This window comes from Ruditapes philippinarum, unplaced genomic scaffold (assembly GCF_026571515.1).
Source record: "Ruditapes philippinarum isolate M1 unplaced genomic scaffold, ASM2657151v2 ctg1787_1_1_1_1, whole genome shotgun sequence".
In the NCBI taxonomy this organism is placed as follows: domain Eukaryota; kingdom Metazoa; phylum Mollusca; class Bivalvia; order Venerida; family Veneridae; genus Ruditapes; species Ruditapes philippinarum.
The window spans coordinates 36,957-109,045 of NW_026852367.1; the positions used below are offsets into that span (position 1 = coordinate 36,957).

At 32.0% G+C, this 72,089-nt stretch overlaps 1 protein-coding gene across 4 annotated transcripts; it reads right to left on the reverse strand.

Moving 5' to 3' along the window:
* Nucleotides 1–3,247: 3,247 nt before the first annotated feature.
* LOC132758329 (insulin gene enhancer protein ISL-1-like) lies at nt 3,248–57,837 on the reverse strand. 4 transcript variants are annotated; one of them, XM_060749940.1, is made up of 6 exons: nt 57,696–57,837; nt 27,695–27,884; nt 25,806–26,170; nt 20,140–20,408; nt 7,714–7,896; nt 3,248–5,364 (listed from the first exon to the last, which is right to left on the reverse strand). In XM_060749940.1, exons 2-6 carry the CDS (start codon nt 27,865–27,867, stop codon nt 5,167–5,169), a joined length of 1,188 nt encoding a protein of 395 aa, XP_060605923.1. In that variant the 5' UTR covers nt 27,868–27,884; nt 57,696–57,837; the 3' UTR covers nt 3,248–5,166. The 4 variants fall into 4 exon arrangements, with proteins under 4 accessions (XP_060605923.1, XP_060605912.1, XP_060605902.1 ...); XM_060749929.1 differs by lacking the exon at nt 57,696–57,837 and adding an exon at nt 54,151–54,337; XM_060749919.1 differs by lacking the exon at nt 57,696–57,837 and adding an exon at nt 31,711–31,969.
* Between the last annotated feature and the right edge of the window lie 14,252 nt (nt 57,838–72,089).

The window sequence follows — 72,089 nt, forward strand, 5'->3', positions numbered from 1 at the left end:
TGAAAAAAAATGAAATAACCCCACTGTTGTAAAAACTGGAGTTTGCACATAAAATTCTACCGTGAAAAAAAAAACGAACAAGTCGAAAATCGTTTATGGGACACGTTACACAAGTCGAACATTACCAATGTACAATTGAGCAATCGCGATAATATCCGAGTAATGGTTTCTTCTTTTAGGTTTAATCATTTCTCATCAATGTCAATTATTGTCTAGTTATCGTATGATCTGAATCAAAAATAAACAAAACAGTGTCAAAATTATGTTCCCTCATTTCTGTTATTCCACCTATTCGTTGGCGCATTCCTATATTATACAACTCCATTCTTATGGACTTACAGTATACACGGTTAAAACACGTAATTTTCGTTGATTATTTTCTGATGGGAATTATCTAAAACTATGATCAAAGTTTGTATGCTCTAAGGTCTAAAGAAAATATGGTGTCACTTCAGAATGTTTACTTAGCTCTCGGATTTATCCTACTGACCGCAAATAAGAGATAGAAGGCGAAGTTTGAATAACGGATTTGCGAAAATAAAGAAGACTGCCTTATTACGGTGTATAAAAAACCTGATGTTGTCTCAAACGTGGATGTAAGAATACACTCTTACAGGTGACAAACAACAGACAAAAAATACAATTTTAAATTACAATGATTTCTTTGAGATAAGCGACACTGACACTGGCGCTTTTATGGCCGTCAGCATCATAGCAAAAATAAATAAACGTGAATCTTGGCTCCAGGCATATAAATGTTTTACATTATTGTTGTTTCTTTTTTTTCTTAACTCGATGCGAATATTTTAATTCAAATAATAATTGCGAATGCAGTCAATTGTTCGTGTTTTTTTTTTCAACGGAGTAATTGATCCGTGATCTCGCAAAATATCGCAAATTTCCGGATGTTGTGAATATATCGTGCTATCTTCGAATCAGATCTTTATTTTCTAGACAAAACCATCAACTCAGAAAACATTCATTCAGAATTTGACATCATATCGATCCTGCAATCACCAATAAATGAAAATAGATCCATACCAGGACAAAGTTGATTTAATTATAAACCGCAGTGGTCTCAATACAGAATGAATAAACAGTCAATAAATAGATAAATAAAATTTCAATCAATGATATTAAAAAAGTTGATACATTGTTCTTACAAATGTGTGAAATCGCTGATCGTTTTCATGTTATACTGTAAGCTTTTAATCCTCTATATTTAGTCACGATGAAATTAAGAATTTAAGTGCGGACATGTGAGAAAACTAACTCTCGGACTTGCGTATTTTAAACGACCAATTTCTGGTTCAAAATAAATGGAAAAAAAATAGTTATTTAATTGATTATTAAATCGGTTGATGGTGATGTCAAATGTTTCCAGTCATACACTTTTGTTCTCTTTTTCTAGATTTCAAATGTTTAGGTAAATGCAGATAATTCAAAATCTTTGCCATTGAAGTTAGTTTGCAATATAGCGTTGCACATCGTAATATGGTGAAAGCATAATGAAAAAAAGCAATCATTGTATAATAAAAGTTTATATTGCAAAAACCTTATGTAAGTGCCGCTTTACCAACAGTACTAGTTACCAGCAGTGCATTCTGGACGTTACATATTTATTCTGCATATCAACTACAGACATACTTCAGTCTAGCCATTCGTAAGGGATATATTAATTAATAAGCTATAATTTACCATTCATGTAGTTCATTAGTGTAACGAAATAGTGTAACGGTAAACCTTGTTATGGTTTGGAACAGAAAACATGGCGGTCAGAGCAAGCCGCTTACGTCATTGATTATTAGCAACATGTATCGCTTATGATATAAACGTAAATATTTGGACAAACAAACCCTGTAGCGCTGTATGGGGTTGTATGGTTGCTTATTTGCTTTGGACTGAGACTATAAGCACTATGTGTACCTAGTTAGTGTTTGAACTTGCGTAATACTTTAATGACCTCAGCTTTTCAGTAGTAAGACGATTTTTGAAACCCGCCGAAAAAACACTTTTGTATATGATGTACAAAATAAGTACAACTATGTCGATTTCTTGAAATTTATATCCATGGTCACAAAACGTTTTTTTTTTCTAAGGCCACAATTTTGTCCAAACAGTTCACGGCTTTTTCCACAGGAAATATCGATTTTGGTCATCTATAAGAACAAGACTTTTTACTTATCTTAATAACAACCTACTTCGTATTTTGTCTGTCGTGAGCAAGAGGCAAATGCTAAAAAAAAAGCTCTCTCATCCACGTTAGATAGAAATATTTTTCACATCGAATCGTATACACAATAATATGATACGGACAATTGAATTTTCTTAATTTCTTCTCATTTGTTGTTTCAATATTCACGTTCTCGTTTACTTTTAATAAACACGCGTCTTCGTTGTATTTGAATATAACTTAAAAAGAATTCGTTGGCTTTCATTTTACACCTTTCAGATCCGAAAGCTATTAATCATCCTTGTTTTTCTCTGATCATGTACATGTATCGATCAATCTTATATATCAATTTTATTGAAGATCTTCGACAGCAGATTGTTTACGTATATGACCATTAAAGATTTCAGTCCTTATCCATTTTCCAGGGCCATTGTATTTGTTCTTTCGGTTTCATTTTTTTGCCCTACGCAGAAAGAGAATGCTCGAAATGCTACTTCCGTTTCTAAGGAAATATCGTAATGTTAAAAGGTCTGTATGATCATTGAAGTTTTCAGTCATTTTTCATTTTCTAGGGCCCTTGCACACTAAAACATTTGAAAGTAATAACTTGTTGGGGTTTTCCTTTTAGCATTTTTAGGTATCACTGTCAATTTATGTCATTTTTCTAGTTTACTGTTGTCGATTTATGTTTATTATTACCAGTTTACAGTTCAGGTCCATGCATATTAACCTTCAAGCTGCTGGAACTTGTCAGACATTGTCACGTGAGCAGACTTTGTCACGTGATTAGCCATTGCTACCATAAAAGAGACAGGCCATTTAGCTCAAATTTTGTATTTTAATATTGAAATGTCTTAAACTTGTAATGGACTGTTCCAGGAACAAAGCAAGGTGAATTCATAATTTGAATTCGGGATGTTTCTGTTTAAAGAACGCTGAAGTAAAAAGGATTTTAAAGACGTATAAGAGTAAATCTCAGAATTACATGGAATAATTTTCACTCATCATGAAAGTGTTTATATACATGTACAGGCGTGCCAGGGAGCAATCATTTAAAAATAGAAATAAGACAGATTGATATTTAATCACGCATTTATTCACAAAATAATAATAAATAAACAATAAATAAACGTTCGTGAAGAAATTCTTCAAATGATGAATAAAGATCATCATTATTGTATTGAAATATAATGTTTTTAAGTGATGTTTTACAACACAATTTCACAAAACCGAAACAAAATCGATCCTTTTATAAAAGACTCTTTTATATTACCCATAATACTTCTCATTAAAGAGTTTATATCATATATCATGTGTATATATTTAGAATACTTGTTATATGAGTTTAAAGCAGCATGCCTACAGATTCATGTTATTTTTCATGAAATCTTTTAAATGTATTAAAGAGTAAAATATTGTCAAGTGAATTTACCATTGCAAACGACACTTAAAATCTACGAAAATTACCATCACATAGGTCAAAATATGCAAAAATAGCTCTTACTGCGTTAGTCACACAGTAGATATATGATGATAAATACTGCAAAAAAACAGTCATCAATTGCATATAATAATCAAATTGTGAATACTTTGACATTTCTTAAAATCTTAGTACATTTTTTTCTCAAGGTTGATTTTCAAAAAATCTTGAGGCATGCAGCTTTAAATAAAAAGTAAATTCAATTTCTTTGCATTACAAGATAGTATGTCCTCATTTGAAAGTCGCATAAAAATACCACTACAATCAAAATTACTACTACATTTTGTTCTTTTCAGCAAAGACTATTTTATTTTTACAAAAGAATTGTATCATTGTTCAACTACATAAAGAAGAAGAAATACTTTAATATTTAAGTGTTTTCAATGCACATATGAAACTTTCTACAGAAAACAAAATTTGAATTTGCAGGAGAGAAATACTAGTTTATTGTTTTACTTATAAACTTCGACTTTTCACATCACAAATTAAAAGAAAAATTAACAAATTTGAAACCCGTGTTTTTATTATATCATTTTTACATTTTTACCCTTTTACACAATTTATTTCAAGGTATATATATTATTATTATTATTATTGAGCCACAATGATAAAAAATGTTGTTGTTTTTCTATTTCATATATCAATTTGTTGTAACAAACAACAAAATTACAATTTCAAATAAGGCAATGAGGCCATTGACATGAACATATGGTAAGTTTTAATTTGGTAGCCTCGTTTTTTTGTAAGTTTTACAGACTTCGATTCATGTACGTTTTTTTTCAGTTTTGAAACTCTAAAACTGTCACGGTACATATTTTTACTCCAGCTGAATAAAATAATTTGTTTCTATACCATTGGTTAAAGATTCTTTTCCTGCATTCAGTTATATAACCCGTTGAAACTGGCATTTACTTAATAAATTTAATTATCATCAACAATTCAGATTTTTGCAAACATTCAGATGTACAACACATATTCACCACAAATTTCTGCTCAACAATAATTTACATTTTCCCCATTTTTATTCTTTCACAAGAAATATTGCACACTTTTTCAAAAACAATTTACAGACGTTTTTTTATTTTAATTTAAATTACATTATTATATCTGTGACATCAAGAGTTTCCAGTAATACCACTTGTGTTTGAGAACTCTTTGAGAACGTATTATGTAAAAATTCACATTTATATAAAAGTATTCTACTTTAGTCACTTGACCAAATGTTCATTATTAAATTGACGATTTCCCTGTAGTTATACGTACATGTATAAATAAATTAGAGTTTCAACTTTAACACATGTATTCTCATAATGTACAGGAATCAAGAACTTCCATAGTAACATATTAATCCATTATAAATGAATACACGTTCTTGTTGCCCGTATTTGTCTGTTAATTAACCGGTCTCACACCCATTGTTTGCCATCACTCCTTTTTTCACTTTCTTTATTCCAATGCCTCGTTGTAAATTTGTACCACGTACCCTAATAGAAATCTATTTTTAGAATTTAGGTCATTGACTCATTGGACTTGACAAGTCTGAAGGAGTTTCCCCATAATCGCCATAATCAGAGTTCGGGGATCCCGTTGTGACGTATTCATCCTGGTGATTTGGCCATCCATAATAAGTGTCCACGTGACTTCCGGTAAATCCATTATCCATACTAAGGTCCTGGGGTCCATCTGTGTCCATGTGATCAAAAGAGTTCATCTAAAAATAAAAAAAATGTATTTTATTAATATTATTTTCATACCTAAAGAGGCAGAGTTTTGTCTAGTTTGGTAAAAAACAAAACAAAACAAAAATAAAAACAACACATGCACATTTGGAACTGTTTAGATGTAAGAAATATTTTGACCAATAATAATTATGTTCTCCAAAGGTAGACCAAGATACTCAGTGAATTTTTGTTTGCTGTCACATACTTTTATTAAAATAAATGAATTATTTTAAAGACACAACCATTTAGAGCAAATGTCCTGACATTTGTGAAGCCAAAAGTTTCCTTTCGAAATATTGCAGCGCTACAAACCTGTGGACTTGGTGCAATATTTTTTCTCATTATACAATAATGTAGAATGTTTTGAACAGACAAAACCTATTAAAGTGAATTGGTCTAGAATGGAAGGTTTGTAATACAAAAAAATAATTATGTGGATAGTATTTAGTATCAGACACAACAATAAACCACAAAAGAATACATGGATATTGTTGGCAAGTGTGAGATACATGATCTGAAATTACATATACCGGTATTTATATGGCAGATAATAAAATGTTCTAGAACAAAATATTATAATTCATCATATTAATGTTCATAATATATCACTCAGAACTTTATCAACATTTTTTTCTAAGCAATATTTCATTAGAATATCCAAATGATACATTTCTTATGTTTTTCTAGATTTCTGAAATACTCTGAAAAATGTGTCCATTGTAGACCAATCCACTTTAAACTAAATGCCCGACTTTACAGAAAATCTAACAGTTTAAATCGCAAGTAGCGCAAAGCAGTGACAAGCAATGTTGTATTATTTTATTACGTAAGTACCTTTCAAAAACATGCAAATGTTCGATCTATTCCATTTTTCCATAAGTACATTTCTAAACATGTAGTTAATAAAACAATTACAGAAGTCACACGACGTCAACATCATCTGTTACGATATTCGAAAATATAGGAGCCGCGTCACGACAAAACCAACATAATGCGTTTGCGACCAGCATGGATCCAGACCAGCCTGCGCATCCGCGCAGTCTGATCAGGATCCATGCTGTTCGCTTACAAACCTATTACTAGAGAAACTGATAGCGAACAGCATGGATCCTGGTCAGACTGCGCGGAAGCGCAGGCTGGTCTGGATCCATGCTGGTCGCAAACGCATTACGTTGGTTTTTTTTCGTGACGCGGCTCATAGTATTTTTCCAATTATTCTGTGTATCTTTAGTATTAAACAGAAAATTGTGTGATATATATGCGCCATGCATGTAGCTTGCTATTGAAAACTGGACCTATACTAGTATACCATGTTTACAAAATATCTTCTGCTACACGATTCTACGTGTATTAAATACATAAAATATACTAAATCCATGCATGAGGTAATATAGAAGAAATACAAATAAAAGAAACAAATAAAAACGCTACTGAGGCAATGAAAAAACAAGCAAAAACTAAACTCTGCACTTTTTTACGGTAAACTAGAATTTTTTGTAGAAAATTTGCGATTTTAAAGGACAAACTTTTGTACCTATTTATAAACATTTTTTAACATTTTACTTCTGAATAACAAGTGTCAGTATTGCATTTTCCACTTTTCTACTGTATGAAAACATTTTTTATGGTAGGCATTTTTAATTCAAATTTTGTTTTGAAAAAGAATAAAATGTTTCGAAACTTTTTTTATGATCTTTATACCAAAATTCTTAAGCACAAATTTTCCCGAATTCATTTTCACCGTTTATTTTTTTTTGTTGTCACAGGGACTTGTAGAGACGCACATCGTTAGATAAGTGATTTTTTCTTCAAATTTTCAGTAAAAATAGATCTAAATGCACTGCGAAAAAATAACGAAATAAACAAAAAAGGTAGAACACATCGAGAAAGATTGGTGCAAGAAAGCAAAACTGAAAAGAAATTTTAAAGGGGCTTGTAGAATAATTTTCTAGCAATAAAAATACACAACATGTAAATATACATATAAAGAAGATGAAATGTGAAATATTTCAAATCATTATCTCTGAACAGGAAAAAAAAAAAGATTTGATGAAGGGAATACATCTTCTATAGTAATGAAAAAATTAAATAAATAAACGCGCAAGTCTCACTAATAAGTAATATACAAGGCCAGATACTTTTTTGTATTTTTTTAAGTAGGTCATTCTGATATTATTATAATAAAGCTCTACAAGTCCCTGTGTAATTTTTATCAGGTTTACCGTGTAAATTGTGCGGGCTTAGTTGTTAGCGTTTTTGATTGTTTTTTATCGTGAATCGTCATAACAGACGATCATGTCGTCATCGTCGTCTTCAGTGACGTCACAAAAGGCGCTCACCAGTTGTTGGAAAGGTGGATGATGGTCTAAGTCACTCTGCATGGCAAAATCGCTCAGTGCCTTCCATGGAGGTTGGTAGGCTTGGACCTCGACTGGGTTCGCCTGCATCGGGCTCTCGTGTCGCACTGGGCTTGACGCAACCATTGGAACTCCCTGCATTGGTCCGTGAAGCCGACCGCCATTCTGAAAACAGACAAAAATTTGATAAGAATTGACATCTCAACAATTTTGAACGAGTTATGAACTTTTGATGATTGCAAAACCAACCGACAACGAGAAATGTTATTTGAATGTCATAAATAGACCATTGGTATAAAATTCTCTTTAAAAAACTTGTGAACTTTTCCTGGCTTTTTTTTCCAAACAACTATTTTGATATTTGTTTTTTGTTTTATAATACAGTCGACGAAATTCCGCCAAAAAAACCCTCGATTTTTTATTCCGACTTATTCGTTTTATACTACAATATCTCATACATGTTCACATTGTACGAACTCCCGGATATCGTGTTTTTTTTCATTTTTTTATCAATCTAATTATATTTTTCAGCACAAATTAAATCGCAATCATTTGCATGATTCAACTCGAGCCCTTGTTATTACGCTAAAAACACAACTACATAAGAAAAACTGTACTTATATCATGAATTGATTAACTACGTAACAGACGAAAAAAAAAATAAACCAGCACTTGTAAACTTATATCTCAAACATGGCTAATCTAAGGGCCAGACAAAACAGCTCGACTGTTTACATAAATTCATGTTCGATGTTTGTAAGGAAGTTGTAATTTGTGTGTTTAAGGTGGAAAAAAGACATGTCACAAATCATACGTTCTGATTTTAACAAGTCCCAAGGAGTGCGAAGCTCTCCGAATAATAAATAATAAATGTATCACATGTAGACATAAGAAATAACACAAGTACAGTGTTACACGTATCAAGAACACTGTCTTTTCTGTATTGTATATCAATAACAATCTACTATTATGACAATATTTGATAATCATATAAAGCACGTGTCTTTTAGGTTAGAAAAATAAAACATACATCAAGTTATACTACTGGTTTCAGAACAAAATCGACACTGCCCAAAAAATCTGATGTGCTAAATTTTTCAGCAATATTTTTATTTATACATTTCAAACTTGCTCTAAGAAGAAGAAAAAATATTGTTGAAATTATTATTAATAAAGCATATTTGAGCCGCGTCACGACAAAACCAACGTAATGCGTTTGCGACCAGCATGGATCCAGATCAGCCTGCGCTTCCGCGCAGCCTGATCAGGATCCATGCTGTTCGCTTACAAACCCTATAACAAGTAGAGAAACTGATAAAGAACAGTATGGATCCTGATCAGACTGCGCGAATGCGCAGGCTGGTCTGGATCCATGCTGGTCACAAACCCATTATATTGGTTTTGTCGTGACGCGGCTCAATTGTTGGTTCAGTCAACAACATCTTAATGCGCAAATTTCGACAAAGTCCAGAACTCTGAAAGCCAGCGTGTCGCCACGTTAACCGTTCCAAAATTTTGATTTATGCTTTTCGCGCTTTACAAACGTTGAATCTATGTCTATCCACCCTTCATTTTTATATACATTATACGTAAAATAAATGTTCATTTACAACTTAAAACACATGGTTTGCGCGGAAATCACTGAACGTTTTTGCCTAGCTCTATCTTTAACAGACATACCACCCAATAAGAAATTAGGCATTTCAAATTCCACCAGTAATTTGTTTTCGGTATTTAGCTGATATGAACAGCATATAAGATTAGATAATAAACGCTATCATTCCCCCGACAACGGTTTACTGGTCTATAAATTATATATATTCCGCAGTTATTGTATAATATGAAGAGTAGGCTTGTGCGATATGGGCATTATTGTAAATATTTCACCTGAGGTCATTTGTGTGCACTAAGTTCACGTTATTTTTACTTTTCCATAATATCTATATGTCGTACGAATTTATATGTCGTACATATATAAATGTCGTTCATATCTATATGTCATGCACATCTATATATCGTACACATCTATGTGTCGTATATATCTATATGTCGTTCATATGTCGTACATAACCTATATGTCTTACTGTCTTAACAAATGTTTAATCGTTTTGTATCAAGCTATAGCATAAAAATTCGTAATGAAAAAATGAACAAAATAAAAGAAAAATGTATACAAATATGTATTTTTATCAATACTAATATTATTATTATTATTATTTTACCGACAGACTGAAAGAAGCAACACCTATAATATTTTGATTATTTTTATCCATCCGTGATAATCATAAAAAACCTCAAATTATTAAAAATACATACCCAAAATTACGTATCTTAATCACGATGTACTTCTAAAAAAAATTACAAAAAAAAAAAAAAAACTGAATATGTCAAATATTCTATGACGTGATTTTAACTATAACTATATTTTTTATTGCTCGTTATCGGCGATTTTTATCAGTTAGTCATATTTTCCTATATTTGCACATTTTTTGTTTCGAATGTGAGCCACGTTTGTTGAGGGTAAAGTTTCACAATTCTACGACAAACAGATTATATCTGTGACAGTGACTCGAGTTACCAGAAATTATTAAATCAAAATGATAAAGGATGAGACTTCAAAAGAGCCGAATAATAAACTATCTAATTATTCACTTGTAGCATTGATCTTCAATGTTAAAGATAAAAAAGAAAATATTGATAAAAATCTGTGGATAACTTTCCGTCTATACCTAGTCTTGAATTATTCATATAGTCAATCATACATTGATGAATATATGACATTTTTAATAGGTCAACATCATTTGTCCGGTGTAATAAATTAAATAATAATGGTCAATAACACCAATATTTTGATACAGGATTGAAGCGTACCTTAAAATGCTTGAAAAAAAAGTCATCGAATAAAAAAAGCAGTATAAAAAAGTGTCAAGCAAGCAAAACACTTAATACATGTATATACACAAAGAACGCTGATTATGTAAAAAAAAGGATGCCAAATTTAATCTTAAAGTGACTGGAAGGATTAAGTTGTAAATAGAATTGCTGATGATTTTTTCCTTACTTTGGGCATGCGCTTTTATTTACACAATGGGTTTACAAAACAGACGCGTTCTAGTGCTCATTAGTTATCACGGAGAGCAGCGCCCATCACCGATCACCGCGGCAACACAGGCACGAGTCTCCGTTAGAGCGTTTATAGGTACAAATGTAAACTTTAAATGCCTCTACTATCTGCCCGACTACCTTAAAATTCCTCTTTGAACTTCCTCACTCTAGCCTCTTCACGGACTTAACAACTTTAAAATGTATAATCAGTGGTAGAAATGACAGGAAGCCCAAGGTCTTCATCCCGCCCCATCTAAAACACAACTTTATAATATAGACACCCCGTACTGATACCCCATTAATGCCTACTATAATAAACAATATAAAATGCAAACAATACAACACTTTTGAAGTTTAACTTCCAATATTATAACTTTAGAAGATGACGTTTCTACGTCATAAAAACTATTTGCTCCCCCGGCATTAACTGCCGCGCAATCCGCAAACCTGTCTCTGAGTCAATAATAAAATTGATTACCAATAAAGACCCAATTATTTCAAAACCTTACATGCTGACAACGATTATACGTTACTGGATGGAGCAGAACTTTCAGCTTCGATGGCCAATTTTACTTGCTTCATTTCCGCGTTTTGAAAAGCATGTTTGGATCTCAATTACTTTCGATTTAGACTTCATATGATAGTTGGGATTTAATATAATCTTTTTCCTTGTTTCTATTGAGTCTTGGCAGATTGTTAAAGCTTAAAAACCCTGTTATTATCCAATTCTGTAGGCTTATTTCACGAAGACGTTGCCAAGTTATTTGCACAGATGTTTTAAAAGGTATTTTTTGTTGATGTTTCTTGTTCTTGTTTTATCTAAGTTTTTTTTGTTAATAATGTATAAAAGTGTAATTATCAAATAGTGGGATAACTGGTTATTATTAAGCTGATTTTCTTATTATGTGAATAATTGTATTTCATGTACTAAAAGTTGTCTTTGATAATTTAAATAAGGATTAAAAAGAAACAAATTGAAAGAGAAAGAAAAAACAAATATTAAAAAAAACCAACTGAAAATAGTAAACTGAAAACAAATAAAAAAGAAACATATAAAGAAAATCTCATCCACAAACCGATGCATGTGCATCCAACAGTCGCATACTTCTTAAAAAATGTATTTACTACAATAAACATTTTATTATAAATATGTTCGCGGTAATCTGAACTTGATCTGTTATTTGAGAAATATTATCTAACAATTTTTATTTCATTTCATATGCAATGTGAACCAGAGAAAATGTCGTTAAAATATAGATAATTCTGATATGACTTGTCGGTGACAACTGCAAGCGTCCCTTGAGACAGATTTTCAATTTTTATATTAAAAAAAAGACATGAACAAAAACAAACATAACACACATAGCATTGTCGTTAGAACGTGTACAGGTGCGATTTACTTATCTACAGAAGAAAAAATATTAAACATTTTTTTCGCAAAAAAAAAGAACCCCCAACTAAATTACAGTACGCTTAATTGTTTATGAATTTACAACAAAAGCTATAGTCATACAAAACATGTATCATGCATGCGATCCAAGTTTAAATCCTACATTACTTTCAATGTCATGTTGACAATTTAAAACTTAATTCTAAATACCCAACAATATAAAGTTTTTAGAGGATTCCATTTAAGAACAATAATTATGTTTATTAACTTAGATTGATATTTTTTTTCTTTGAAAAATAATATGAAAAAGATAATACAGGAATATACCGAACAATCAATCATTAATCGCAAAAAGAACAACATGCAATACATGTATTTATATTTTTTTTACTTTTCTTAAAATCTTAGAGCATTTTCTTCAAGTTTTACTTTCTTGGAATAGTTTGGCTCATCTGGAGGCGTGCAGCTTTAAAAGTTTAAGACGCAAAATAAAACTCATCTAAAAAAACCAACAACAACCTTACATATACATTGTTGAAATGTATGAGAAATGTATGTTACTATAAATTAGACATCGCTTTGTATATCATCGCCTAATGCGGCAGTTTTTATGTAACAATATACATGAATCACACTGAACACTTTGTATCTATGTGAAAATTAGTATTATAGCTTTTCCCGTGATGTATATAGACAATTTTCCCTTTTTCTTAATATCATTGTAAAGCATCCCTCCGGTAGGAATCGTCGCCTGGAGATCTCGTGCAATCGTCTTGATTATTCGCAGTATAGTTTGACGTTTGACATATGCCCAGATCTCTTGATTAACCATACATGTTGTTAATTACTTAAGTGATTAGTTGCTCGGGGTATATACATCTATTACACTAATAACTGCCGGCACGTGTTGTCTCGTGCATACTGAGTATACGTTACTTAGAGCGAGGTGAACTGTGAATTTATTGATACATAATTCAGAGCCGCGTCCGTTTAAAAAACAAAAATAGATAACAAACTGAAAACGAGCTTTTCAGGGAAAAAAAGAGAAATTGTGTTTTAGAGTTTTATGAGGCAACGTGAGCAGGTAACCTCAAGGTATTTTAAATTCACTAAGAAAATCAATACAGTGTCACATTAAACTATAGTTTTCAGTCCGGTATCCCTCCAGGTCTTATCAAAGCCTGTCAAAACGTAACATAATCTAAAAGATCTGCGTGAACACGTATAAAACCCTTCTCGCCAATACAGTCGCTGAATCTCTTTGAAGAGGCTGACTGTGAAATAACTAGCTCCCTTCGTGTCGATTCCATCTGTCACTCTCGAAATCCTCGAGAAATCTCGAGAACCCTTGCCATTTTTGTCAAGTGGGTTCCGAGGATTTCATTGGACAATCAGCGGCGCGTGAAGACGTCATGCACAGATGACACATGTTGCGGAAAAGTTGCGTTCGGAATACTTTGCAATTCTTATGAATATTTAAAATGTTACGCGTGCTAAGTGTAGAAATACGCAGTCTTTATGTTGTTTTGGTAATATTCTGTTTCGGTCTTTGACAATCATTCGATCAGCTGTTTGTTTTATAGCTACAGACACGCATCCTATGTGTCAAATAAGAACACTTTAAATTCGTTTGAAAACGTACAAATTTTGCTTCGTTCAGGAACATGGCCACCATCTTTATCTAAAAAAAGTATCAAAGAGGCACGGTCATCGGTTTTTAATGTTTTATATCAACTCGTTTAATGTTTAATTTTATTTGTAGTGGCATTTTGCCTACCTCCAACCCATACCCATTTTTTATAACAAGAACTGATAAAGACATATCAAAGAAATTCATAAAATGCCCAAAACTTTTAATTTTATACGAATGATAACATTGTTGTTCAGACCACACATGAAAAATCACCTTTTATCGTCTGCTCAAATAAAAACTTGCTTCGGATAATAGTTTATAATATTTTATTGACTAAAGTTAATTTACAAATTATACATCTGAACCCTAAGGACATATTTTGGACGTCGGCGGTAAATAAGAAAATAATGAAAAATATTAAAAACCATTCATGAACGTTTAGAGTCATTAGTTCGCGCAGACGACATCTTAATAATTTGATAACTAAATTTTAATAACTTATTTATACGCAATGTCTACATGGAGGTTAATCATAATTCGTTACCAATTGATTTCTCGCTGTCATTTTTTTCTAATTTCACTTGTAAAAAGCAACAATGATATTAACTTTAAAGACGTCTTTTAATTTTCGTTCATGTCATGTTTGTGGTTTACCGAAGTCGTTAGTTTTAATTTCAATTAGTAAATAAAACGTGAAAAAGCGTTGGACCGCCCGTGGAAAAGTTTACAATAAAAAATAATTTGACTTGAAAAAGTATTTTTCAGATAACTGTTGCCCCTATTTAAGAGTTGATTCTTTTTTTCAATTTCAGGTAAAACTCTCAGGGTGTTCACCACATTGTATTTATTTGCCGCCAACTCTTAAGGTTAAGAGAACAGTATAAAGAAAAAAAACGCTTTGATTATTATTTTGTTTTATAACAATATTTCTGCAACAATATACAGCCGACATTAGAAAAATACTGGAATTAATTTAATAATTAATTAAAATCCGGTTTCGTACAGTTTGCCTCTTGTTTGAGAGCCCGCGTTTATTCTGCAATCTACGATGAAAAATAAAATGTCCTATTCAAAATCAACGTCACCGCCGTCTTCATTTCCGTTGTGTCGCCGAGTGAGCTTACTGTGTGCCTTGAATAGCGAGTGATTTCTATACAGTGTTCGGTATTTCGTGCGGGAATTTTTCACATTAGCTCGGCGCCACGCGAGCACGAGACCTCTGACTTGGGGAACAAAGCTTATTATTTAGTCTCCGTGTTTGATTAATTCTCGTGTAACTTTCGCTAGTGTGCTCGCAGAGGTGAATATTTGTCTAATTAATGAACTTCTAAGAAACCAACTTGTTTTATTTTTTCTGTAGAAACGGAGAAAAACGGAACGTTTGCACTGCAAGAAATGTAAAGACATCCCATATTCTTATACAGTTTTTGCATGAAAAGTCATTTTTAAAAATAAATATTAAATGCTAGCTTTTAATTATTTTTTATACATTTTTTTGGCAAATGATGTTTCTACCCGTTATTATTTGTTTTAAAAAATATTCGGGGCCCGCAGATTCCTTTAGATAATTATGCTGCACATTGACATTTTTGTTCGGTTTGTAAAAAATCAAGTTGACAAATCTTTAAGACGAGACGTCAAAGTAAACAAAATAGTGAAAGCAACAATTGAACAAAGCTACAAGGCCACAAGGCAGCAGTAAAACCGAACAGCAAACATCCCCTACGTAATTTTTATGTTTAACATTAAATCTTTTTATCACACAAATGACCTGTGCAAATTTAATTATGTCAATATTAATAGAATTGCGAAGTAACGAATTAGATCAACCGAGGTTTAAATGAAGTAGAAATATTGCTTCTGGTGAAATGCATTGAATTAATTTTTGGTTAGCGAACAAGTGTACCCCCAATGAATGGTAACTACCAAGGCTCGTAATTTTCATAACTATTTTAAGTTGTTTTTAATCATTTGGGTTGAATACAGTCATTACAATTCGGCCTCCTTCAATGTTTTGCCTCCCAGCAAAACGCTTTTATATTTTTTCTCTCAGTGACCGCTTGCCAAATATAATTAGTTTGGGAAAAAAATGAAATTATTAATTATAAACAGAATTCGGAAAGGTAATTTTAAACCTAACGCCAGATCAGGAAGGCTCAATTATCTCTTAAAAAATTAAGTCAAGTATAGAAAATATCATTCTGCTTGAAGAAAATTGAAAATTTTCGTGGAACAATCCCGGGCCCACTCACGAAGAAAACTTGACATGACAGTAACTCAAATAAATCTTATTATTACCATAAACATAAGGCTTAATCAGAGGCATGATGCCCTGTTTATACCGCGTTTTTGCCGCTAAAACTCACGCGACCCTACAAATTTGTGCTCTAAACACTGGTTAGGGCCGTGCGACTATTTCATTAAAGATGCAGTAACAATAATTAGGGTGCGTTTAGATAGGGAAGCGTGTTTATGTCACGCAATTCTCAGAACACGCAATATAATCTCAGCCTCAAACTCTTCCTTCCCAGAAAGCTCGATTTTTGACGCAAGTATTTAGCAAACGAATATCTAGACTTTTTGCCGGATTTAGCTCAATACAGGATTGGAGCAGTACCTCTAGACGCTTGCAGAAATCATGATCACAAAATAGACAAATATCGTTTTTTTCGCCGAATTTTACATTTTTCCTTGATTATCGTACTTGATTTGGTGTGAAAAGATGAATTAGACCTGTTAAAGTTCATTCCGTTGGGTAAAAAGACAAGATTTTAGCATTTTATCATTCAAGCGCCTTGTCCGGTATAAACCGGAATACGGTATTTAGTGTGGTGCTCCAATCCTTTTTTCAGTCACAGCCCTTTTTGCCGGATTTAGCTCAATACAGGATTGGAGCAGTACCTCTAGACGCTTGCAGAAATCATGATCACATAATAGACAAATATCGTTTTTTTCGCCGATTTTTACATTTTTCCTTCATTATCGTACTTAATTCGGCGTGAAAAGATGAATTAGACCTGTTTAAGTTCATTCCGTTGGGTTAAAAGGCAAGCTTTTAGCATTTTATCATTCAAGCGCCTTGTCCGGTATGAACCGGAATACGGTATTTAGTGTGGTGCTCCAATCCTTTTTTTAGTCTCACTCCTTTTTGCCCGGTTTGTATAAATGCCGTCATGTCACGGACACGCATCCGAAATGTTCTTAAAAAACTTAACTAGAAAGTTGTGATATAAGTAAAAAGTTTTTTTTTAACGGTTACAAATACAATGTAATAAAACTTAAATCGATTTCTATTTACAGATCATGATAGTCTGGTGCCACATACTATGTTTTAAAGTGAATTGGTTCATAAAGGAAGGTCTTTGCAATACTTGTTTTAAAGTGAATTGGTCTATAATGGAAGGGTTGTAATACCATGAATATATACGTTGGTTATATTTAGTATTTACTATTATACATATCAACACACCATGAAATAATCATATATGGATGTTGTTGGTAAGTATGCGATACATGATCAGATATTACATAATATTTATATATTTAGCAGATAATAAATTGTTCTCCAACAAAAGTATAATTATTCACCATGTAAAATGTTCATACTAAATCACATATTAACTATGTCAACATTATTAAATATGAATATCCAAATGATATATACCTAAAAATGTATTTTTAACACTGTTTGAAATACTAATTTAAAATATGCCCATTGTAGACCAATCCACTTTAATATGAGTAAAATGAAGTATACATGGCATCACTTAATATCTTTAAGTTAGGGCTAAATACAAAGGCATAAAAGCTATTACTTTGAAATATTTGTTCGACTTCTCAGGAACCAAATCTTATCTCGTGTCGCTTTAAGACATTCTCAAATGCCTTCAAGAAGTGGTATTATGACGAATCTAAAAATGGCCGGACATGGATTATCAGTAATTCATAGTAATTTTGATAATTTACAACAATTTTTACTTGTCTCCATATGAAACTTCTTCATGGGTGTAATTTTTGCGGAGAAGAATTTCCGGCTTGAGGCAAACCCCGTAAAAGACACACTCTCTCGGTGGCAATTATGTTTAATTTAAGTATAATTATTTTCGAAATGAAAATTATACTCGAGATAATTAAGAAATATTTAAGCACCATTTTTATTGTGATAAATCAAGACAGACTCCTCGTGCGAAATAAACACGCGCATCACGTGAAATTAATTTTTCACTTATTAAACAGTATGTACATGTAATAAGGGGTTAAACTTTTTATCTATCTGTCAGCTAGTTTGATTACATGAAAAAAATATATGTTCCATGACTTACTTCGTTCTTTCATAGCTTATTGTCAAATAAATGTACATATAATTATCCAAATCACGACTATTTTGTTACCAGTAAACACAGAATAACGATGAGCTGACAATGCTTTTTTTATAAACAAAAGCTTAAAAGATAAAAAAAAATCCTCAAAAATTAATGCAATCGTATTAAGACATGTGCAAAAAAAGTAAAAAAAAAAAAAAAGAAATATAATTTGCATAATTCCATTATTCATAATAATGGTAGTGACACGCCCCTCTGTGTATGGACTAAATAATCTATGTCTATCCCAGACAATATTCGTCTTATAATTTACAAGAATGCAATTTACTTCTGCAATTCCCTGTTTAAAAACGGTAAAAACGCTGCATCCGGTATCAATTACACTTGAGATTTCCGGATTGCAAAACGTTCTGATGAAAAAATTTCCATTTTGTCATTTGGTTTCATACACTCATATAAGCAAGCAACACATTAAAAAAAAGTTGAACATTATTTCTGCAATTATGTTCGAAAACTCAATTTTAAAAAGTATTCGAGTTGTCAAAAGACAGTATCTGTGTTCTATCATGGGTAGTATAAAAATGTTCCGTAGGCCCATGAAAATATATTAAAAAATACTAGAAAGGGTTCAGAAAAAAAGAGTGAATATCTTCAAGATTTTCTCTGCCGCATCTGTGACCAATATGAATGAAATATTTATCTAGAACCTGTCAAGAATGAGTATAACAAGATATTTAAAATCCGTCTGACGGTGCGCTTCAAGTATATTTTTTGATATCTATATATAAACAGACCCGGCTTCCTGTGAGCTTTTTCCAATAATATCTGCCAACTACTCATATCGTGTATGTTTTTCTACGTTGGGGGTATATGAATTATGTTTTTTTCCTCAAAGACGTAAACGTTCACATTGATGCGCCCCCGCCTAAATTGACAATGAAATGCAATGTTATTCAGGTAAAAACTTGCGCAGTCTTATTCATTTCCGAGAAAATTCTAAAAGTCCTAGCATGTCTTGTAATTATTTGCTTTAAAAGCCGTCACCTATTCGGCCACCCAAAGGTACAAATAACTCGACGGAATAATTTAATGAAACGACAACGTGTCCCCATAATTTATCACTAAGTATGCGCAATAAAATTCCATTTATTGTTTTACTCGAAGTTTCACTTCTTCGAACATTCAGATTACTTTCAGTTTTATGTGTACAATGGGCATGTGTGACAATTACATGCATATTTGCCAGATTATGACGTCATGAAGAATAAGTGAAGCAAGTGCGTTTAATACGAGAAAGCCATATGATGTTGGCAAACAAATTTTAAAAGTAAAAGGTGCAATTTCATGGCAACTATGGTACGGTTTTCACTGATCTTCAAAACAATCTGATGTATGGCGTCGCTTTTTGACATGTCCAAGAAGTAAAGAATGTACAAATGTATCACAATAAACGCTACATTCGGAACCCCTCGGTGGGGCAAATTGAGCACCACAGACTCAATCAGATATGTGATGAGTTGTTCCGAGCGCAAAAAAAATAGTTTATTAAATATTAACCAGATTTTCAAGTGAGTTTTCTTTCGGCTGACCAATTACTGTCGGGTAAGACAGATAGTTTTGTTTGTGGTTGTTGTTTTGTTTGTTTTGTTTTTGTTTCTGAGATGAATATTTAATTGAAGAACTGAGACTTATGCTCTTAAAGCTATATTTAGAATGTAAAATAAGTGAATATATTTAACTGAGAGGGAGACTTCACGACATTGCCTAAATCCTCTGCGGCCGAGAAATTTCATGTAATTGTGACGTAACAGATCTATTAATATAAAACATTTTCACTATTTTACTTAAATGAATCTTCAATACCCTTGTCTTCTGTGTGTATACATGTATAGCCTAAGAAATCAAGAATCATCCTAATAAATAATACGTTTTATGTAGGAAAAAGAGCACGCAATTACCTTTTCCTGTTGTTGTTGTTGCATCTGTTTCATTAAGATGCTTCTTTTCTTGTCTTTGCAACGCTTGTTTTGAAACCAAACCCGTATAACACGTGGGCTAAGGTTTGTCATTTCAACTAATTGTTCTTTCATAAGAGCGTCCGGTCTTGGGTTCGCGTTATAGCACGTGCGCAACGTGTGAAGCTGCTTCTCATTAAGCACTGTACGCACTCGGGTAGGTTTGTGGTCCTTTTTAACACCATTTTTACCATGACTGTGGTCTCGCCGTTCTGAAATACACAAAGACAGTATCTGTATACAATATTGTTCGCTATCATTTATAAAAAAAATTGTTTTCGGATGATTTCTTTTTCAATTTTTATGCAATACATTAAGAAAGAAGTGAAGTCATATATACAAAGATTGGGCTAGTGTGGAATATATATAAACCAAGACTGGCCATGTCTAAAGCAAGTCAATGCTAGAATTTTATTACATAATACAGAACATGTTATTTTGTAGATTATACCAATGCCAAGACTTGTGAAATATACAAAAAGACATCGTTTAATTTCGAATAAATAAAGATCGTATTGATGTATAACATTTTCATCTTAATCTTGAGTAAAAATGATAAGGTGATGGTCGTAAGCCACTTTGAATTCATCAGAGCACAGGTCAGCCACCGCATCGTTCCTAGGCAGGCTGTTATGCAATTTACCAGTACTAAAGCCGTCACTTTTGCAATTTGAACTGATCTTACTTCTGTACATGCCATAGCAGAGGTACAGTAAGAAAAATGACCGTAGAGAGGATTTTATAATCAATCACAAAATAGTGACCTCCAACGTCAGGGATTCGAACCCGGGTCGCCTGACTCAGAGTATAGCGTTCTACCTGGCTAAGCGGCTGGTAAAAAATATATATTTTGCTGAGGCACTGAAAGTGTGTCAGATTCCCAAGCAAACTAATAAAGGGACATAATTTGTGTAGCGTGGAATTTACCGATGCGTACATTGACAATACAGTATTTTGCAATAATTCATAAATATAAGATTACGTTTGATTCAACTGTGATTCAATATTAATATAGAGACATGCACCAGTGATGCGAGACACGCACCACGAGATATATTCATCTTTAATTCATACTATATGAAAAAAATTGAAGGTCCTCTTTTAAATTAAATTCAAGTCTTATTCCTTTTGAACTTCGTTCAAAACGATATATTAAAGTTAGGGAATGATTTTTTTTATCGATACATAATATATTAGTATCGAATAAAACATGTGTGATGTATTGGGTAACATTATCGTCTGATAACCAGATGTCACGTGAGCAGTTGAAAGATCAGAAGATAATAAAAAAGAGAGCAGAACAGACGTGTAAAAGACAAAAGATTTTATAAGGGTATGCGAGAAGTCGATATGATCGTAGTTGTCTACGTCACATAACAAACGGTGTGTTTTAAGCGGGAAATCTGTTTTTGAAAATTATATGAAAGAGTTAACCATGTATTCAAATCTTCATGATCTTAAAGCAGTATTGCATCAACTATTTTAAAATATCGAAAATTGATTAAAGTCACTTTGGGATACAATCATAATACTAGAAGGTTGGAGGTTCGAACCTGTTGTCATCAGTTTTTAATGCTCAGATTCATAAATATTGAAAATTGATTGTTTGCAAAGGACAGCATAAAGAGCTAAGATGTTTACAAGTCTCGTATGCAACGCGAATGCACGAGAGTTTTATTGTATATTTGGATTATAAGTCACAACGACTCTTTTACTGTCGTCTTTTTGTCGATTTTCTATTTTTACTTGTGAAGATATACATCAGACTGTCTCTTTTAATGTAATTTTTTTCAAGCACGGACAAGATCCTGAGAAGAACTAGAACAACCGGTCTTCCGTCAGCAAACTAGATAGTTTATATCAGTATACAAAATATTTCGAAGTCCAATCCTAACACAACTCTGGGAAAAAATCTATCTCAAGAGAAAACGTGAAATTTGGTTAGCTTAGATTATTGTTAAGTAACAGTTAAATATTTGTACAAACGTTTGAACTGAGGGTATGTTCTGTGTTTTCAGGTTTCCTTCACTAAATGTAAATATTTGAGAATCGGATCATGTTCTAGACGGAATTTCTCTTCTCAAATAAAACTGGGGAAATCAACATGGATTAAGACTGAATTGAAATTGATTTAATGCTATGTCTATATGAAATGGTCGGCAAAAGCTTCTGTTTATGTTAATATTTAATATCAGCTTTTTTCCCACTTTTTGATTTGATTTTTTTTACTCCAAAAAGTGACAAGAAAATGCATCTGTTGCGTGTCTTTTATATCTTTTTTTCTTTTCTGAAATTCACCATTTATATAATATTTACTGTACACTTTGTCACTTATAAAATTAAGATTACAGTTAAGAAGTTATTGGATATATTGACGCTAAAGAAACTTTACCTTCTAAAGGTTAGAAAACGCAGAAACGAATACTATTTTCATTAATTTATTTTTTATATTTTTTTTAATGGTCGAGTCATAGGGTGAAATCGCGTGCAGTTTTATCGAGTTATTTTAAAGCAAGACTAAATAAAATATTACAACAACAGCATCCAAGGGTATTATTTCAAAAACTTCAATCAGGACTAAAAACATAAAATTTGTCCACAGGTTTGAGAAAATTATTACGAAATGCGATAACTTCAGTTTCTAAGGTGCTCCTGACAATTTTCCTATACAATATTCATAATTTTGATCGCCAAGTTCATGATGTACAAAACGCTATCAGCGCGAGCGCGTTTAAACATCCATGTCACTTTATGAGGCGTTTCGTATCTCCTCTCCCCCGGGAACGCTCACGTGGACCCCATGAGAGCAGACGACAGTTGATGTCTGTTTATTTCAATTAACTCTTGTAAATAATTAATTATTGACCTTAGACAAAGATGGAATGATTATCCACGCGCCTTCATTTATATTTCATCAAAAATCCAAACGGTTCATTGTATGTGCGATTACGGTAGGTTTCGATCTGTTGTTTGCAGCAGACGATAGATCCAACTTGCCTTATTATACAAAAATAATGAAATGTTGAGCTCTTTTGATCCCCCGTAATTTGCTACATGTTGCGTTCCTACATTGTTTTATGTACTTTATCGCTTTGCAGAAGTGTTGGATCCGTTTTAGTATCTAATTCTATCTATAAAAACAGTAAAGTATTTCTAATTATGTCTTAAGTGATAAGGAACGCGGTAGTCTGAATCTATCATACACGTATTTTTAAACATATTTCACGTGACATTTTAATAATCGCAAAAAACGCATCAGATTCAGAGGCTGTAAAATTTGCGCAAATCCAGATCAGATTTGACGCTCCGCCATTTCTCAGTGTTCTTTTCTTTGCTTGAGTGCATTCCAAAATTGATTAAGAGTTTGTACACCGGTCCTTGAGGAAAAATTGAACAAGTTGGTTTAACAAAAATAAGGGCGGTACAGTAACTTGATTCAACTGTTTAATATTTGTCGTATAAATCACGGGTAAGATCAGTTAAGTAGCTCTTTAGTGGTTTTACGTAATTTACTATCAATTCAATAGTATCAGTTCTGAAAATTCAACGTTTCAAATACATATTATATAAGTTTTTACGATTTACTTTTGGATGACACTATGTTGGTCATATATCATACAAGATCAAGAATAAATGTTATATTTAAAATGCACAGAACGCATGAATGTGAATGTATTCTATGCGATATCCTTTTTATTTTTATAACAGTAAAATTGCAACTAACTGATATTTGAGAACGTTTTTGAAATTTTGCCAATTTTTTTAAAGAAAAAATAAATAAAAATAAAGCTAACCAAAGGAAAATAGGCAGAGAATATATTTTTTTTTCTGTTACAAAGTAACTGTAAACTTCTATGGATGTGTGAATAAATCAAAATATTTATTAAATAAATCTTCCGTCATTATTATATATACTTACAAATGACTCTTAAATTATTCTTGTCCCATTTCATCACACAAATAGGTAAATGTCGTCTGAGGCCATGATATACAACACTTTGTCATTTCTTTATTTTTGTAGATAGAGGAAGAAGAAGAGAGAGAGAGAAAGAAAAATTAGTTTTCTATGAAATTCGGGAATGTGTCCAACAGTTATACTTCATAAGGTAACCAACTTTTATTCATTCTTACAACCTATGACTCGTTTTAGCGTTATATTTCATTTTGACAGACAACAACGGACAAACTAGGATCTCGCGCCAATCTGTCACGCGCTAAATGTAAGAAACAGACGACATTCATCAAAATGACTTGGAAATAAGTAAGGTCATGTAAATGCATCAATCATGCCTTAAAATATCAACTGTTTTGGTTGTGTTTTCAAGTTTTTTGTAATATTGTTTCCTAAAGAAATGTACAATACCTCTTTTCGAAGATATATGTTTTGTTTTACGAAAACACGTCTTTCATAGCTTCATCATGTAAGCTGACGACTGTAAATCAGTGAAAAAGGTCCACACTCTTGTCATTGCTATTATTTTTGCAGTAAATGCGTCAGCCGATAAAAAGTCGGCTGCCAAATTGTTGATAAGTTGTCAGAAGGTAATTTATGTGGAAAAAGTTGTAATAATTATCTCGGCAAATGATAAAAATGGATTTAAAAGTGATAATGTTCACTTTAAATGGGTCATATAATCATGGCTGTATTAATTTAATGGTTTCTACCTGATACGAGCACATGAGTAGAAATTTTATGTGTATTTATTTATCTTAAACACGAGTCTGATGAAATTTGAAAAGTACGTTTAATTACAATCATTCCGATTACGTTAAGCTATATGTTCCATTTAAATTTCATACTTTGAAAGATATATCAATACGTTTTGATTATTTCCGCGTAATATAATATACAAAAAACCCTATATATTTGCAAATGAATATCAAAACAGGAAGTTGCAAATGATTCAGGCTATGATGAGGGTTGAAAATGTGAGATATTTTTATGTTACAAAACCCGTTATCACTGGTTCCGATGACCACAGCAATTTATGAATGTTGTCGCAGTTTAAACTCGGGAAAAGGGCCATGTTTGTATCATTACCTACCGGAATTTTATCATTTTTGCGACAAACTGGGTACAAGCGAGGCACAGTGGAAAGGCCATCCGTGTGTAAACACGGGGATTTGAGATAAATACTCCATAATCGTCTTTAAATTGGCGATTGTCGCGTAGACGTAAGAACACCATATTTACACCGTGGTGAATTAGGACGGGTAGAAAAATGTACGGCATTTAGTACAGCCATTGCCCACTTGAAAGTTTACCACTTAACTTCACTAACAAGTTGAAAGTTGTGTCTTTAAATATAAATGAAAGAGAATTTATCATTTTATTAGATATTCTTGTTTTTCAGGACCTTTGCTGCATTCCTTATCCAACGAAAATCATCTCAAAAACAGGGGCCTCTTTATGTATGTATCGCTACATGCCTGCTTGATTTATCACCTATTTGCTAAAGCAAAAGGAGATGTGTACACCTACTATATTAATTGCGGCAATGCTACAAAAACAAGGGGCCTCACTTTTACATTAACAAGATTTGGTATACAATTGTAAAATAAATGTACTGGACGTGTTACTGATGATAACAAAATAACTCCTAACTTACCACTTGAAATTCCTTTTTCACATTTGATGATGTTATTGTTAAGAATGTTGCTTTTCGTTTTATCGAGGTTATTATTATTGTTGTTGTTATTGTTGTTATTATTTATGCTGTTGACACTTTTAGTAGACGGACTACTTTCACAATCACTATTTTCGTCCTTGATTGAAGCGCGTTCAACAACGTCATGATCCGCCTTACAAAATAGTCCGTCCTCTCTGAGTGCGAACTCGTCCCCGGGAATAAGTTGTCGGCTGCAAGCCACACACCGGAAACAGTCTATATGATACGCATTGTCCTTAGCACGCATCACAAAATCGTTTTTCAGAAAACTTTGGTCACACTTTGCACATTTTTGTCCGAATAATCTAAAAAATAAGATACAAATGATCTGTTGAGGTCAAATATATTATAACGAGAAAAGTTCCCTTTAAAAGTAATATTTATAATCTGTTTAAGTGTAAATTGATTCTTATTGTTGTTTATTTATTCTGTAATATACTGTTTTTCCCGATTATTCTAAATCATGTCATCAAACTGGCGCATGTATACACAAACATGCGAATCACATGCTCGTGTATATACAGAATAACGGCTAAATATAACTTTTAAATAAGAACATGTTTTTTTTATCTATAATATGTAATCAACAAATTGATTTTTTAAACATCCTGGAAGGATAAATGTAATATGTTCCAATATGCGTATCAGGGGCTGGTCGAGTAAAAGGATGTATTTTAAACAATATTAAATTCAAAAATATATTTTTGTTTTTATCAAGTTTTGTCCTCAATTTTTTATATCTTTGTTAAACAAAATCGCATTTTACTTTATTAGTTTGCACTCATTATAATTCAGATATATGCAACTGTTTGTCGCTGTTGTTGTTAATGTTGTTATTGATGTTGTTGTTGTTGTTGTTGTTATTATGGAGGTGTATGATAGAGAGCTGACAAGATGGCGTGTCATGATTAACAACATGATACAATATGTTACCGCATCAGGCACATCTTTATCCCGTTTTTACTTAAATTACAAAAAGCTCAATTTAACAAGATCATCGAAACGACCACAAATTAAGCCATCAGTCGGATGTTACTAATCGCTCTCCTCTCGTTTTTCAAACTACACAGATAAACCGATAGGACTTCAAATCCGAATTACGTTTCCGATTAAAATCGAAAAAAAACTGCCGGTTAATATCGACCAAACATGATGCTTAAAAGAGTGTTCAATTCCAAAGTTTAATCAACACCTTATTTAAGTTTTCCAGTAAATCTATCAAAATTTCTTTGATCGGCGTTTCGGTGCGTTTGATGTAATGATTCCTATCACAATATTTAATTGACTTATTATTAATCTAATTAAAATAAGCCGACAGTTGTCAGGTAAAGAGGACGAGCCGTAAATTGTAACTATAAAACATCGAATAGTGGATAGAAAAATATGATTTACAACGATTATAGAATAACATATCGATAAAACGAGGGACAAATAGATAAATAGAAATTCAATTTGTACATTATAATATACATAGAACTTAGCTATTCATTGTTCTTGATATGTGTGATGTAACGAGATACTGTTTTGTATAAGTTACGAAAAAAATATCGGGTCTGTTTCATTGTTTATTCGAGGATTCGAAAAACAGGGGGGAAGGGATTTTTTTTATCGAAAAGTGAGAATTTACATTGCATTACATTTGTTGATATTTTTCCCTTTTTTACTCTATGTAAAGTTTTCCCCGGCCTCTGATAAAATAGAGAGAGGGGGATTTTCAAAAATATGAGTGAATCCCCCATCCCCCGTCCTAGAATAGACACTGCTGTTTTCTTCTCCTCGTATAATGATAGTACTATCAGAAAAAATTAAAAAATAAAAGAACAACTCACCTCGAATAGTCTCGTTTACAATACGTTTTTCCATCTCTCACGAAACACGTGCATGACTCGTCCAGATACTGGTTGCAGTCTGCACATTTCAGGCACGAGGCGTGCCACTCTAAATCTGGGGCTACCCGGAGTATAAACTGGTCGTGGATTTGAGACCCACATCCCACGCACATAGACACCCGACGGCGTTCTGAAATGTATGTAAATATAGATCTATTAAAGAACAAATATAAACGAAACGAAGGGCTTCTTGACATTGCCTTTTACTGTTTAGAATTAATTGACTTATTTATTTGTGTTTTTTTTCTTTCTTTTTCTTTTCTATTTTGCTTATGATTACTTGTTATGATATTGAAAACATGTAACCGATGCTGGACGAAATTGAATAATCATAGTTTATGTAGAAGCACCACCATGATGCTAAAATGTTGTTTGATTTCAAAGTATTATATAATGTATTATGTAAAAAGATATGTACTGATAATCAATTAAGACGATGATGAAACATGACGATAATGATATGATGATATAACATGACAATGATATCATGATATAACATGATCGAACTAAATTATAGCAGTGATAACATGATAATTTCAAAACATAACGATGAAATTATTACATGTTGATTATGAGACATGATAGCTGAATTAACATGATGACGAGAATGATAAAACATGATAAAGCCACGTGACTTTGTGCCCGGAAAATTACCCGGATATTATCAACTTTCCATTTATCGTACATGTATCATATTATTTAATCACAACTTGGAATAATTTCTACATCATACTTGAGACAGTAGTTCATCGGCGCTTCATTGAATAATGGCTAATTGATTATTTTGATATTTCTTATTAATATTGTGAAATTAGATGAACATAAAATTATGACAAATTTGTCTCTTCTTTGTCTTTTTATTAGAAATGCACGCTGACAAAAGATAAGGGATGAATGCTCTATTATTGTTGATCATATTTTCTCGTCATACAAACGCTTGTTGAATCACTACAGTGCACATGAGCACGTGCGGGCCTGAGATACCGCGGTTCTTCCGAACAGAAAAGTGTTCATTGCCATTAAATATCGATCACTTTGATGGAATCAACATTCAAACTCTTGAACTCCGTGGGAAATATCTTTTGCAAATAAAATCAATCCTGAATATTAGCCGTTACGATGTGCAATTATAATGAAATTGAAGCAGACGACACGAAAAATCGAAGCAAACGACATGGATATGCGCTAAGTAAACATGGTTTTATGTAATTATAATCCAGAGCAGTGTATTTTTATTTCAGAATTTTGAATTAATCATATTTACATATGTAGTGTGTTTAAAATTGTAATCTGATAAGTTTAATGAATGTTGTTTTTTGATTGTTTTCTGATATCATTATTTTCAAAGCCCTTAAAATTAAACAATTAATATAACAATTAATATGCAAACGAACTTATTGTTTGTTGACAAAAAACACGCAGCTCCAGCAGGACATGACATAAGTGAAGTTTCACACTTTAGCATTGATCCAATTGATTCTATAATAAATTATTGCAGATTTGTGGGGTGTTTTTTTCTGGCTAATAAATTTTGGTTTTAGTATTCTTGCACATCACATTCTAGTTTTGTGTTGTTTGTTTGTTGTTTCTTAAATGTATAAATCTTATGCAATTTGTTTACAAAACAATATACAAAGTATGCATGAATACATATTATACAACTTCACACACGAATAATCATATAAAAAATAATAATTTATTTATTCCTTGTGATTTTATACTTCTGGAATCACTCTTTTATAATGATTAGAAACAATAGAAACAATACTGTTCCAACATTTGCCTGTCCAATTTATTTTTAACATATTCTAAAATTCGAATTGGCATTTGATACATTTGAAATTATGTTTACACTATAGATATCGGTGTAATTATTAATCTCTGGGCTATTTAAATCTGAACAATTCCATGACACTTCAACCCCGAGACTATTCTCAACATCGCGACGCTTAATCACAGACTTTTTAATAAAATCAACAGTCCAGGTAAATATTAAACAAACATCAAGTATGATTGAGACGGTATTTGAGTTAATTAATTGCTACATGAAATATTAACGAGTAACGCCAGGAAGATTTCACGCACCGTCACTCGCAGTTGACTTCTGTTTGATGAACAAACTAGGGATAAAGTCTGTAACTTGACCGTTCACACAGCTGTACGGCTCAAAAACCGGCACCGCTCTTTTACAGGATATCTATTCGGATTACAAGTAATGATGGAAACATTATTCTTTCATATAAAAACACGTATGGACTGCCAGATTTTTTTCAATGAGATGTTACTAAAAAATTATCAAAGATTAAAAATTTAAATACTTGCGAAATTATTAATGAAGTCAAAAAAAAATGTTAAGAATAAGAATACAATGTACCTTCACAAACATGTTACGCGATTAAAGGTGTAATAATATTGAATTAATTAAGATGATTATCTACATATTTTTTTTTACTCGAAATATACCTGCAATGGAAAAAAGGCGTTTGTCGGCTGTTAGAATCCCGTTAAAGTCTAACCCCGCATCCAAGCATACTTCATGTACGAAATTAAATATGAATTTAAAGATACATGTATATAACATTCCCGTGGTGATAATCATATTGTATATATGATCTACCTCTTTATCTATATTGTTAATCAAAAATAGTTTTGCTTTTACCCTTGCTTTTAAAAAGACATTTAAATGAAGATATAATAATCTCATTATGTTTTAACATTAAAATTAAAAGCAAGAAAGAAAAACTTATATATGTATTGACAAGAAAACGTCATGCCCAGTTTTAGATTAACACATAATATTACATATATCATATATTATATATTCATATATTGGTTTATTGTCAAACGGTTTCCGTATAAATTATTTCTTTAACCAATATACATTGTCAAACGAAACATTTCGAATTTTATATACATATATAATATATAAAGAGCGAAAAAAACTAGCAGATCTTAGGATCGCATATCAAAAACACTATTTATATCAAATGAATTCCCCGAATATATAGATTCAGCAAATTAAAAAAAAACAACCTAAAAACAACTAAAAAGAAAATTTTAAGAAATCCCAACCCTAAACAACATTTTTAAAAAAAATATGATAAGCACATGTACTTATCAACTGGGTATTTAATGTACTGTTAGGCCGTAAAACCAGGAAAACAACCATACAGGCATCGCTTTAAAGGGTTCGTCGACTGGAGTATGTGTACTTTTAAAATTTGTTCAAATTTATTTTGAAGATGTTTGTAAATTTGTCTGTCTGATCTGGGTACGGTATATTTGTTTTATGCATATGAGCGAATAAGCGTTGTCACTAGGTCAATACATAATATATATACATGTATAACTCAGATTTTGACGAAAGAATCTGATGGTATAGATATACGGTATAAATTAAGATTATATATAAAAATGTGAACAATTAAAATTAAACTACAAAGAAACAGGATTTCATTTTATCAGGGCGATCAAATGTAAAAATAGTATTTAGTCTAACTTTTTTAATATACATTAAAGAATATAATTTCTATTACATGTAATAAAAATACACTCCAGCTTTAATTAATCAGTGCTTTGTATTGATTTATTACATCATCATGTAGAAATAAAAACGTTAAGTGTTTAAACATTAGTACGTTATTAAGTCTTGTCTATATTTCATTTAATTGTATGTTTGCTTTATATTTATATTTGCCATATATAGATGGGTATATTAAAGTACATATATATTAACTATACCGAAATCATGTACCAGCGTCGCATGTCCTTGAAACAAATATATATACTATGATTCTATAATATATAACGCATTCAGCAGTTATAAAATACATTTGGTATCAAGAAATATTGCGAATTGTAGAGTGTCATTTGAATACTGTAACGGGAATTTAGTAGTAATTTTTCAATATATGTTTATATCTTAATAAAAAGGTTTTACATATAAAATATCTTACTTGTCGGTGCCGGCGGTGGCGGTTGGTTATCCGCCGTCATGTCGTCGGAAATTGGAGGTGCAATCGTGGCAGAAAGTTAAAGACAGGTAAAAACAATATTAAAATCAAACAGAGCCAATATAGGAATAATAAAAAAAAAACACACAGAAAAATATATCCGAATTCAATGTACAACACAACTGGTAATAATCTCAATTCAGTCTTATACATGAATAATGTGTAATGTACAGAAAATCCCGAGTTGTCATTACTGTTTTCTTTAGTTGTATAGACAAACGGAATATCCAATTGGACGTCCGGTCGTTAATTTATTCACGCTTTGCGCAGGTGGGCGGAGTTACAGTCGCACGCGAGTAGTCGTTGGAGAATTAGAGAAACTGGCTGGAGGCAGGTTATAGGAAAAGAGGCGTAGCGAAACGTTAAAACCTTTGGGAGGATTTTAGAGATGATTCTGTCATCGGGTGATCATACCTTAGGTATTATATGGAAATATAACGGTTAACATAACATTCCACAAAATTGTGACAGTCTTTTGTTTTTTTTTATGTCATTTTTGCGAGATATTTAGATATTTGACACACATGCGTAATAGTGATTCAAGAACAGAAAAAAAAGAAAAAATATATATTTGAAATTTGCCTACAGCTGGACCTTTAAACATATATTTACATTATAATGTTATAGATTTATATGGTTGTACGTAGATAGTCAGATGTGTATAAAACTGTATTTCAAATAGGAAGAAATATTCAAAATGTTGCGACCAGATAACAGTTTAATTAAAAAAAATCACAAACCACTATAATAATATTAGAACTATTATACGTTTATTTTCTTGTAATACTAATTTCTTAATTAATTTAGCAATTACAAGTGCTACTTTTAAACGGAACAGAACAGATTTTATTATTCAACATGACTTGAACATAACAGTTCCTCGTCATTACACAAATATACAGCATACATTAAATACAACAAGAGTGAAAATACAAACATACAAAATTAAAATTTGGTATTACCAGTCATATACATTATTCATCATTATTTAAACTTATAAAATTATTATCTCACGTTAAAAATTGCCCATCTAAGACCGAGAAACTGAGGTTTTGAACAAAATTATAACATTGATTCAAATATTTCATTCTAATACGAAATATTGGAAACAAAAAATCTTCGTTCCTATTAGCTTCAGATTGGGAAAGACATGATGTCTTTATTTAATACATTTCTTAATTTTTAGATGGTAATGCATTGTGTAAAATAATATTTTAGAATTAATAAAAAATAATTTATAAGAAAAAATAAATAAAATGAAATATCGATTATTTATTTATTTGAGACACAGAGCGATATTTTTCATACATGTATAATATATAGTATGTAAGTCTCTGTTTTTTAATTTGAGATTTTTTTTGGACTTTTTTTCCTTGCGTCATTTTTTGTTTGAAATTGTGATATTGTTTTTAACAAAAAATGAAATATCCGAGTTATTTATGTCCGCTTTTCATAAGAAAACAACATACGTTTTGCCGAATTCAAGAATATTGGAATATGTACATATAGTGTGAGATGTCATGGCTCAAAACGTCAGCCAATATTGAGAAGACCGAGTAATTAAGTTGACTTAAAGAAATATCATAGTTGACACTAAACTGTGATAAGCTACCGCTTGTAAACAATCAAAACACTGGGACTTAATCTGAGGCGAAAATATTTGTTGTCTTAAACAATTTGTACTATAAATCAAAGGCTACCGTCTTAATTTAAGTAATAAATCAAACATTCATATTTCTGATAATATCATCAAAATTTATTTTAATACTTATAAATACAAAATTTTACAATAGTATTTTTTTGTATCTCAGCTGTAATCGAAGAAATATCTTGTTTCGTTCAAATAAAAACGTCATAAACAAAAGAAGATCAAACGGGACGGCATATTAGTGTGATGTGCCGCAGAAAATTAATGAAAACAGGATCAAAAATTGATAAAATGTCTTTGTTCGTGCATTGAATGCTCATATGCCTTCATCTCAGGTAAGCCGCATCTCCAGTGCGTTATCGACCCTGCCCCGAGCGCAAAACTCGCATTGCAATGCGAAACTATTCAGTGATAACTCTATCAAAATACATTTCGCCTCACACACTGATCAGTATCTTGAAATTTGTACGTTTTCACTTGGTGATTTACAGCCTATCTTTCAAAACATTTTTTTTTCTTACATTAGATATTTTGTACTTTTATCAGTGACAACCCGACCCCCGGGGCAAGCTGATTTATTGTGTATTTGAAACGGGAATTTATAACGATAGGTTGTTATTGATTACACGGGCGTTGAAGCTACGTGATAGTGAAATCACTTTGTTTGATTACTTGATGACACGCAAAGAATAAAGATAATTCTAATGTATCTACCGTGATCATATTGTCATGTACATTTGAAGCCTCAATATTCAAGGAAACGATGATTAAATTGTTGACCGTGTAAACCGTAGAACGTTAGAATCCTTGCACAGAGTATTAAAGGAACTCCACTGAGGTCCAAAAGCATAAATGCACAAAATTTGAAATTTTTACATAGATAACAGAAAGATATGCAAAAGATAATTAAGACATACATACTGAAATCAATCAGAATTCGTATTTTTGTGCTATTCTTAGCCCGACTTGAGCGAAAAGCGTTGCAACGCTTTTCAATTTCGGGACATTTTTCAAAATAAGAATTATTATTCTGTAAAAATTTGAGCGAATAATATAAAAATTTGCACGCCAGTTATTGGTCTAGACCTTCATCTAACGGAAGAGGGAGTCCCTTTAATATACAAAAGCTTTTCTTTTCGCCCACAACCGACTTTAAAATAGTTCGGACCTTATAACGGTATGCCTGAACAGACCATAGAGGTCGGTAATAGGTAGGTTGGCAGGCTTAATCTTACGTGCATTAATGGCTGGCCCGAGACGTTATTTTTCTCAGAAAGTCTTTTTTTTCGGTGGCTTCAACAATACTTTAAGACTATAAATTTTGTCAATGTCGTTCTTATTAACAAGTTTTACATAAATATCTGTATTGATGACACGACAATAGCTTACAGAAGAAATTAATCATATTGTTAAAAACAAAGTCTTCAAATATATTATCATATTGACCCTTTTAGGTTTTTTTTAATATACATGTACGTCACATATGACCTTTAACAGTCCTTGATATACATGTACGTCAGATATGACCTTTAACAGTCCTACCATATTTTATAGTTCATCATTATTAACGTTTTTTTCCCATCCAGTTGACTTTCAAAAGCATCACGACGACAATCAGATTTTCAATGGGATAGTATTTTGTTTACAAAAGATTTTGTCTTTTTTGAAACATACAGACATATCTAGACGTTATGTTGTTTTTCGGGGCTTGGGTGAAAACGTCAAATCTTGAATACAATACAAAAGAAGGGGAAGTTCGACTCAAGACAAGAAGAAATATTGTTACCCCAGTCAGTGTCGTAAGCCGGTTTTTGATATTTTTGTTTATTTAAGCTATCAATCTTAACGCTTTCATGATCTTTAACGGATGCCGGATTAAAACCTAAAATAAACAGTATTGAAAACAAATTAGGCAAACGTATCAAACCAATCTTTTTAGGGATAATATGATATGCACATAAATAATCGTTTATAATAATATATATAATATTAAAAATGACCGGGGACAAAATAGAAACACTTGGAAATTTATTCTTCTTGTAGGGAAATGATAGGTCCGGTCCGTTCATAGACTAATACTCATATTTCTGGTTAAATTTTCCCTCTAATAAAACATGAAATACATATATGCATTAACAGGCGTGTTTAATATGTAATTTCTACGAGATAAAATATATTGGACTGCTGTAGACATAATAAAGGTGAGTTGGAAAGAGGACAGTTTGGTATAACTAAACAACATACCCTATCCGTGTTGATTAGAACGTTGCACCTGCTTGTTTTCACCTTTTGTCGACACTCTTAAAAATCAAAGAAAGTTCACATTTTTTTTGTTATATTTAAATTTTGCGTTAAATTTCTTAATTTCACCCGGTATCTAAATACCAGCTTTTTAAAAGATAGATATAAATGTAACAATGAATGAACGAATGAATGTGAATGAATGAAAGAAAGTGAATGAGTGAGTGAGTGAGTGAATGAATGAATGTGAATGTATGAATGAATGTATGTATGTGAATGTATGAATATGAATGAATATGAATGATTGAATGTGAATGAATGAATGAATGAATGTGAATAAAAGAATGATTGATTGGTTGTGAATGAATGAAAGAACGTACGAACCAATGAAAAAATAAACAAATGATAGAACGAATGAATAATTTTTTATAATGTTTATTTAATACAAAATTAACACAATTATTAAGCTCCTCCACAGATAATTTATATTATAGAAACTTACTACGGAGCGTTACATTAAAATTCTAATTCAATAAACAGAATTTGGGCTAGTGTGCATATAGAAATGCTTTAATGAACTTTTGAAAAAAGAAAGAAAGAAAGAAAAAAGAGAACATTTTGACAGGGAAACAGTGTCCAGAATTCGCCATTAACCCCGATAGTTAAGTTGAAAGCCATTTTAAGAGACTTTAAAACAATAAATATTCAATTATACAGCGCTCAATTACACCTCATTGTATAAATGTATATATACCATCAACTTAGAATTATGCAACAACGACATCTTTTTGTTTTTAAAAAGTACGTGACCATTTTGAAATGTATTATATAAAGGCTTGTCTAAAAACTGTTAACAATTGTTATGTTAACAAGATAAGGTATGTACGTTATGTTATTCTCAAATTAATGCGTCGATTATTTTTTTGAGTTTTGTAATCAAAGATTAATAATTTATTTCAGAACTTCTTTAACAAATCTATGAACAGTTCAAAGTAAAATAACCGTTAAAAAGTAATTAATTACACAAAAGGACGGGCATTGATAAAATAATTATATAAATAACGTTTTTATAATGTAGCTGCTCGACAAATTATTGTTTAAGTAAACCATAACTTGTGTGAAAAGTGTCTTTTCGTGTATAACAATAGGCCATAGATAAAATTAGACGATTTAAAATCTTAAGGAAATTTGTTAAAGGGGGAGCGTTTGATTCGCAATATATCTTAATTCAATAAAGTTATATGCGAAATGCTTAATAAAACGCCAATAACCGGTGTAATATGTTTACAATTGAAAGAAGAGTGATTATCACAAGGCAGTTCATTAAATTCCGTTCTAAGACAGTGTTACTGTCGCTTTCGAGATCGCCCCGTGGTTCAAGCTCTTCAGTACAAGGGTTTTCATCGACTAGACGGCGACTCTATCTGTCCGGGCACTGCCAAAGATCAGCTACAATCATTTATTTATAGCAACATTCCACGGTCTCCGGAGACGAGCACTACCACGTGGTATTTGTGTCTTCACTGCTTGGGCTGCTTTGGAGTACAACGTTGTCACTTCTTCAAGATTTCAAACTCATCAAAATTAAATTAAGTCCAAATAAATGTCGATTTATTCTTGATAAGAGGAGATAGTAGGGAAAGTGTATATAAAAACAATGTACCCCACCACCGCGTAATCTTCACTATGTACCAGCCAAAAGCGATGTCCTCAAGTGTGGGCATTTGAAGAAAAAGATAACCCCAAATGGCAGTTAGTGGCTATTTTAAGACAAAAATGGCAGATGCGTTGTAGATAAAACTAAAACTTTCGCTCCATAGAAACGAGTTTTGAGAAAGTGGCAATAAACTGGGGAGTTTAAGAACAAGGGTAGATGAGATTTGAGAGATTATAAGTTTACTCAGTAATCCGCTTGTTTGCACCTTAAAGCCGAAGTTTGCCTTCGGATTAGACGGTGGGAGAAACGCTTGAACGCAACTTCGAGGACACTAAGCACAGCATAAGTTGGCATGTTATGATAAAATTCTAAACGAAAAGCATTGATTGAGGGATGTTTTTCGCTCAAAAGCACTTTCTATGTCTACGGCGGGAAATGTCATTGTGAAAGTTTGCTTATTTGGGTTTTATCAAAACGTTGTAATTTTTTTTATACCATGCTTTATTTCTTTTCCTGACAACTTGCTTTTCAACATAAAAATTGCCAGTTTCTCAACATTTTTTGATCACCTGAATCATTGGCTTAGAGCGGATAGTATTATAGCATGCAGATTTTACAGTTGACGGCCTAGCGCAGGAAAGTAAAGCGGCGTGAAGTTGGTGGCTTTCACAAAAAAAATCTAAATGTACGTTGAAACTGATTGTTCTCTGTTGTATGTACTTTTCCGTTTATGTACTCTTCATACAGGAGTTAGAAACGTTCTTTTGTACTTTTTTTTTACTTTATTATAAACTGATACTAATCAGGCGTTTATATCGCCAGGTTGCCAGTATTTCAGCGCTAGACCGTCAAAACCATGCCAATAGGCCGCCAAAAAGGCCAACAGGTCGCCTTCTTCAAAAACAGACAGCCTACAAACTCCACAGACCTGCAGGTAACCTTTTTAGCTCACCTGTCACAAAGTGACAGGGTGAGCTTTTGTGATCGCTTTTCGTCCGGCGTCCGTCGTCCGTCCGTCGTCCGTCCGTCGTCCGTAAACTTTTACTTTAAATGACATCTCCTCATAAACCACTAAGCCAATTTCATCCAAACTTCACAGGAATGTTCCTTTGGTGGTCACCTTTAAAAATTGTTCAAAGAATTTAATTCCATGCAGAACTCTGGTTGCCATGGCAACCAAAAGAATAAACTTAAAATATCTTCTTCTAAAAAACCCAAAGAGCTAGAGCTTAGATTTATGGCATGAAACATCTTCTGGTGAGTGTCTACCAAGTTTGTTCAAATAAAAGCCCTTGGGTCAAAATTGGCCCCGCCCCAGGGGGTCATTGATTTTCCCTATATGCATATAGTAAAAACTTAAAAAATCTTCTTTTAAAGAACCCAAAGAGCTAGAGCTTAGATATTTAGCATGAAACATCTTCTAATGGGTGTCTACCAAGTTTGTTCAAATAAAAGCCCTGGGGTCAAAATTGGCCCCGCCCCAGGGGGTCATTGATTTTCCCTATATACATATAGTAAAAACTTAAAAATATCTTCTTTTAAAGAACCCAAAGAGCTAGAGCTAAGATATTTAGCATGAAACATCTTCTAATGGGTGTCTACCAAGTTTGTTCAAATAAAAGCCCTGGGGTCAAAATTGGCCCCGCCCCAGGGGGTCATTGATTTTCCCAATATGCATATAGTAAAAACTTAAAAAATCTTTTTTTAAAGAACCAAAAGAGCTAGAGCTAAGATATTTAGCATGAAACATCTTCTAATGGATGTCTACCAAATTTGTTCAAATAAAAGTCCTGGGGTCAAAATTGGCCCCGCCCCAGGGGGTCATTGATTTTCCCTATATACATGAAGTAAAAACTTTAAAAAAATCTTCTTTTATAGAACCAAAAGAGCTAGAGCTAAGATATTTAGCATGAAACATCTTCTAATGGATGTCTACCAAGATTGTTCAAATAAAAGCCCTGAGGTCAAAGTTGGCCCCACCCCAGGGGGTCATTGATTTTCCATTTATACATATAGTAAAAACTTAAAAAATCTTCTTTTAAAGAACCAAAAGAGCTAGAGCTAAGATATTTAGCATGAAACATCTTCTAATGGATGTCTACCAAGTTTGTTCAAATAAAAGCCCTGGGGTCAAAATTGGCCCTGCCCCGGAGGTCATTAATTTTCCCTATATGTGTAAAACTATAGGAAAAATTGAAAAATCTTCTATTAAGCATGAAGCATCTTCTAGTGAGTGTCTTCAAAGTTTGTTCAAATAGAAGCCCTGGAGTCAAAATTGGCCCGCCCCGGGGGACATTGATTTTCCTTATACAAGTATAGCAAAAACTTAAAAATCTTTTTTTAAAAAACCCGAATAACTAGAGTTTGGATATTAAGCATGAAACATTTTCTAGTAAGTGTCTACAAAGAATGTTCAAATAAAAGCCCTGGGGTCAAAACTGGCCCTGCCCCAGGTGTGTCATTGTTTCTAACTATATGTGTAAAGAAAAAACTTAAAAAAATCTTCTTTTAAAAATCCCAACGAGCTAGACCTCAGATGTTTAGCATGAAACATCTTCTAATGGTTGTCTACAAAGTTTGTTCAAATAAAAGCCCCGGGCTTTAAACAGGCCTTGCTCCGGGGGCCTATGTACAGGTGAGCGATTTCAGGGCCATCATGGCCCTCTTGTTTTATAAATGTTTAAAAAAATGTTCCATGCTAAGGATTGGAGCCAAAAAATCGAAAATTTATGAATAAAAACATTTTGTCACGGACCTTATGAACCGGGCCGTTTACTTCTTTCGGGAAGAATGGAAATAAGCGTTGATTACAAAACATACTTTTAAGTTTTGAACTGAAATCTGTCTCGATGTTCAACTCTAAAATTTGAATGAGTTTGTTTAGCTCGAAATTTTACTTCTCGAACCTTTGGATTTCGATCATCAAGCATACTCGAAATAAATAGAAAACGATGAAAATGGATGTTCTAGCCAAGTTTTGTTTCGAGGGTAACTAAACATTTAATTTCAGTCTTTGATCTTCGATACCACTGCTAAAGTATTTTTGCTGTCAGAATCTGGTTCCTTAAGTTGTTAAATGAACAATTTTGGGAACTTTAAAAAAGAGAAACAGGGAAAGTAATAATATTTTATACCATGTGCTCGTTTCCACTCCCGAAAATTGCAGTTGATGATTCGACATGAGCAAAAACAACAACAACAACAACAAAAAACAAACAAGCAACAAAAACATCGCCTATCTAGATGTATCGTTTGACAGGTTGGATCAGACAATTTGATAGAAACTTTATAACTCAACTCTATCTTGGCACAAAATGTCTTAAGCAGTAAAATGAATAAATCTACACAGCGTACATCTCATTATTTTGTAAGATTCATGTAATTTAAAATATTAGTAATTCTTTGAATTGAAGACACCAGAATTTCCTGCTCCAAACAATACTCCATTAAAAAGACGCTTCTTTCTCATTTTCAGCAAAGTTTATTTACTACCATCATTAAATATAGTCCGGTTAATCAAGCTCCAGTCTACGTTATTTAAAGCGAAAACATGTCGTCTGCATCGACAACATGCACGTGCGCTATTTCTTTGATGCTGCTTTTGAAATGGCGGTCAATTGGCACCCGGTAGCAGAAGACAGGCAATGTTGTCTGCTGCTTCATTGCACGCCAAAAGACATTGCACGATTTACGATAGTTTCTCTTAATTTGATTAGACCGCGCGAATAGACCGATGAATTGTGATGTATTTAATCACGGAGCTGACGGAAAATATTTGAAGGTGAATGAATAGAAGTGCCTGAGAACTTCTGTCGACTAATTTGTAAAACTTTATAGTGACATACAGGTTCGCCATAAAATTGCAAAATGCATAACAGCGCACGAAAAAAGGAAAGAAATTGCACACCTCAAAATCTAATAAACATTTCGGCTGTTTGAAATACGTAGATAAAATGATAAAGATAAAAGAAGGAAGTAATGATTAAAGGGAAGCTACTCTTACTGTTATATTTTCACTAATTTTGAAAATGATTTATTTCAGTTTAGAAGTACATCAACTCATAAAACAGACATTGGTTAACCATGGGATAAAATAAAGACGTAAACTAAGATAAATAAAATGCAATAGTGTACTGATATTTTAAGATAGACTGTTGTACTTGTCTTGCATGATCTAAAAAAAAATGATAATAAAATCAAAGTACTTTAAGTACTGATGAATTCTGAAATATTTTTTAGTTCCTAAAGGGCGATATCTGCCCAAGTGAAGCAATTAATTTTTCTCTCTCTCTTTATGCCACTCACAGTACTCTATTGTACTGATAAAGGGAAACAACTATCGCGGGTCGTTAATTTTTTGCGCGTTTCACAGCAATATACATTATACAGAAAAATGTTTAGTACAAATGATGTTTATGTAGTATTTTTGTGATGAAAAAGAAATATATTGTTATAAACTCACAACCTTGAAATTTGTAAGTAGGTAAAAATAAATATGATGTTACCTTTTTCTGAAACTTTGCTTAAAGATATATACTGTACATGTAATTGCTATAACAGCCTCTCTTTTAAATTTAAAATGAATATCTTTTTAGAGATATGTTGCATCTTTAACTCTTCACACTACATGGACACAAAGTTTCATTTAAAATAAAACAAAACAACAACAACATCAGTCGCAGCAGCAGCAACAACAACAACAACAACAACAACAAAAGAAAGTAGGTCTTCGTGCATTCGATTATTCAGATTAGACAAAGTCATTAAGAATTTTCTAGATTTCAATAATTTTCTACAATAAAAGTTTTTAACCAAAATATGAGCATAGTATATATTTACAATATAGAAACGCACAGCAGGATTCTACAGAAACTTACCAACTGCCCGGATGATCAGTCTCGACATGTACTTTATCGACGTCACTCCTGATACTAAATTAATGTCACAAGTCACTGTGACATAAACATAAACCGTCTTTATCTCCGTCCATCCGTATAGTCTGTCTCTCTGTTTGTCTACCTGGCTTTATATCTGTCTTCTATCCGTCCGTCTATCTGTGTGCCTGTCTTTATATTCATGTAAAATTATATGGCATTTTTGGGTTTTCATTTCTAAGATATTCATAGCCTTGTGAAAAATTTGTCTACTTGGGTGCTATTGTTTATTGTCAGTCTGTCTGTTGTTAAATTTTTTTTTTAATTTTATTGAAATTCTTAAAAACTAATTGAAATCATTATCCTTAACGAGCAGGTAAACCAAAGTTTTTGGGGTGAATGAGTCAAATTAATGTTATATAAGATTTTTTTTTATCAACATCTGAAGAAAACTGCGTAATGTATGCTTTGTTTCATTAAACCAGAAGTGAAAACGATATCCGAGATCATATAGAGAACCATGTTGCATAGAAATATTTGACTTCTCCCTAAGACATGAATGATTGTCCAGTACAGCTTATATCCAGTTTAGAATAAGCATTATACATTGTATCGTTGTCTTGGTCCGAATAGGATAGATTATGTGTTACCAAAATGAAAGGACAACTCGTTGGCTTCATATGTTAGTTCCATGTCTCAGACGGTCTTCACTTTCATGTATATTTTTAGGTTTATGCAGACAGTCATTAACATACATACGTAACTTATTCAGTAGCAGTCATGTTAGTGACATAGATAATTAAAAGCAAGGGGCACAATATTGAACCTTGCTTGATCCCACATGTTATCAAACTCGGAGATGAAAAAGTTCGAGATAGTTCAACCAGTGGACTTCTATTGAACAGGGATATGAAGTGAGACACTGAACCGCAGACATAGGGAGACCTTTTGCTTTGGAGTTGTATGATCTTTGAAACAATACTCTATATAAAGGTAGGTACATGACGCTTAATGTTGACACATGTTTTATCATTTTTGATAAAGGGGAACTACTGTCATTAGATACTTCTCTCTGTATAATGAAAAGATATGTTAAACAACAAAGTGTGTCATTAATAATAGATGATGCAAATTCAATATAAACTTGTTGCTTTGCGTGAGTTAAAATGTCCAAATTCATGTACTCAAATATTCTTATTTCAGTACATTTGAAGAGGAAAAACTGTAAGGTTTATACCGTTAGAAGAATAAAACAAATTCAGCACTAAAAATTATAAACACAAAAAGAAGTTTGCTTACAACTGTGTTCGCGTGATTGGGACTTTTCTTCTGACACACCCATTGATTTTGTTAAAAGACACCTCATTAATATTTATATCAATAAAACAAAAGGACAGGATACATTTTTCTTATTGGGCAATCCTAGTTGTCAACTTCACAAAGCCAAGAGATTTGTAATTTCGTTACTATCATCATTTATTCAGTTAAAACCTATGCCAAAAAGTATATTTTTTTAATTGTTTGAAACCGAGATTACTTCCATTCTTTTGTGTTAATGAGTCTTGAATATATGTATTTAATTGAAACAACAACAACAACAACAACGACGACGACAACAACAACAACAACAACAAGCAACAGCAGCAGCAACATCAACAGCAACAACAACAGCAGCAGCAGCAGCAGCGGCAGCAGTAACAACAACAACAACAACAACAACAACAGGAGGAGCAGCAGCAGCAGCAGTAACAACAACAACAGGAGGCGGAGTAGCAGCAGTAACAACAACAACAACAACAGGAGGCGGAGCAGCAGCAGTAACAACAACAACAACAGGGGAGCAGCAGCAGTAACAACAACAACAACAGGAGGCGGAGCAGCAGCAGTAACAACAACAACAACAGGAGGCGGAGCAGCAGCAGTAACAACAACAACAACAACAACAACAGGAGGCGGAGCAGCAGCAGTAACAACAACAGGAGGAGCAACAGCAGCAGCAGTAACAACAACAACAGGAGGCGGAGCAGCAGCAGTAACAACAACAACAACAGGAGGCGGAGCAGCAGCAGTAACAACAACAACAACAACAACAACAACAACAGGAGGCGGAGCAGCAGCAGTAACAACAACAGGAGGAGCAACAGCAGCAGCAGTAACAACAACAACAGGAGGCGGAGCAGCAGCAGTAACAACAACAACAACAGGAGGCCGAGCAGCAGCAGTAACAACAACAACAACAGGAGGAGCAGCAGCAGCAGCAGCAGCAGCAGCAGCAGTAACAACAACAACAACAGGAGGAGCAGCAGCAGCAGCAGCAGCAGCAGCAGCAGCAGCAGTAACAACAACAACAGGAGGCGGAGCAGCAGCAGTAACAACAACAACACCAGGAGGCGGAGCAGCAGCAGTAACAACAACAACAGGAGGCGCAGAACAATTCCAGAATGATTATTCTGAAAAATGATCCAAAATTCAAAAGCGTTTCAACGCTTGTTCTTAAATCGGTCTAAGATAGCACAAAAATACGATTTTTAATTTATTCCGAGTATATTTCTAAAATAGCTTTCGCATATCTTTCTGTTTAAAGGACCCCAGTTAATGTAAGAAGTTCTATGTTTTTAGGCTTTTGGATCTCAGTGGAGTTACTTGGAGAGGCTTAACTATGTCTATAATAAACCACTTTGTGAATAACTTGATATTGTGGCATTATGAAATTTGGAAATACTTAAGTCTTTCGTCGGGCATTAATGAGACCTTTTTAAAGGTAAACACATAAGTATTGAAACGATTTTGTGTTGTCCTAGGCAGATCAGAATGAAATTGATTATCATTTTAATTTGTACAATTTATAGTAATCTTAGGAAAGTACATTATAAAGAAATATTATATCCATCTAACCTTAAAATTATATATATTAATGTCACGTAGAAACGAGGAAACAATTGTTTATTTAGCATGCATTAAAGTATAGATCACCAATATTACAATGCTTAACCATTATTTAAATATTTAAATTAGGTTACAAGTAATTATAAACATTACGTGTATTTAGATTCCTTATTAATTGCATAACTACTGATCTAATAGTTTAAAAAATGTTTAGCTCTGATCCTATTTGTCTTGCTTTGCGTTTCAACAAAATTACTTTGCGTTTCAACAAGATTGCTTTGCGTTTCAACAAGATTGCTTTGCGTTTCACCAAGATTGCTTTGCGTTTCAACAAGACTGATTTGCGTTTCACCAAGATTGCTTTGCGTTTCAACAAGATTACTTTGCGTTTCAACAAGATTGCGCTTCCTTTTTACAAGATGTACAAACCATCTAACTGAACAGATATATAAAATTGATATTTTGTGTATTTAGTAAAAGATAAGACATTTTAGTTGTATATGTATCATTTATGTTGATTTGATCAAGATTTCAGCATGATTTGTTTGTTTGTTTCATTTAACGTCTTTTCCCAATAGTATTTCAGTCATATAGACGGGTAGTTTCCTCACCATCGTTCCCTCCGCGCTAAACTACCAAAGCATCTCCCGGGGATCGAACCCACGCCAGAGAGGTAACTGGATTAGAAGTCATCGACTCTAACCCCTCAACCACGGAGGCGTTTTTTTCAGCATGATCTATGTGATGTAAGTATGTGATTGTGTTGTAATGTGATGTGTAAGTATGCTGTTGTGTTGTAATGTGATGTAAGTATATTGTTGTGTTCTAATGCGATGTAAGTATGTGGTTGTGTTGTAATGTGATGTGTAAGTATGATGTTGTGTTGTAATGTGATGTAAGTATATTGTTGTGTTGTAATGTGATGTAAGTATGTGGTTGTGTTGTTATGTGATGTGTAAGTATGCTGTTGTGTTGTAATGTGATGTAAGTATGCTGTTGTGTTGTAATGTGATGTGTTAGTATGCTGTTGTGTTGTAATGCGATGTAAGTATGTGTTTGTGTTGTAATGTGATGTGTTAGTATTGCTGTTGTGTTGTAATGTGATGTAAGTATGTGTTTGTGTTGTAATGTGATGTGTTAGTATATCTGTTGTGTTGTAATGCGATGTAAGTATGTGTTTTGTGTTGTAATGTTGATGTGTAAGTATGCTGTTGTGTTTGTAATGTGATGTAAGTATATTGTTGTGTTGTAATGCGATGTAAGTATTGCTGTTTGTGTTGTAATGTGATGTGTAAGTATGCTGTTTGTGTTGTAATTTGATGTAAGCTATAAATTGTTGTGTTGTAATGCCGATGCAAGTATGTGGTTGTGTTGTAATGTTGATTTGTAAGTATGCTGTTGTGTTGTAATGTGATGTAAGTATGCTGTTGTGTTTGTAATGTGATGTAAAGTATGTGGTGTGCTGTTAAGCAATGTTAGTATGTTGTTGTGTTGTAATTGATGTGTTAGTAATGTTGTTGTGTTGTAATTAGATGTAAGTATGTTGTTTTTGTTGTAATGCGATGCAAAGTATGGTTGGAATGTGATGTGTAAATATGTTGTTTTGTTTGTAATGTTAGCCTGACTGCGTCATCTTGTAAATAAATCAATAATAAAGACACTTAACAACAATGGTAAACAGACGATAAAATAGCTGTAACAACACGTTTCATAACAAGCAATTGCTTCCCTTTTACAAGAATACAAACATTAATGAACCAATCATTAAAATTGAAAGTGAAAGTGACAGAATAGAATAGTATATATGACTATCGGAAATTTGATCAAGATTGCAGCATGATTGTTGTTTCGTGTGTAACTCTGTCAAGGGATTTTCGTTATGCGATCTTTAAAGTTCTTACCCAAACTCATAAGGCTCTCGGACTAATCTGAGACATCTTTAATGTATGACTTCTTCTGGATCAACCAACGTTGTCACTATGATCTATGTATAAAATGGAGTTTGCATATGTGTTCACTCTTTCAAAATTTGATAAAATATTGTGTTCTACATCAACAGTAGCCCTGTCGTAATAGATAGTAGATGGGGAACAATTAATCAAAGTTTTGTGGTTGAAGCCTCCGTTAGGCCGAGTGGTTAAAGTCGTTGACTTGAGATCACAGGTCCCTCACCACTGTAGGTTTCGATCCTCACTCGGGTCGAAAATTTCATGTGAGGAAGCCATCCAGCTGGCTTACGGAAGGTCGGTGGTTCTACTCCAGGTGCCCCGCTCGTGCCTGAAATAATGCCCGGAGGGGCACCTGGGGTCTTTCCTCCACCAATAAAGCTGGAAAAAAAATCGACGAAAAATCTCGGCGGGACGCTCCTAGGATGACCCGACTTGAGTGTACGGTCGCCCATATGGGCTTTACGGCGGCGACCTTAAATAAACGCATCAAAAAAAAAAAAAAAAAAAAAAAAAAAAAGAGTACCAAAGTGGAACTCTGTCCAGTGAATTGCACACCGTAAATTGATGTGGCACAATTTACGGCAAAAAGGATGTACAACGTCGTGAACAAAATGATGATGTGAAAGATGACAATGGAATTTGTTATATGAACCCGGTCATAGCTTTTACTTTCGGACTGACAGAAACACAGATAGACAACCAAGTAGGTAGACGAACAGATAAATCTAACAGTGTACCAGATAGCTGGAGATCTCTATCCGACTAAAAGCAACAGTAACTCCGAATACAACTCCTCATCCAAACTCTGAGCTCTTTTCGATGCAAAGCGTCGAATAGAGACCCCCAAGGAGCTCTATATGACACCAACTACAAATAGTGGAACCTCTTGGTGAAAGTATTCTTAGAGGATGTGACAACTCGTACTAGATAACGCAATCATATACAATGTATTTCTCGACATATTTTTTTATGATTACCGCAAACTTTGCTTACAAAATAGAACAAAATTGTACAATTTTCTAACAGCTTTTAACATGAGACAGACCAAACACCACAACATTTACACAAATACGAATAAAGGATTAATGCCTCTAATCTTTTCATTAAAATTGCAACATGAAAGTACCGAATACGAATAGGTGGCCATATTGAAAACGGTGCCATGGGAGAAATTGAAGACTGTGAAGATTGCACGATGATATGAAATTGAAATTATCAAACAGATGGTTGAAACACAAGTATTTCGTTATCGTGAATGTCACAAACGTCATGGAACGACTTACGGGACTTCTGATAGAACTCTCGTCTGCTGCTCTTCAGTTCACCACGTGCCATTATTGATCACGTGACATTTACATGAGAGTATTATAATTGTTGTTTCTCATCGCGATAAAAAGATAACTGAGTACAACAGTAGAGCTTGTTTTTAATGGTAGAAACATGATAATCCCGCGAGAGTTTATCTGACAGCTTTTAGTCGGCTGCGGCATATTATTGACAATATCTGTTGCTACGGAAGTCGAACTATAGAACAAAAAATTAAACAAAAAATCAACTTCGTATTTCAAAGCCATATCCTCGTCATGGCTATGACCTACATAGCAGACACATTCTTAGAATATATGTATTCATATTTGGAATCAGTAAATTGTTTTGTAAATGGTTGGCAAAGTGAAAATGACATATTTTATATATTTAAGTATAAATGAATATCATTATAATATAATATGTCATAAGTATTTCCATGATAGTTTTCTCACGCTTTCTTCTGAATTTGATTTCTTTATAGAAATGTTCTAATTGAATAATTTTATATTCATTTTATATCCTATATATTTCCGATTAAAGTATATTCAAATATTAAAAGTGTTTCACGAATGCATGAAATCTTAAAAAGAAGACGATGTAAATTACTAATGATAATTATAGTAATAGTTATAATTTGAGTTTTCATTTCCAATTAAAAATATCACCGATTTTGCACATACTGGACTCTGCAATAACCAAACATCTATAACGCGATTGTGGAACGCAAATGATCGCGGGCAGGTTGAAAGTTAAAAGTACAGCTGGCTTCGTTGAGGTTGTCCTTTTTAGAGCTTGAACTGAAAAAAAAAAATCCCTGGGGGCTAGAGCCCGCAGGGTATTGGTATGTGATTAACTTTTGAGGCATGGAGGGGCACGTGACCTGTTTTCGGTACATTGAGGAGCACGTGATCTGTAAACCGTATTTGATTGGTTAATCAACGTTGTAAATATTTTAACTTATATGTCGCGCATACCAAAATTTAAGAAAATGTGAAAGGTTTTGAATAAAATTTCAAATTTGTATATATTTTAAAAATATGAAATGAAAATAATGCTGCTATATTGTAAAGCATACGGAATATGAGTGAAGTTATATAGTTTGTGAGGGTATATAGTTTGTGAAGATATATAGTTTATTAGCAAGGCAAAACTGTAACAGTTTGCTAATTAATAATTTAATTATTTAGTTATTTAGTTTTCCCCTAAAATATACGTATTTTTATGTGTAACTTTTTCCACAGCACGTAATTATATTATGTTTTTTTTTCAAAGTAGTTTTTTTTTTCAATTTAAAATTCACAATATTTTACTGATCTTTCTGGTGGAAAGAGCGAGATTCGATCTGATTGGCCTGTCGTTTTTCTAAATTTAGAACAGACACATAACCACTAAAAGGTTGCATCGGTCAACAGGCACCGAACCACCAAATAGTTTCGTTGGTCAAGATAACCTTGACTATGGGGGCCACCACAGTCTGTTATATTTATCTATATTATATTTATCTACAGCTTGTAGTTTGTCAGCCATAACGGCCTTGGCGACAGTCATATTGTGTACAGGAAAATTCAAACAATGTACTAAATTGAACTGAATTGCTATTTTAAAGTGAATTGGTCTATAATGGTACGTCTATATATGATACAATATATTTTTACGTTAACAGTATTTTAGTATCCGACATAACAACACACATTGAAAGAACTATATATGAAAGTTGTTGGCAAGTTTGTGATCCGATATTACATACATTTATAAAGCAGATAACAAAATGTTCTTGAACAAAATTTCTTACATTTATTTGGCAGCTGAAACAAATTATTATTATTCATCATATAAATGTCCATTATAAGTCACTTACAATTATATCAACATTTTTTTCCAATCAGCTGTTTGTAAGAACATCCAAATGATACATTTCTATTTTTTATCAACATTTGAAAAATTTATGGAAAATGTCCCCCATGGTAGACCAATCCACTTTAATGTATGTCTGATCGTATCGATTGAAATGATACACACAAATATACAATATGAACAAATCAGTATGACTTCGTGTTAAAATAATGTATAGATATATCATTTATGTTGTATTATATATTTTTGGGCAATGTCACTAAATGAAGATATATATATGCTGACAGCCTAACAAAATTGATTTGAGTTGTAAATAAACTAGCTTCCAGTTATTGTGTTACTGAATTTTTTTTTTATTTCTTTATTAGGATACGAAATCGAATAAAAAGTTTGATCTGAAAGCCAACTGTTTGATTTCTGCTACGGTTATACATTGAACTTCGTCGCAAACAAATTGTAACTGGTACAACCTAATTCAAAGGTTCATGCATATTTTAAGTTTTATTTTTTTTCTTCTCGAAAACAGAACTAGTTATATTCTCTATGGTGATTTAATCAACATGACAGTTTGATTTGGACATGTTTGTTTCAGAGTTTATCCACTCGTTGAAACTCAAAACTCGATCTCCGTGGAATTTTCCGCTCTAGAAGGTCGATCAAATTGATACTTTAACACTTGGGTTTTAGTTTGAAAACTGATATATTGTGGTATTAGAACAAACAAAAGTAAAGAAAAGCATCTCTTATAGTTAGGTGCTTCATCATCGGAGGGATTTAAGAGACAAAATGCATTAGTAGTCATGGTAACCGATTTTATACCATTGCGATGAGAGCCAAATATTGATTTCTCCCTAAAAGCAACAAATGTCGCAAAATATATAATCCGTAAAAAGGCTTCGTAGACAGAAATTCTGCGAGACTCTAATTGGAAATCAGTAGAGGGTCGCCTGGCAGGAGGAGTGGCTAGTAGAATAAACACAAAACAACATTTATCATTTAAAAAATAATTCAACACTTAACCAGAAAAAGATAGGAACCTGGAATTACTTAAAATACTATATTGGAGCAATATTTTTTAAACTAAAATGTGCATGAATAAATAAAAATACATGTATACGTATGCTCGTATATAGATATTCATAATTCAGTAAACATCCTTCATGCCACCCTAGCACCGGCTTGAGCGGTACTCAATTTTCAACACAAACATTGATCCTGAAAGACCAAGAAAATATAACAACACTGAAATCCGAAGAAAAGTAAAGAAAATCAAGATAAAAGTAATAATTTCCATATTATTTGCGATTTATGATCGATTTGACAGTATTTTCAACATTTTCCTATTGCGTTACTAACGCAATAAGGGCCATTTTTCCATATTTTGATTTTTTTGATAAATTACACGGGCTGTAAGTATTGTTTGCAATATGAAAAATTATTTTCTTTGTTCACGTCACAATATTTTTCTTTTTAATATACATTTATTATGAAATTTTTCATGAAAATTGGCACGAATCTGAAGGTGTGCTGCCCTAAAGTAATCTAACATTACTAGGAGATAAAATAAACACTGGTTTACTACAGGCTGCCTTACATTTCTTTTGAACAGTGTCTAACTTTTAAGTTCTGGAATAGATAATAAAAATCTAAACAAGTTGTCTCTTTAATACGTTTTTTAAAGAAATTTAAATAGATAAATATATAAATAACAAAAAGAAGAAAAAAAGATAAGAAAATAAAGAGAGAAACGCACGCAAACAAACCCAAATGCTTCAATGCTTTTTTACTGTATAGACCAAGTGAATGTTTCAATTTCTTGCACTCATGTGTTTGAACAAACTCAATTAGCATAAAACATATTTTTGTTATGTGTTATATGTGTAATGTGTTATGTGTGTTTTGTGTAAGTACAGTGTATGCAATAAAATCACCCTGCCCTGCCCAAATGAGGCTTTTAGTCTCAAAACACAAATCACTTTGTTAATAATTTTACATATACAATGCTTATATATATGAATACGTGTTTTTTTCCATAATTTTTGACGAGTCTTTTTTTAAAGAGAATGGATTATATATACTCGAAACAATAAACCATCAATATATATCTGTATACGTTCATGGTTAATTGTTTCAAGTATATATGAACCGCATCACGACAAAACCAACATAATGGGTTTGCGACCAGCATGGATCCAGACCAGCCTGCGCATCCGAGCAGTCTGATCAGGAATCATGCTGTTCGCTTACAAACCCTATAGCAAGTAGAGAAACTGATAGCGAACAGAATGGATCCTGATCAGACTGCGCGGATGCGCAGGCTGGTCTGGATCTATGCTGGTCGGAAACCCATTATGTTGGTTTTGTCATCACGCGGCTCATATGATCTCTTAGAAAAGCTCATCAAACTTGATAACAAATACAGAATGAATTGTGTCTTCATGATGGTGTTAATATTTTACAAAAATAATTTATATTTGGTTTTATATGTAAATGAGACACGATCAAACAGTTATATGTAAATGTTGTATTTGAGTATTTTAATAAAGCATGATTACATTGCAATATAATGTTGTTGAACAATCAAAAAGCATTGCTTTAGCAGAATAATGAAAGATAAATATTGTCATTTTTTAAAAAGAAAATAAAAATTTTTCACGTTCAAATTGTAAGTGGAGACATTGGTCCGGTTAATTGTAAACGCTAAAACTGTTAAAAAAATTTGTCGGGCTTTAACTTTGGAACAGTCATTAAAACTTCAAGGGATTTCAATATCAAACTTCAAAAGTCACCAACAGTATAGAAACCTGGTCAGTCTACTTGGCTATAGTCTAGGGGAGGGGCAGGGGGGGGGGGGGGGGCAAAATACTTCCGCTTCTCGGCCCTAGCAAGTTATGGGTTAATAAATACACACTTATAATAAATGCTGAAATGCTGTTTTTCATGAGCCAATCATATTAGATTATATGCATTAGGACAAAGAAAGGAAAGTTAATTTGATTAAACATACAGCCTGCATCCCGATAGGTTTAGAACGTTGAAGCACACATATGACTTGTAAAATCAATAACGCGACGAAATATATACATGTATGTACGTGCAACAATGAATCAAATTATAGGAAGCTTGAAACCTAAACTTAGATACACGGGTGCAAACGATTAGTTGTTTAAATTGCATGTTTGAACATACTTTTTATTATACGGTTTGCTATTTTGAGTATCAATATTCCCTATGCTAGAATGCATCAATGTTTCAGCTCGAATATTGTAATCTGTTACGATGCAAAAATGAAACATTTAGCAAAGTATAGTTCCCAGAAAAAAATTCAGATTTAAAGAGAATAATACTGGTGCTTTTTCATATAGCATATGGAAGCTCCAAACATATATTTATATAAAGTACTGCGGTAATATAATTAAAGGGAAGCAACAGTTATTGGTATTCCCCTATTTGCTTTAACTGCAAAAAGCATTGATAGTAAAAAACATAACAACAACAAACAAACAAATTGTAATCTTAAAGCAGCACGCTTCCTGATTAATGCCAATTTTCATGAACATTTTTCATTAAATGTAGTTCTAATAATAAAATATTGTGAACAAAGAAAGAAATTTACACATTCCAAACGGCACTTTCAGTCCAAATAAGTTACCAAATAAAAATCAAAATATGCAAAATTAGCCCTCACTGCGTTAGTAACACAGTAGGAATATGGTGATAAATACTTCAAAATCAGTCATTAATTGCATATAACATGTGAAAAATTACTGGAATTATGAATATTTTTTTTCTTAAAATCTTTTTTTCCCCAATCTCAATTTTTCCCAAAGTTGATTTTCTTGAAATTATTTGGCTTATTTGAAGGCATGCAGCTTTAAATATAATTCATATGGTGTTTATATCTTTTAAATTTCAATTTGTAGAGATGTATATAGAAGGGTATTATAACATTTGGTAAAAACTTACCACGACTTGATCGGAATTCCCTACTGCACTCAGTCTCATGGGCAATACGTATTTATTTTTCATTGTTATATTTCCCAAAGTGTTGAAGTTAAGAAGCAAATTATCCAAGCAAGTGGTTACATCTATTGTCCTGTCGGTATCATAGTTTCCTCTCTATATTTTTTTTCAAGATTTATTTTTTCATCATACACGTATTGTCATTGCATTTTGTCATATTCCATAAATTGTGGCAGCTTTTTTATATAACACATATTGTGAAATCATTTTTATAGAACACATATTGTGCAATCATTTTTACATTACACATATTGTGAAATCATTTTTATATTACACATATTGTGAAATCATTTTTATATTACACATATTGTGAAATCATTTTTATATAACACATATTGTGAAATCATTTTTATATAACACATATTGTGACCACATTTTTCATATTTTATATATATTGTTATCGCACATTTTATATAACACTGTCATTTCTATATACCACATATTCTGACAATATTTTTCAAATTGCACATATCGTTACCGCATTTTTCATGTAACACATGCCGTAAAATCGTTTTTATTGAATACATATTTTAACCACATTTTTCAAATTACACATATTGTTACCGCATTTTTCTTTTAACACATACTATTAAATCATTTTTATTTAACACATAATCTGGCCACATTTTCATAGTACATTATTCTTTTAACATATTCTATGAAATCATTTTTTTATATAATGAATATTGTTGCACCATTTTTTTTAGCTTATAGGGGACTTTTCATGTAAAATTTGTTGATTGTACTTGTAAATAATTCCCAAGTTTTATGTTGTCTAAAGCCAATGAATGTCTAAAATATTTCATACTGAATTATTACATATGATATTGAAGTAGGTTTATATGTACTTTAACATCACACTTATTCTACACTTTTTCTTGAAAATTGGATGCATCAGAATCAAAATAGTACAGTAATAATTTGCATTACCTTGTTATATTCATTTGATTAGCTAAATATGTCATTTTTTTCACTATTTGTTGTGCTCAGAAAATAACACAACATTTTTTAAACCAAATTGATATGTTATGTCAAATATTGCTTATTTTTACTTTCATTTTAAAATTTGTATTTAGCAATATGTAATTGTTGAAATTGATTATAATATATTTGTTTGGCTTAATGGATTATGAATCATGTTTAAATCCTTAATGTAAAACAATTATTTTGTTCTCTCATATTTCAGTTATTGGCTTTTATACAAAAAATATCTTTAAAATTTCTTCAATAAATATCGTGTTTAACAACCAAGACCGAAACATAATTTGTTTTCTTTTTCTTCATTTAGACATTTTTGCAACTAAAGTTGAAAGAGATTGCAGCTGTAGAAAAAACATTACTAAATAAGCATTTTACCTATTAGGAATTTTATATTATTGGTTTAAATAATATTATTTGAGACGCGCTATGACAAAACCAACATAATGGGTTTTTGCGACCAGCATGGATCCAGACCAGCCTGCACATCCGCGCAGTCCTGATCAGACTGATGCGCAGGCTGGTCTGGATCCATGCTGGTCGCAAACCCATGTCGGTTTTTTCGTGACGCGGCTCATATTATTTTTTAAATGCCTTGGTGGTTGGAAGTTTGCACTTTTAATTTAACTTGTACTTTTTTGTTGTTTGCTTAAAACATCGACTCAGATAAAACGCATTAGACTAAATGCATCAAAGTTTTTCAATTGCAAAAAAATGTGTCTTTCTGAATATTTCTGAAAATCTTTCTATAAGTGAACGTAAGCGAAAGATAGAAACTCATTTCTGTTGCTTTATTACTATTTACAAAAATTAGTTTATATTTTGCCATTTGCATGAACGACAAATAACTCACGTGACCCACGGAAATTTCTGTAAATATCCATCGGAATTTACTTCTAACGTTCAATTTATAAAAGTAGTGGAGCAATCTTTCTATATTTTTTTGCCAGATTCATATTTAATCCTAAACATTTTCCAATATTTACTATTGGTCTTTCACCTTTATAATAGCCAGTGTTTTGAAATATATAATCAATTCAGCTTAATTTGCCAAGCAAAATGTCACTTTTATATACATGAATGTCACTTTAATACACATGTATATGTGATATGAATAATGAGATAACATACATAACATACAGAATGACAAAGCTCAAGAAATATGAAGAAAAAACAACATGCTAGAAATTGCTATACACACGAAATTGTTAATGGAACACTGATATATATCTTTCTCGATGAAAAGAAACGAAGATTCTAAATACATTTACAGAATATTTCTCAAAGAATATTGTTAAAACCAGAAAATGAGAAAATGTATGTTTTGGATGACACGATATAAGAACTAACTGTCTTAAAACTTAAAAAAAAACCAAAAACAAATCAGTTATTTATCAAGATAATTTCAAATCTCGAGCCATCCTGAAAAAATGTCAACTGATTATTGTGCTTTAATCAATTTCTGATCTCATTGTCCATGCAAATTTGTGTTTCAGATATTGCATAACAATAATTGCTAAAGTTCAATTTTTGGTCGAAATTGAAATCACCTATGATTGAAATTGTCACTGGAATCTTTGATGGATAATGATTGTTTTATGATTGCAGAACTATATTGTGATTATTGCATTTTTGAAACATTCAAAGACTTGTTCAGAATGTACAAGTTTTAGCCCTCTTTTTAAGACTGTTGTTTACTTCTATAGCAATGTAAAGTTTAATGTAACTATGTAATTTGAATGAGTTATTTAAATAATGTTCCTTCTATTGACAATGAGCTTTTCTTTTAGATATAGTTCTTTTTTATTTATTTTTTTTCTCTCTCAATGATTATATTTATTCCGGACACTCGTATTGATTTGCATGTCGCATTATTTTGTTTAAAAGGGTCTATAAGCATTTGTTAAAAATGATATTTAATTGTTTATGATTTATCGTATATTCTGTTTTTCTTTTTAAGTTTCGTACGCTATATAAGACTTGCCCCAATATTTGTGCTACAAAACACGTGTCACATTTCTTATTTAATTCAATCTGTTCAATATAACAATATTTCATTTCATTTCATTTTTAGAAATAAAAAGTCACTATGATGTTCAAAGACACCTACAATGATTTTTTTCAATTCTTGTTCTATAAATGCACAAGCAAAATTGATTTATTGTGTAACCATGTCAATATTGTTTTTGTTTTTTGTTTCTCATATAATTTTTTAAAGAATTTATCATTTATGATTTGTATTACTATTTCACATTATTTACTTTTAGCATGTTTAAGAGAGTTTGTTATTTTTTCTTATTCTTTATATTGATATTCTTTATATTGATCAATATTTAATTATACCTAGAGTCTATAGCTAACTTAAGACACAAAGCGGTATGTAATATAATGATTTTTTTTCAAATATAGAAGTTACAATTATTTAAATCCAAGAGAATGAATATTTTATCTTTTAAATCCACATTTTTCAGGCGAATAAAAGAAATATCAAAATATAAAAATAAACATACATCCACAGTTTCTGTTCTTCAATGTTTATGAAATCTGTACCAAGAGCGTTAGATTCCTGGTATCGCAAGCATTTAAAACAATTTTGTGTTTTTCATCTATATAAGAGAGAGGCATTTAGCATTTAACATGATTTTGCTGTTATGTCGGCCCAACATCATTCCTATTTTACGGAGAAAAAAGATCAAAAATCGATTTAACTCGATCATCTAAAAGGATTGATAATAGCGCGATGAGTTAAAGTAATTGAAAATTGTAATTTTGCTTAATGCATAAATGGCGAATGGTTTTAACCGAAGCTGACGAACGCTGAATGTATACACTTCTAAAACGTGGAACACCATTATGGAAATTACACTGGCAGCCTTTTTACAGTGAGTGATCCGTCCATGAAAATGCGTTAAAATGATATTGCCTGGTTTCCCAGAGTTCTCCAGGGAACCATTTACAAGTCACGAGAGAACCGTATGTTTTCAGTATAATACCATTAGTTTATAATGCGTTTGAAAACAGAGAGTCTAACATTTTATAGTTTTGTGCAGCTCAACTGCATCGATTTTGTTTCTAATGTACGCCCGTTTATTCGCATATACATAATTCCTGAAATTTCTCTAAATATAACAGAGAATATAATGATAATTTAGATGTTTTAGATATTTGGCATTTTACGCTTTGTAGGTATAATTTAAAAAGAAATAACATAATGAAATGCAAATTAGATGATCGCTGTAAGATAGACTGATATATTTTTTTGATATGAAAAATCATTGCAACAACCATACAAGGGAAACATGTATTTTCAAAATACCTTATTTCAATATAAAAATTGCCTTTATTATTGCATAACTATAGACTATACTAAGAACATGTAACAAGACAGGGCATAAAGTGACTTTGCAACCACATGCATCACTATTGGCCTGTCCTGAAATAAAAGAGAGTAATGTGTACACTTGTTCTATAGAGTCCATCGACGTCAATGTCAACATATTATACAAAACACATTTTATTTCCTATTAAAGATCATTTTTAACGCGCTATATAAATGCAAAAACTTGCTTTCAGTATTGAAAAAAATAAAGCATAGAGATTGGCGTTAAACAGGATATTCGTCACATCATTCAGTTGGACATTCATACTTTTTTTTCTTCTGAAAGGACATTTGGCAGAACATTTTATATCGATGTATTAGATAACAATAGACAAGAGATACATTTTATACTCCGAAAAAAAACTTCTATGATAGATATTTTACTATGAAAAAATAAATAGTATTCACTATTGTAATAACAAGTTAGTATCATTTGTACTTATAACGATTTATTGCATTCTGAATGATTACAAAACACGAATATTGTGTCCAATTGTAGTATTTGTACTCCATCCTTTTCTAGATGATATATAAATGCCATTCTTTGACATAATACTGCATTAACATGATCAATATGCTTTAAAGATTGAAAAACATAGAAAGTAACAAAAAAGAAAAAACCGCATAATTATAATGATATCAAAATTGTATTTCTGCAATTAAATGAACACAAATGAAACCGACTAAGCATCCGATCTTTATAGAGTAATGCAATGACATAAAAGCATACCCAACGCTGAATTATAATCGACGATAAACGATAAAGACACATATGAAAAAAAATATGAAAAAGGACATATTCAGATATATCTTTATATAGGTTTGCTGTGTAAATACCATTTTAATATTATGGAAACAATATTATACTGGTTACGTTTAACACTTAACTTGCTTAATTTTTGTAATGGATTTGTTTCGCTTTTAATTTGTGAATTTGGAGAAATCTGTTCAAAGTATAAGGGATTTCCAGTATCAAAAAACAAAACAGAGCTTCCAAATGTCTGTTCTGACTTCCAATTTTGTGCAGACTGGCTTTAGTAGTGATAGCAAAAGCTAAACATTTTTGCTTTCAGCAGATGGTGGTGGTAGTTTACCCTTCTGATCACGATCATAAACCGCATTGAATTTACCACAACTAGGCTGTCTGTCTGTCAAGCAGTTTACCATTGCTAGTTGCCTTCACTTTTGCAAGGAATTAATAACTTCTGCATGTGCTAGAGCAGAGGTGCATTGAGAATTACCGTTCATGATCAACCACAATGAAAGTGACCTGGACCGTTCGGGTATCCTATCAGAGTCGCCCCGCTCTACTGTATCTATTGAGCTAACTGGATGGCACTGATTTCAGCAGGTTAAGATTATAATCAGGCAATTTAAACGAAACCATCGGGTATTCGCCACTATAAGGAGTGAGACTAATGTCTAGTAGTTATGTCAATACGTTATGTGAAATCGATCTTGAACTCAAAATATCAATTCCAATCTGCAAATGATTTGAAACACATACACCCGAAAACACAAACAAGTATCAAAACAAAGTCAAGCATACATTACATATAAAACAGAAAGAAAGATAACAATGTGTAAAAATGTTTGGGATAAAATCAAAACTTTCGAAGATATATCTTTGTCAAAATTGTATTTTGTTTACATCTTTATCATTGCTTTGAATTGTACAGTTTCAAATACTAGTAACAATCGTTTAAGGAACAGTATTAATACTTTAAACGTGTAACAAGTTATTGAAGTAATTTAGTAATGTTAATAAAGCATTATAATAGAAAAAAGCAACAACACACACACAAAGTCAAAGCCATTTATGATACACCCGTTTCTTTCTTATATTACTAGCAATATCACTCAATATCAGTCCAAGATAAACTAATTTGTTGCTGATATGAAGCAACAAATATTGCACCTTAATTTCTTAAAAAGCTGAACAATAAAAACTTACATTACATGTCTACAATGCTATTTTACGTTGCATTTTTTGGTTTTATTTAGGTGGTTTCAAAAACATTATCAAAGAGATCTATAGATTTCTCAAAGAGGTCTATAAAGTTCTCAGAGAAGTATATGTATTTTTCAAAGAGGTCTATATATTTCTCAAAAAGTATATCGGTTGGTACTATTGACTTTTTACAATGATGAATAAATTCATACACCAAAGCAATTTCATATGTCAACATATGTATCATTTTAAAGTTCTTTCGTTGACGAAGTATAGAATTTGGATAATTATAATTTACAAAGTACTAGTACTATCCGTAATCCGGAATAGTAAAATGTCAGGTTAAAATAGTTTAGTCTTTTACGATGAAAATGATGTTTTTTAAATTCATAAAAAAATGTTTAGAATTTTATTGTTATTATATGGACAACCATGATCTGTATCGCAGTTCATATAGGTGTTCTCTAATTATTGAAGTTGTACAATATGGACTTAAGCAAACTTCACATATTTTCATTACGAGACAATATTCACTTTCTTCTGCAAATATTCAAATGACACTCTTCCATTACAAAATTTATATCTGATAATGAATATTGATAAATATATTATATAAACTGAGTGTTTTTCTTATCTATTATTATAAGTTAAAACCACATGGACATTATTCATTTTTTCTAATGTTACAAGTATGTACAATATGTAAAGTTACGTTTGCGAACTTTCGCATCTATAATTGATAGTTATTAGGGTAACCACTCTCTCCTAACATATAACATTGGTGGTTTTACTAGCCTAAAACAGAGGGAATCACCCTTTCCTAACTTATTACAGTGATAGTTATTTGGGTCTTACACAGGGGAAACCACTCTCTCCTAACATATTACATTGGTGGTTTTATTAACCTAAAACAGGGGGAATCACCCTTTCCTAACTTATTACAGTGATAGTTATTTGGGTCTTACACAGGGGAAACCACTCTCTCCTAACATATTACATTGGTGGTTTTATTAACCTAAAACAGGGGGAATCACCCTTTCCTAACTTATTACAGTGATAGTTATTTGGGTCTTACACAGGGGAAACCACTCTCTCCTAACATATTACATTGGTGGTTTTATTAACCTAAAACAGGGGGAATCACCCTTTCCTAACTTATTACAGTGATAGTTATTTGGGTCTTACACAGGGGAGACCACTCTCTCCTAACATATTACATTGGTGGTTTTATTAACCTAAAACAGGAGGAATCACCCTTTCCTAACTTATTACATTGATTGTTATTTGGGTCTTACACATGGGAAACCACTCTCTCCTAACTTATTACATTGGTGGTTTAACAGGGGGGAATTTCCCTTTCCTAACTTATTACAGTGATAGTTATATGATATGGGTCTTACACAGGGGGGAACAACTCTTAGCTATCCTGTCAATACTTATTGACAATGATAAAAATGATGGTGAATTCATATGCATAAAGACGAAAAATGATGTTTTTTCTGAATGAAATATGACTTTTTTATGAAAGTTTACAATTGCTACTCAATTTGATAAATTAATTAAAACGTTAGAGTAGTAATCGTAAATGCATTCAGTTTAAAAATATACATTATATATGCATAAGCTTCAAATCAAGTCGCATTTTCCTCTTATTCACTGCTCTTGTTTGGTGAAGGAAAACATCAAAATATACTACTTTTACGATTTATTTAGTTGACTTAAGTTGAAATAACAGAGAATCAGAATCCTAAATGTAATTGTTAGTTTTACCATCGAGTAACAAGCTACGACTTGTTTTAAGGAACACTGGTTATGACTGCAGTGACCATTAAATTGTAAAACATCAAGATACCTTTTCATATTATATTTTAAGACTGAATGCTTTACTAAGTTGAATTCTCTGTTATGAAATATGAAATTTTGAACTTGAAAAATATTTTCACAGAAAAAACACACTGTTTTTCCTTTAAAATGGTGAATTCAAGCAAGACAAAGACGTTACGTATGTACATTTTGGCAGACAGTGTCTATTTATCTTATAATTAGTGTCTTTGTTTTTTTCAGAAGTTAATCGGCAAAATTTGGTGGTCCAACAATCCTTAAAATAAGTAAATCCTCTTTAAAGGCACACATGATACTAATTTAATAGATGAAATCAACTTGAAATAAAAAAGAGATTTAATGTACGCAATTTAATGTGTAACAAAATCAAAAATAATATTTCTATTATATATATGACAATGTAAAAATTGTATTTTTTAAAATCTCACTTTATATGGGCAAGAAAAGTCCCAAACTAAACACAGAAATTAAAGTAGGATCAAAGGAAAATGGCAAAGTGTACAATTTTAGATGCAAAAAATACAAACTTACAATATATATTATTATTATGGCTTGACACAAACATTCTGGGAAATTCGCAAGTACCTAAATTATAATGAAATCTTTTTCCAAAATAAAATTACTGAAATACTTAGTTTGAAATGTTTCGTTTCCAACATAAAATAAAAGCTGAAGGCCGAATTAATATTGTCTTATTTTGTGTCATCTGGCGATTGTAATACTGTCAGTGTAGGCAATCGGAAACACCTTATGAAAAGCGTTATTTTTGCAATACTTTTGAAGTGCTTTAGGTTGTAACATTCATATAACATAATCTTATAGTAACAGGTGTCACTTCTTTTCTAAACATCGCAAAATTGTCACACTGCTTTCCAAAGTTTTCTTAAAATCTTGACATCAAATACTGATGAAGAAAAAATAGAAATCAACATAAAAAAAATGAATTGATTATTTCAATACTTAAGAAAAACATTAAACAGTTACTACAGAAAAGGTCATTTGAAAATATTAAAACCTTCATTTATAACAAAGGTTATCTAAACAACTTGTCATTTAACCCTTTACCTCATATATACGCGAAACAACGCACTTTCGACCCCCCCCCTTTTTTAGGCCTCAAATAGTGAAAAAATGTCCTATTTGGGCCCCAAACACATGCTTTCGTTTGAGAAATGTTGCTTAAAAAATGAGCACTTTTTTGGCGCCGCCCCCCATCCAAAAGATACATCAGGGGGTTGCCAGAAGGGGGATGTGCCCCCTTCTGTTAGGGGGGTTTTAAGGGGGGCGGAGTCCCCCTCACCGCCAAGAAAATTTTGGACTTGTGAGAGGCTAAAAATGACCGCAGGTCGATCATAATGTACCGTGTAACCAACGCTGAAAAGCCTTTGACTCTATCTCAATCTCTTGAGAAGTTGCAGCACTTTGAAATAAAATTTGATGGAAAAAATCGAGGCAAAATAGTGATTTTTGGCAATTTTGAGATGTCCCCTCGTTGCCATGGTAACAGGAAATTTAAGACTGAGCATGTCGTTACAAAGGCAATGGTCCAGTTAACATTTGTGCCAAGTTTGATTAGTATCGAAGCATTTTTCATAGTTTCATAGCAATTTGAACTTGTAACAGGAGGCTTTTCAGTGAAAACGGCCATTTTTCACAATATGCTCATGGGGGAAAGGGTTAAGTAGTTCTGGATCACTTAAAACATATATTTCCTTACTTGCAAGTGCTAATTTTTTAAAACTTATATCAACTGATTCTTTTGTCAATGGAAACATTGGGAACGTATCATTTTGTTTTTACTGATGAATAAAAAAGACAATAAATGATCTGATTCGGATTGCCTTAGATTCGGACTATCTACACATGTTGTTTTGCGTGTATTTGTCAGGACCTCATTTCTAGGCGGAAGGATAAAAAAGTTATACATCCAACAGACTGGTCTCTTTTTAAAACATGGCACAGGGGTGACGCAACTTATTGAAATTTTCTTAATCAACGATATGACTAAGTAAACATAATGTATTTCTGGCCTTATTTGGATAGTGGTGATGCAACAGTATATTTTTCAACAGGAAATTGGAATCCAGAATGAAGCCTTAAATCTGACCTATTTACTAGCGAATATATATGACGAGAATCGAGGGATAAGTTGTTTATAAAGTTTCTTATTTTACATATTTCACTTACAGTTTGTTACAGTGATATCAACAAAGAATCCAAAGATACATAACTTCGTGATGATTTTCTTAGAGGAGGTATTTTTCCTGCTAACAAATATGTTTATAGATGAATGAGAAGTATATGTATTTCCAACTTGTGTAAATTAAAGAATTTATTTGATACAAGCGATAATAAGAAAGGAAAGTGCTAATATTCGGTATTTTGGTAACAATATATTATTATAATCCTGCACCTTTGTAGCGTTGCTTTTCATTGGATAATCGTGACGTTTATATTATCAGTTTAAATGTTATAAAGATTTTTGACATGCTATAGGGCCCTATAACTAATAATATACTCTTGACCACGGATATTGTCTGATAAAATGCCTTCTAATGATTTGAAGATAAAACATGAATAATGAATATTTATCATTTGAAGAAAATAAAACATGAATATTTATCATTTAAAGACAAAAAACATGAATATTTAAACCATGTAGACTAAACATGAATATTTATTAGTAAACTGAATGGCAAAAAAAATGAATATTTGTCATTTGAATATGAAACATGAATATTTATCATTTGAAAAACAGAACATGAATATTTATAAGTTGAACATAAAACATGAATAATTATTATCTGAAGATCATTTGTCCACGTTATAAAGTTTCCGGGCTCATTTGTTTCACTTTATTTTTGCTCTTAATGAGCTTTTTCTTTTTCCACCATTTTGTGAGACAAATTCTAAGATAAATTCTATTTTTATAAACCTGTGACTATGACTTAATGAAATTAAAAGTTTGTTAATAGTGTCACCATGCAAGAACATAGGATTGTTCAATTATATTCTTTGAAAAGATTATCTTCAAGAACTTTGCTTATCATATTGAAGTAATAAAGCTTTATACTAGTATCTTCTGCTCAAAATACTGTTTGAAAAAATGAAAAAGAATACATTTACGTTTAAAATATATGTAATAAAGAAATATGTTTGTACGCGAAATCATTGGTTAACTGTTTAGGCTCTACTCCAATAGCAGCATAATTTTGTTCCGGAATAATCTTATTCTGTATACGTACAATATTTATGTGTATTAAATAAGATAGACATTATTTGTAATAACTTTTTAAACAATTAGGAATCAAATATAAATTTTGCATATATTAACACAAATTATTATTGACCCTTATTTATTTTTGTTAAGTTTATTTCACACAGGCCAATGGGAGTTATTGTTACAGTTAATTCAAGTGTAACATGCGACTAAAAATGTTGTACTGTAAAATAGATAACAGTAATTTTGCACAGTAAAATTCTGAAAAATAAAAACTTATAAAAACAGAGTCCCAATGTAGTATTTTCTCAGGCATAGTAATAAAATTAATAACACCGAGGTTTGTGCGTAACAGCAAAAATATCGTCCTCTGTTAAAATATTTTCCTCGGGGTGATATTTTTATTGTCACTCACAAACCTATGTGTTATTTATATACATGTATTAACAAACATTACAGTATCAACGTCAGTTAACGTCATTTCAGATAAAACAGTAAACAATTATTAGCTATATGGACCGCTTCCACTAATTTTTGTTACGGCTATGAGGTGTTGCCAAGTTTGGTAGAGTTTATCACGTTATACTACGGCTTATTACGTGTCTCATCCGGAGCTTGCTGGCCTTGCAACTGTTTAACAGTTTAAAATTCTTGCCCGGCATCCATGGTAATAAACGATTTTACTTATTGACTAATAAAATACGCTTAAACGTGCCGTGATTAAGCACAAAAACATACTGGCAGTAACAAAAGTTATCATAAGAACTCCAGGACATATTTTGAGTTATCGCAAGAACTCCGTAACATTTGAAAAATCGGGTATAAATTTATTAGCCTTGGTTTTATGTTTGCAACTCTCCATAATAATTAGGTGATTATGTATAGCAACGGTGAAGATCACAAATGAAAAGGTCAATATGTACGAATTAGCAAGTAATTTGGTAATTTTTCTCAAAACTACCAGATTTTTTTAAAAAAGGCGACGAAATATGGACTAAAATATTTTTTCTGAAACAATATACAATATGTAGGGCAAGCTTAATTATCAAAGTTAAATTTAGCACCTCAAACTCCCCATTTAAAGTTAAAAATAACCATCATTTACGCGAGTTCTCCAAGTATATAGAAAAGTTTTCCACAGAAATCCGTAACGTTTTCCTGGAACTCCGTGACAGTTATCATAAGAACTCCAAACAAGTTATCATAAGAACTCCATCCTTCGTGTAACACTTCCTCTCCCGTGTGACTATGCCCTTGTGAATAGCAATGTGTACCAAAAGCTGTCAAATTTAAATAAAAGACTAACCATGCGTTCTATATGAACCATTGTTTATTGTTAATGTAAAAAATATAGAATATAGGCGGCTATATACTGGCAGTACATGCAAGTTATTGTAGACGGCTTGGTTTTTTAAGACAGGAAATATGATATTTTTAAAAAATAATCTTTAATTTCTTTTAAAAGTGATAATATGACTTTTACTACAACTAGTACATTCTAAATTTTTAAAATCAAAACGAAATATTAAAGTAAACTTTGTACTTATTGAACTTTCGTACACTAAGTATGGACTCTGAACATTACCCAGCACCATGCTGTACACGTGCTGATCATAAATTCAAATTGTATCATCCCGCGAGATCTCGGAAATCACCCGATGCGTCGATACTATGTTTTATTTTACTTGATATCATAGGGGAAAAATCTAATTTTGTTCAGTTTTCATTATTTATGTCTCCCAAGCTAGATAGCCCGGAAACACGTATATCAATATTTATATTTCCAGTAAAAGCATTAACATAGACCGCACAAGTCTCACGTGCATTGTTAATCAAAATGATAGGAGTAAAAATTGAGCCGCGTCATGACAAAACCAACATAATGGGTTTGCGACCAGCATGGATCAAGACCAGCCTGCGCATCCGCGCAGTCTGATCAGGATCCATGCTGTTCGCTTACAAACCCTATTGCAAGTAGAGAAACTGATAGCGAACAGCATGGATCCTGATTAGACTGCGCGGATGCGCAGGCTGGTCTGGATCCATGCTGGTCGCAAACCCATTATGTTGGTTTTGTCATGACGCGGCTCAATTATTGATTTCAATTCAATTTTATACTACAAAACTGTATAAAAAGATTTGAGTTTTCGTCTTGATTGTGGTTAATATTTTCGAACTTAATAAAAAATGAAAAGTTAAATTTTGAAAACTTAGAAAAAGCACCTTCTTAAAGGCACATTAAGCCCCAGAAAGTTCTTTAAAAAGGACAAACAATAGTTGTATAATGTTTCTATAATGGTTTTAGAACATGTTAGATGCTTATGAATTTCCGAAGTGAAACAGAAGCAAATGATGGCTCAGATAATTAGCCATTGAGTAACTTTCTGGACACTTTGATGAAATGAGAAGAAGCTTTTTAGAAATGAAAATTAAAGAATTTTTGAAGAATTACGGGCCTTTAATGTAACAAAAATATATAATTCGGAAAAAAAAACACATAAAGTTGTAGTATTTTTAATTATTGTAAAGAAGTATGAAACACTTGCATAATATATTACAAGAGCTACCAATTGAGACAGCACGCTTGACTCATTTAATAGCAAAGAAAGATTAGTAAAATTCTATGTCCAGTGCGGAGACAATTTTTTGAAAAATGGGTACTAGATATGTGACACACATGGTGTGGGTGATGATACAAAAAACACCACAAAAAATCAATTGTCTAAAGAATCAGGTAAAAGACAACTTTAACGTGTTTGTCTAAAGTAAAGGTTGTTTAAAGTGGAGATTATTCTTTAAATATGAACGCTTGCTTTAAGAACATTGTCCTTGAAAGTCTTAACCCCGAACTAGCATTATTGTTGGGCATTTCTTTCCTTTCTTTCTTTTTGATAGATGGAATGAAACAATTTCATTTTAATTTTCGTACTGAGGCTCTGATTTATAAAGCTTGTATCAACCTTCATGAACCTCTGAAAGATTGACTTTTCCTAGTAATGAAATTTCACAATAATTACAGTTATACGCAAACACTGCACACATTATGGTAAAAAATGATGGTAAAAACGTTTGGAATTCTTTGACGTTTTTACCATCATTTTTTACCATAATGTGTCAAATAAAATTTCTTGTAGAGAATAGCATATACCTATCATTGCATAATGCCAAGTTTCGACTGGCACCTGAAAAGTACCAGAGATGTTTTGTAAGCTAGCTTAATAGCTTTTTCAAATGGAAGAATCCAAAGTCCAACTAACAGTGGCAAAGTGCAAGATATTCTACATAAGGTAAGTTAAGCACGTGTAGCATTATACGAACCACGAGCGCCGATATTACTAATCTCAAATGACTTTCAGACTAATAAACAAACTAAAACAACACAAATAAGTACTTCTACCTCATATAATTACATCATTATTTGAATGTAACGCTTCATCAAAACGGTACTTTTAGGAAGAAAAAAAATGTTCCCTGCAAAATGAAACGATTCATAGACAGATAAAAAAAACCCTACATACTGCTTCCACGAATAAAAAAACTGTTTCAATGCCATAGCTAGAATCCATGTAGAGCTAGTATCTCGCCTGCCTTTAATGTTGATCATAATTTCATCGTAAATTCACGCTATGTATTAATTAACTCATGATTTATTAATAAATTTCATCAGTTAATTGAATGACATTGACTTTTCAGTCAATTTAATCATGGATGTCACAGTTACGTTCCGCGGGTGATCTAGAGTGTTCGCATAATTACGACATTATTGTGTCTCTGCTCTCGTACACATATCTCTATACACGCAAGGAGATAGCTTTTCATTTCAAAATGTTTCTACAAAGCTGTCAATCGAATTGATACAGCCAGTGTCATCTATTCCATTGTCCATTGATATACCGTAGACAGAAAGACTAGGTTTAATAACTCGAGTTATTGCATGGCCCAGGCGTTGATATGTATAATAATTTATTCCTGCTCACGACCAGATAGTTCGTATGTTACTTTACAAACTAATCATAATTCAATACTATTTTGTTACTGTTTCTTTAAACCGTTCTTTACTTATTTTATACTAATACGTGTTGTTTTGAATGTATTGAATTTATTCTGCAAAATATGCGTGTTTATAGTGGTATTTTAATGTATAGGAAAGTAAAACATTTATTTTTGTCATTACACCATGAGGAAAAAAATGTTATGCCCTTTTTCTGATTACTCCTAAAACTCAGCTCTTACAGGGTATTCTGTATTTTACCGGGAATTTTAATTAATTAACATCATTGCTAGTGAAACAGCTTTAATAGTGTCATAAGACATGCTGAGATCATTAAAATAATAAATGTTTCACGGTAGTTTTGTATTTTATTGCTAAAAAAATCATAGATTCACGCGAGGTAATGCTATTGAACGACTGTTGAATGTTAAATATAAAAAAGTCTAAACGATAATTTCCGTATTTCCTTTGATGTCTGATGATATTGTTGTAATAATGCAATGAATTTCGTGAAAAACGTGCAATTTAACAATGAAATCTTGGATGAACAATGACATATGATTACTAAAATATTTCCTATCTTATTTTCCGGACTTGCTCATTTAGTGTTACTATATGACTAAATAATCAACAATAAATTCTACATAATGTTAGGGTTTTTCTTCATAAAGCCTTACATAAATGAAACATATTCACTATTAAAAGGATAAATAAAAAATGAAGCGTTCATTTTGGAAATATACGTACTGGTAATTGAAATTATTTTGTTTTTTAAAGATACTTTCAAAGATTCCTACTCTGACCTTTCATTTAAATAATAATAGATTTAACCCCAAACATTTACATGTGATCCTTTGTTAACAAATTTGTTGTGGTGAAATTCTTTTTGTATCCACTTATATAAGTCAGGAATCTATGCATTATGTATTTTCCTTAGCTCACTTTTTATAATGTCCATTGAAAGTACAATGTACAATAAACTTGTAACAAACATTGCCAGGTTCTCTATTAACAAACGTCAACCAAACGTCACCGTTGCAATGGTAAAAGTTAGTTGGTTAAGGAGTACAAAAACACGTCTCTACCTAAATACTTCTCTATCTACCAAGTTGTGAATAATGCAACACATTTTTTCCCCAGATTACGTTTTCAATCTACATAAAGGTAAATATATAAACGTTTGTAGTTTATCTTATTGTTTACCATTTAGAAAATTAATAACACGTCACATGTATTGTAAAAAATATGACAAATTCAATATTGGAAATATTGTAAACATAATAATAATAAAAGTAATAATTTGTAAAAGAAGCAAAAGATATTTCATGTGTATGGCAAATGAGTATGTTTTTGGAAACTGTAACAAGATACCAAAAACAAACATTTTTTTTCTTAAAAAATAATCATGATAGCATTAATAAGGCATAATGGGACTTTTACTAATGTATACAGTTTGCTTTGTTTTAGTTCATGAACTATATAATATTTCTAAAGAGAGTTAAATTATTTGATTGTATGTATCTAGAATACATGTATTTATAAAAAGATGTTTTTTAAAGAAATCTTTATTTTTCCATGGTCAACATCCCTCTTTGACGTTTTCCACACTTTAATAGAGTTGCGTCATTGTCAAACTACGTCAATATCATACGTATTATGTACGTCAATCCCTTAATATATATGTGAAACATTAAAAGAGTTAGATGAAGGAACTTATTATAATGTAAAAAGTTGTATTAAGGTGCATTATACCTAAGAAATGCTTTTATTGTATGTCTCAAATTTTTTTTTATATCTTTTTGGCGTACTTTTATAGTTTTTATAGTTACCAAAAGGTTACTAATTTGCCAACTCCCTGCATGGATCTTCTTTTTCTTTTGTTGCATTTTGGTAATTAGTACAGTTATAATGTATGGAAGTCTTTACATTTTGCTACTTTTATGACAAATTATTTAATATTTAGAACTACTTTTTTAGATAACAAGCATTGAGCATACTCTTAAACCACTATTTTAACATTATACAATTCCTATTTTCCCTTTCTAAAGAAATAAAAATTCATTGGTTTCTGAGGCATAATGTGCCTTAAAGTATTTATATTGATACTGTGAGTTATACTTTGATGACTGAACTTTATATCATACAAATTTGCTATCAAACTTAAACATTTTATAAAATGATTAAGAGTCTATTGACCCTTTCTATCAAATCAAAACAAAGAGTCATTTTTATTAAATGCTTCCATTATTTCTTTGCATTATTTATACACGCTTTGTAACGTTTCCGTTCAACCATGCAACATTTATGTCCATAATTGATGTGTTACTCTATATTGATTTTGTTAGAATATTTTATTTATGACATAAATTTATTGTTTTCTGCGTCCAATTCATTAATTTGCTTTCAAAACAGTATTACTTGATGGTTGTACAACAGAAAAATCAAAATAACTACTAAAAGAAATTGTATAGAAATGTGTCTGTCTCCACATTTATATGTTGTATTTGTTTTTCGTACAAAT

What these genes read in the sequence shown, in the direction of transcription:
- LOC132758329 (XM_060749919.1), bottom strand. Translation starts at nt 31,750, where the DNA reads ATGACGGCGGATAACCAACCGCCACCGCCGGCACCGACAA. An exon ending in GCCACCGCCGGCACCGACAA is followed by an intron (nt 27,885 to 31,710) that starts GTAAGATATTTT and finishes CATACATTTCAG; the next exon opens with AACGCCGTCGGGTGTCTATG. An exon ending in AACAACAACAACAGGAAAAG is followed by an intron (nt 7,897 to 20,139) that starts GTAATTGCGTGC and finishes GTCTGTTTTCAG; the next exon opens with AATGGCGGTCGGCTTCACGG.